The sequence below is a fragment of the Nicotiana tabacum genome, chromosome 21 (assembly GCF_000715075.1).
Source record: "Nicotiana tabacum cultivar K326 chromosome 21, ASM71507v2, whole genome shotgun sequence".
In the NCBI taxonomy this organism is placed as follows: domain Eukaryota; kingdom Viridiplantae; phylum Streptophyta; class Magnoliopsida; order Solanales; family Solanaceae; genus Nicotiana; species Nicotiana tabacum.
The window spans coordinates 53,528,628-53,600,716 of NC_134100.1; the positions used below are offsets into that span (position 1 = coordinate 53,528,628).

At 38.6% G+C, this 72,089-nt stretch overlaps 2 protein-coding genes across 2 annotated transcripts; both read right to left on the reverse strand.

Annotated features, from left to right (window-relative positions):
- Positions 1-14,013: 14,013 nt before the first annotated feature.
- On the reverse strand, positions 14,014-19,423 carry LOC142175238 (uncharacterized). Its single transcript, XM_075241816.1, has 7 exons — positions 19,353-19,423; positions 19,202-19,265; positions 18,767-18,858; positions 15,667-16,684; positions 15,319-15,496; positions 14,676-14,840; positions 14,014-14,261 (listed from the first exon to the last, which is right to left on the reverse strand). The coding sequence occupies exons 1-7, from the start codon at positions 19,421-19,423 to the stop codon at positions 14,014-14,016; spliced, it is 1,836 nt and encodes a 611-aa protein (XP_075097917.1).
- Positions 19,424-33,087: 13,664 nt separating this feature from the next.
- LOC107815802 (uncharacterized) lies at positions 33,088-52,543 on the reverse strand. The gene is made up of 12 exons (XM_016641435.2): positions 52,295-52,543; positions 51,020-51,127; positions 48,482-48,568; positions 47,657-47,710; positions 47,416-47,561; positions 47,037-47,187; positions 46,817-46,954; positions 35,195-35,266; positions 35,032-35,105; positions 34,658-34,799; positions 33,882-33,960; positions 33,088-33,376 (listed from the first exon to the last, which is right to left on the reverse strand). Exons 1-12 carry the CDS (start codon positions 52,442-52,444, stop codon positions 33,279-33,281), a joined length of 1,299 nt encoding a protein of 432 aa, XP_016496921.1. The 5' UTR covers positions 52,445-52,543; the 3' UTR covers positions 33,088-33,278.
- Between the last annotated feature and the right edge of the window lie 19,546 nt (positions 52,544-72,089).

Sequence of the window (72,089 nt, forward strand, 5' to 3'; positions counted from 1 at the left end):
TCATATGTTTCATCTCTATATTCTCATTATCTAGGTGTCTCTCGTGAGTCCATGGGTGCTCTTGTATATGTGTCCACGGTAGTGGGCGATTCTGTGGTTATGGATCGGATTTACCAGTCCTGTATTGTGACTTTCTATGGTTATGAGACCAGAGCGGATCTTCTATTGCTCGACATTACCAACTGTGAGGTCATCCTGGGCATGGACTGGTTTTCTTCGTACCATGCCATTATTGATTACCATTCCAAGACTGTTACCTTGGAGATGCCAGAGTTGCCTAGACTGGAGTGGAGGGGTTCATCTATCAGCACACCTACCCGGGTTATCTCTTTCTTGAAGGCTCGACATATGGTCGAGAAGGGTTGCTTGGCCTATCTGGCTTATGTTCGGGATACTGCTGCAGAGACTCCCACGATTGATTTAGTGCCAATGGTGCGGGAGTTCTCCGATGTGTTTCCTTCTGATCTGCCAGGCATGCCACTAGATCGTGGTATCTAGTTCAATATTGATTTGGCGCTAGGTACCTAGCCTATCTCTATTCCGCCGTACCTCATGGCTCCAAAAGAGATGAAGGAGTTGAAGGAACAACTTGAGGAGTTGCTAGCGAAGGGGTTCGTCAGGACGAGTGTGTGACATTGGGTGCACCGGTGTTCTTTGTGAAAAAGAAGGATAGGAGTATGCGGATGTGCATTGGTTACAATTAATAACAAGTACCTATTACCGCGTATTGATGATTTGTTTGACCAGTTGCAGGGTGCCAGGGTGTTCTCTAAGATCGACTTGAGATATGGTTATCATTAACTGAAGATTCGTGCTTCAGATGTTCTGAAGGCGACTTTCCGGACTCGATATGGGCACTATGACTTTCTAGTGATGTCCTTCGGCCTGACCAACGCCCCGACAGCGATTATGGATATGCTGAATCGGGTGTTAAGGCCATATCTTGATTCATTTTTTTATTGTCTTTGTTGATGACATATTGATCTACTCGCTTAGTAGGGAGGAACACGGGCAGCATTTGAGAGTTGTGATTTAGACCTTGCGGGAATAACTATATGCTAAGTTCTCCAAGTGTGAGTTCTGGTTGGATTTTGTGGCATTCTTGGGGCATGTTGTATCAGGTGAAGGTATTAAGGTAGATCCTAAGAAGATGGAGGTAGTCCAGAGTTGGCCTTGTTCTACCACAGTGACCGAGATCAGGAGCTTCTTGGGGTTAGCAGGTTATTATCGTCAGTTTGTGGAAGGATTTTTGTCTACTGTGGAACCTTTGACTAGATTGACCCAGAAGGGCGCTCCGTTCAAATGGTCCGATGATTATGAGGAGGGATTTTAGAAGCTCAAGACTGCATTAACTACAACACCGATTTTAGTGTTGCCCTCCGATTTAGGGATGTATACTATGTATTGTGACATTTCACGCATTGGTTTGGGTTATGTATTGATGCAGGAGGGGCGAGTTATTGCATATTCTTCACGTCAACTGAAGGCCCACGAGAAGAATTAGCCCGTACATGATTTGGAGTTGGCCGTGATATTTCATGCTCTCAAGATCTGGAGGCATTATCTTTATAGAGTGTCATGTGAGGTTTACACCGATCATCGCAGCTTACGACATTTGTTTAAGCAGAGGGATCTTAATTGGAGGAAGCGCAGGTGGCTTGAGTTACTGAAGGACTATGATATTACCATCATTTATCATCCAGGTAAGGCGAATATGGTTGCATATTCCTTGAGCAGAAAGGCCGAGAGTATGGATAGTTTGGCATTCATTTCAGGAGAGGAAAGGCCATTGGCTTTGGACATTCAGTCCTTGGCTAACAGACTTGTGAGGTTGGATATTTCAGAGCCCATTCGAGTTCTTGCATGTGTTGTGGCTCAATCTTTATTATTTGAGCGGATCAAGGCTTGTTAGTACGATGATACGCACTTGCTGGTTCTTAGAGAGACGGTGCTACATGATGGTGCCAAGGAGGTTACTATCGGTGAGGATGGTGTTCTATGACTCCATGGTCACCTATGTGTTCCTAATATTGACGACTTGAGGGAGATGATTCTAGAGGAAGCACACAGTTATCGGTATTCTATTCATCCAGGTGCTACGAAGATGTATCACGACATAAGGCAACATTATTGGTGGCGGCGGATAAAGAAGGACATAGTTGAGTATGTAGCGAAATGCCTAAATTGCCAGCAGGTTAAGTATGAGCACCAGAGGCCATGTGGATTACTTCAGCAGATAGTTATAACAGAGTGAAAATGGGAATGCATCACTATGGACTTCGTAGTTGGGTTGCCACGGATGTTGAGGAAGTTTGATGCCGTTTGGGTCATTGTCGACAGGCTGACCAAGTCGGCACACTTTATTCTAGTGATGACTACGTACTCTTCAGAGAGATTGACCCAGATTTACATTCAAGAGATTGTACGGTTGCATAGTGTGCATGTTTTCATCATTTCAGATAGAGGCCCTCAGTTCACTTCGCATTTCTGGATAGTAGTACAGAGCGAGTTGGGTACCCGGGTAGAGCTCTGCACAGTATTTTATCCGTAGACCAACGGGCAGTTGGAGCAGACAACTTAGATCCTAGAGGATATGCTCAGAGTGTGTGTGATTGACTTCGGAGGGCAGTGAGATTGATTCTTGCCTCTAACCGAGTTTGCTTATAACAATAGTTATTAGTCCAACATCGAGATGGCTCCATTTGAGGCTTTATATGATTGGAGATGTCGTTCGCCCATCGGATGGTTTGAGCCCGGCGAGGCTAGGTTATATGACACTAATTTAGTGAAGGGTGCCTTGGAGAAGGTAAAGTTAATTCAGGAGCGACTTCGTACAACACAGTACAGACAGAAGAGTTACGCGGATCAGAAGGCGCGTGATTTATCATTTATGGTGGGCGAGAAGGTTCTCTTGAAAATCTCGCCGATGAAGGGTATCATGAGGTTCAAGAAGAAGGGCAAGCTGAGCCCAAGGTTTATTGCCCATTCGAGGTGTTGAGGCTAGTTGGGGAGGTTGCTTATGAGCTTTATTTTCCTCCCAATCTATTGGGAGTTCATCCGACTTTCCATGTGTCTATGATCTGGAAGTACCATGCCGACATGTCGCATGTGTTAGATTACAACACGGTTCAGCTAGATGAGAGCTTGGGTTATGAGGAGGAGCCAATTGCCAGTGTTGACAGGTAGGTTCACTAATTGAGGTCTAAGAAGATTTTTGCAGTAAAGGTTCAGTGGAGGGGGTCAACCAGTCGAGGAAGCGACTTGAGAGACCGAGAAGGACATGCGGAGAAGATATCCACACTTATTCAACACTCCAAGTATGATTCTAGACCCGTTCGAGGACGAACGTTTGTTTAAGAGGTGGAGAATGTAACACCCCGACTGGTCATTTTGCATTCTAGATCCTTGTTCCTGTAATTAAGACTCCCCATATATGCTTTTACTATTTTATGACTTGCGGGGATGGTTGGTTTGGGTTTCAAAGGGTTCGGGTAGAAATTGGGGCACTTGGTTCCTTGATAGTGGCCTATGATGGCCTGACTTGAGTCAACATTTTCAGTAAATGACCTCGAAATCGGGACATGATGGTTTCAATAGGTTTGTATGATGATTTTGGACTTGGGCGTGCGTTTGTATTGAGTTTCGGGTAATCCGGGAATGTTTCAGCGCTTAAAGTTGAAAGTTTGCTCATTGAAGGTTTTCAAGTTCTTTGAATTTGGTTTGAAGTAGACTTTTGTGTCATCGAGGTCTGTTTGGGATTCTGAGCCTGGGAATAGGTCCGTATGGTGATTTATGACTTGTATGCAAAATTTGGCATCAGTCCGAGTTGTCTAAGATTCGACCCGTTCGGAGCTAGTTAAAAATTTTGAAGTTCATAAGTTGATTTAGTTTGATTTTGGGGGGAGATTCTTAGTTTCGATGTTGTTTTACGTGTTCTGAGGGTTCGATCAGGTCCGTATTATATTTATGGACTTGTTCGTGTAGTTGGACGGGATCTCGGGTGGATTTCGGACCACTCGGAGCTAAGTTTGAAATTCTGTTGTTGCTGGTTCTGGTTTCCTTCTTCGAGAATGTGGACGCGGAGTCGCATTCGCGGAGAAGGAATTTGGGGAACTATGCATTTACTCATCGCGTTCGCGAGCCCCAAGCCGCATTCGCGAAGGTATGGGACCTGTGACCTTCACGTTCGTGAGAGTGGGCCCGTGTTCGCGTAGAGGAAAAGGGGCCTGGGAGGGGTTAGCACCATTACCCTTCGCGTTTGCGAAGGTACCATCGCTTTCACGATGCTCAGGCAGGGCAAGCCTTCGTGATCGCGAGACTGCCCTCGTGTTTGTGATGAATATTTTCAAAGCCTGGGCAAGCTTTGCCTTCGCGATCGCGAGGCGCTTTTCGCTTTTCGCGATCGTGAAGAAGGGTCAACTGGGAAAAATCTTGTTTTAAATGGGGATTTAGGCTCATTTTCTCTCATTTCACTTTGGGTTAGCCGATATTGGAGCTCTTGGAGAGGGATTTTTCACCTGCTATTATAAGGTAAGTAATTACTACTTAATGTGAGTTTAACACACGAATTATGGGTAGATGTTAACATTTAAATTATGGAAATTATAGGGTTTTGTTGAAAAACCTAGGTTTTCATAAAAATGGAATTAGACCAGGAAAATGATTATGGAATTGAGTTGAAATTATATATTTGTATTCGTGAGGTTATGGGTAACATTTATTTACGAAAATTTCTGGAATCCGGGTACATGGGCCCGGGGATGAATTTTAGGAATCTTTCAATTTGGGTTGGGTAATTACTCTAATAGTTAAATTATAAAATTTTGAGCATATATTGATTAGTTTTTACAACCTTTAGCTAGATTCAGATTATTCAGCACCAATTTGAGGTTTTTAGTATGAATTGTGGACCGGAAAAAGAACTTGAAAACGAGGTAAGTCTCTTACCTAATCTTGTAAGAGGAAATTTTTCTTGTAGGTGCTATAAATGATTGTTTGCTAATAATTATGGGTGCTACGTGCGCACGATGTGACGAGAGTCCGTCCGTAGCTAAAATCATGCTTATGCCGGGTAGTTTTAGGATTCTACCATGTATTACTTGTATTAATTGCACCTAACTTGTTTATTTAATTATCTAAATTTGTAATTGAAATTGGATAAAGGAATTTTAAAGACCGATCTTCATTACTTTGAGTTTTGGCGGAATACTTGATTGTTAGCGGAACTTATGCCTTCTTTGAGTATTATTCTTATGTAGTATTAATTAATCGGAGTTTGTAGAGTATTCTCTATTCCCGGGGATCGGGCTGAATGCCTCGGCAGTATAGTAGATACATCTATGGTTCATGCCGGTCGACCCTCGACAGTGTACAGACTATTCTGGATCGGGCCGTATAACCTCGGCATAAATTGTGCATGATATTACTCGGAGTCCGATTATACTTGATATTTCTTCTTGATCTGAGACTAGAAAATTACTTGGTGGTTCTTATGTGTTAAATACTTGTCCTGTGATAGTTGGAAACTTTAAATTGATATTACATTTAAGAATTATAAATTATTGTTTCTTATCTCACTATTATTGCTGTGTTTCATGCCTACTTATTATTTCTATATTTTATGTATTGACCCTTAGTAAGTGTCGATGTCGATCCCTCGCCACTACTTCTTCAAGGTTAGATTAGATATTTACTGGGTACATGTTGTTTATATACTCACGCTACACTTCTGCACTAATCGTGCAGGATCCGAGGCAGGTGCATCTCGTAGCCAGTCAGGCGCGTACCCCGCTACCCGGAGACTTAGTGGTTAGCTGCTCCCTATGTTCCGTTCTGCAGCACCCGAAGTCTCTTCCTTGTTGTATTTATTTTTCTATCTATCTTACTCCAGATAGTAGTATAGGAGGTTTTATATATTCTACTAGTTTGCTCGTGCACTTGTGACACCGAAATTTTGGAAATTCTAGTAGATATTCATGGTTTTTGATTTTAAATTCACTACTTCACTTTTATGTTTAGTTTATACTTTATATTACTACGATCACCTACTAATTGTTTCTTTATTAAATAAAAATCAATGACTTTAAAAATATTAAATGAACAATTACATGGATAGTCACTGCTGGCTTGCCTAACGGTGACGTTGGGCGCCATCACGACCTATAGTGGGAATTGGGCAGTGACAGATACAACTTTGATTTGAAGAAAGATACATCATCTGTTTTAAATTTACATAAGCAAAAATATAAGTCCTAAACTACCATGAACAAGTGGTAGCTTGAATATGGAACTCTGGTATGTCTTCAATATTAGGCTTCGTCTTCCATAACAACTCAACTCTAGAATATACACGCAAGGTGCAGAAGTGTAGTATGAGTATAACCAACACCATGTATCAGTAAGTATCTTGACTAAACTAGGTAAAGTAATAACGAGGCATTTAAGTAAAAAATATACCCACTTTGTATGACCTGTGCAGTTCAATACATGTATAATACAAATATGTATCCAAAGAGACAGTCACATAAGAATAGATATCAATAATAAAGGTGCGCAACTGGGGTAAAGGTAATAAACAAGATTTGCCAATTAAATAGATCAAGAAAATACAACTCGCACTAACTCCGCACAAAAGAGACATGCACCAATTTATGCGTGCTCAAAAACTCATATATGACCGTAGAGTATCTGTATAACAATGATACAATTATGTATCAATTTCTAAATACCATATTTCTGAAACCTTTACATAAGTCCAACATTTTAGTGTATAACGATAACTATCTTTTTATATCAATTCGACACTCTTCAAGTGTCCAACAATTCACTAACAGATCTTATACATATGTAAAATGCACCAACTAGCATATGTAGATGATTTGCGTGGATAAAACATGTAAAAATACATGAATATGCACAAATGATCACTTGAATGGCCAAGCTTCCACCTTCATGCTCAATAGCTCATCACATAGGATCCCACATCACAATCAATCAGAAACCTGTCGGTTTCTCACAATGTCACGACCTAATTTCCACTATAGGCCGTGATGGCAACGTCAGTGCTAGGCAAGCCAACAGTGAACTATCCATGTAATTGGTCATTTTAATATTTTTAAAGTCATTGCTTTTATTTAATAAGGGAACGATTAATAGGTGATCGTAATAATGTAAAGCATAAAATAAATGAAAGAGTGAAGTAGTGAATTTAATAATCAAAAACCATGAAATATCTACTAGAATCTTCCAAAATCCGGTGCCACAAGTGCACGAGCAAACTAGTAAAATATACAAAATGTAACGAACCTGCCAATTGTTTCGAGTATTGTAGCCTCGTTACCCTATTTATTGCTTATTCTGTGTTCATTTGTTGTTATGTGACTTGCCAGAGTTGTTGGTTTGGTTCCGAAAATATTTCAGAATGTATTAGGACACTTAGTCCTAAGGTTGGATGCCTAAGTTGAAAGAGTTGACCAAATGTTGAATTATGTATAAATGATTCCGGAATAGAGTTTTGATGTTCCAAAAGCTCTGTATGCTAATTTTGGACTTAGGAGTATGTCTGGATATTAATTTGGAGGTCCGTAGATGATTTTGCCTTGAATTGGCGAAACTTCGAAAAGTTGAAGTTTGGAGAGTTGAGAAGTTTGACCGAGAGTGGACTTTGTGGGTACCGGGCTCGGATTTTGGTTTTGGAAATTGGAATAGGTTCGTTATGTCATTTATGACTTGTGTGCAAAATGTGAGGTCAATCGGAGTTGGTTTGATAGGTTTCGGCATCAATTGTAGAAGTTGGAAATCCATTAGTTTCATTAGGCTTGAATTGGGATGCGATTCATGTTTTTGATGTTGTTTGATCAGATTTGAGTCCTCGACTAAGTTCGTATCGTGTTTTAGGACTTGTTGGTATGTTTGGATGGGGTCTCAGGGGCCTCGGGTGTGATTCAGATCAAGTTCGACTTCATTTTGGACCTTGTTGTTCTGCTGATTTTTGTATCTGGTTTCCTCCTTCGCGATCGCGAAGCAAGGGACGCGATCGCGAAGAGTTGTTTGGCAGCTGGAAATTTGTCCTTCACGTTCGCGATAGTAAGCTTGCATTCACATAGCTTTGTGAGGCTCAGGTCATCGCGGACTCGAAGAGGTTCACGTGTCACGTAGAGGACTGATCAGCTGGAGTGTCAGGCTTTAAGCCTACGCAATCGCGGAGAGTCAGGTCTGGCGAGTATCACATTCGCGACTGGTTCTTCGCGTACACGTAGGCTATTTTTGGAGGGCAACGATTTTGTTCTTCGCGATCGTGAGGGGAATTCCCCGATCGCGAAGAGGAACCTCTGGGCAACAGTTGTTAAATTTCAAAATCGAGGGTTTGAAACCACTTTTCATATATTGAGCTAGAGACCTCAGTTTTGGGCGATTCTTGAAGGGATTTTCAAGGAGTTGATTGGGATAAGTAATTCTAACTCGGATTTGGTTAAATTACATGAATCTATCATTGTTTTACCATTCAATTAGTGTTTTGGGTTGGAAAATTTGGGGAAAATTTGTGAAACTTCATAGACTGAATTTTGGGCATTTGCAAAGCGATTTGTGGTCAGAATCAGATGATTTTGGTATGGTTGGACTCGTTGTTGAATGAGTGTTCGGATTTTGTTAAATTTTTCTTAGATTCCGAGGCGTGGGCTCGGGGTTTACTTTTTGGGTTGACTTTTTGACTTGGGTTAAAAATCTTAGCTTTATCATTTGGAATCAATTCCTATAGCTTATATTGATAGTATTACTTTATTTTTGGATAGATTCGAGCCTTCTAGAGATTGATATGCGTGGGAAGAGATTTCTAGCGGAGTGATTTGATTGGTTTGAGGTAAGTATCTTATCTAAACTCGGTTGAGGAACTAATTTCCCAAATTATTGTGATAGTTACGTGCTATTGGGTGTGCACATGCATGGGTTGAACCCATGTGCGGGCACCAGGGTTATTTATTCATGTTCGGGTTGTGCTTAGGCTCTTATAAATCTAGAATTTGACTGTTAAACCTTAAGCTATGATGCTTTGCACATTTGTGTCATTGTTGTGAACTATTTGAGCCATGTTTGAGGCTACATAGGGGTTTAATCCCTGAATGAACTGATAAATGTTATTCTTGATGAAATTGTCGGTTTGAGCTGTTATAGTACAGTTGCACATGCGTACACTTTAGCATGTCGTTTATACTAGTCCAGGAGCATGAGATTTATTATTCACATGTTTCATACAAGTATAATTATTTAATTGTCCGTGTATGATATGATTGGACTAGATGCCTCTGACCACGCCAGGCGGATTGTGTTGTTATGCCTATGACCACGCCGGACAGATTGTGTTGTTATGCCTGTGACCACGCCGGGCGGATTGTGTTGTTGTCCGTGTGACCACGCCATGCGAATTGTGATATTGGGCCTGTGACCATGCTGGGCTGGTAGCACGTTGAATTGGTCGTGCTTGCGTGTGGATATGGATCCATCCCCTAGGGTCACCCTCTCATGTTTATCTCTTGATGGTGTACACATGGTTATTGAGAATACTGATCAGTGGTTTGGAACGTATATGGAAAAGTTGAGGGAATTTGGCCAGTGTTTTGTGGGATTTTGCATTTCATCTTTACTCGCAATTTCCTTGATCATTTATCTGATTTAACCATATATCACCTCTTAATGCCAAGATATTGTCTGAGTAGAGTATTTGAGGAATTGTACACATACACACATAGATGTTTTCTTACTGAACTTTGTGATTTGATTCCCATATTGTTCTGTACCGATTTAAAGGATGAAACTACACAGGTGATAGCTAGTATCATTAATAATTTATTCTTCTCTTACCTTGCCATGTTTATTTACGATACTTATTGAGTACATTGGGTCGGTTGTACTCATACTACAATCTGTACTTAATTGTGCAGATCCAGGTGCGGGGACTAGTTACCGAGTGTAGGCTTTCTTGTTGGACTATCTGCTAGAGACGAGGTAGAGCTGCATCCTTGGTCGCAGTTTGACTTGTCGTTTCCTTTCATACTGTTGTTACAGTTCAGGCAGTGTATTTATGGTTCAGTTTCAGACTTTTATTCTATTGTAGAAGCTCATGACTCTGTACTTACCAGTTTTCTGGGGATCCAGTTCCTGGGAGATTTACTTTGTATTAGAAGTTTTATTGTATTGAGATCTCAGATTTATGCTATTTCTATGAATTTCGTTATTTTGTTGCCTCTGTTATCATGTTTCGGCTTGCCTAGCCGCTTTATTAGGTGCCATCACGACGGGTTGGGATTTTGGGTCGTGATAAGTTCGTATCAGAGCCTTAGGTTCATAGATATTATGAGTCATAAGCAGGTTTAGTAGAGTCTTACGGATCGGTACGGAGACGTCTATACTTAGCTTCGACAAGATACCAGACCGTTAGGAAACTTCACTTTCTTGTATTCTTATCGTGCGAATTTGTTGATTCCGGAAACTAAACTTCTATTATTCTATTCTCTCACAGATGGTGAGGAAAAGTGCTACCGTATCGGGCAGACGACCACCAATATCACCAGCTAGGGCCGCGAGAGGCTGAGGCTACGGTAGAGGTCGAGGTGCTGGTCGTACAGCAGCTGGAGCAGCACCTGTGGAACAACCAGTTGCTCCAGCTCAGGAGCAGATATCAAATATGGTTGAGCCGGTGGGACCAGCTCAGGCACCGGCTGTGCCCATTGTGATTCTAGGCATTCAGGAGGCTTTGGCCCAGATATTGACTGTATGCACTAGCCTTACTCAGGCGGTTTCAGTTCAGGATTTAAAATTTGACGAGCGCAAAACACACACTAAAATATGCTCGCTAGTCGAATATTGTAAATTATAATATTGTATCCACATGGATTGGAGTTAAATAGTATTATCATAGTTTGTATCTATGTTGCTATCGAGGATGATCAACAATGGAGATTTATGTGATTTAAACTAAAATTAACTAAGAGTCTAAACTATCGACTAATGACAATCAACGCAAGTATTGAGAAAAGGAAGTTATCAATTAGGAGAAGATAGGGTTGATAGGATAGGTGCAAGACAAATGTTTGGGATTTTACTCTAGATAATTCACTTCTAATGTTCAAGTGAGTCTCTCAAATTCACTTGGTTATTAGTTCAATTGATTAGTAGAAACTCCTCTCTCGATTAAGTCTCAACCTCACAAGATGAACCAACTTTAAGCATGTGAAGATATGCAAGAATTCATAGTGGATTGGTCTTTAGGAGACCTCTCTCGATTATCCTCCTAACTAAGTTTAATCAACAATTCAAATAGCCTCTTCCGATTACTAAGAAGAATTAATGACTTCAACAAACAAAATATAATGCAACAATATCACAAGTTATGCCTCTCTCGATTACATTAACAAATGAATATAGATGCAACCGTTAAAACATCCAAAATGATTCAATACATAAAACTAGAGTTAATTATCCACAAACAAGTATCAATACACCAAATCCATCAAACCCTAAAGAGAACTACTCCATGCATATGGAGTAATTCATCATAACAATGTTTAAGTTAAAGGAAAACATAAAACAACCCAAACCCTTGTCTCGAGTGAGGATTGAATGATGAAATCCTTGAGCTTTTGCTTCTCCACCTCCTCCTTGGATTACTTAGGTCTAAGATGTATCAAAAGTCCTTAAAATAACGTTTTTACATGTATTTATACTAAGTAGGGTCGGACCCAGACGAAAACACCTTCTCTCACGCGAAATAGGAAAATAACTCTATAAAAGTTGCACAGGCGCGCTGCATGGGACGACGCGCCATGCGGGGCATTAGTGGGGAAGTTCAAAGAGTTGATTTCTGACAGACTTCAGGGAAATGGCCTACCGTGGTGCCCCACGCACCGCGGTTGTATACTTTTCTCAGAGTTCGGCTTTTTGCTTCGATTTTGACATCCAGACGTGGTGTTCGACCCCCGAATGCGATCTCGGCTTAATCCCTTGGGCTTTTACTCAGACTTCAAATATCCAAATAGCTCAAATTCATTCCATAATATCTACATAGATCGAAATTCTTCTACAAGGCATAAAATACACAATTAGTGCAGAACACTAGAGATTAAAGCTCAAACTCAATTAAAGTGCAGTAAATTAGAGTGCAATAAGTGACTAAAATGCGAGATTATAGCCTACCATCAACACCCCACACTTAAACCATTTCTCGTCCTCGAGTAATCAAGCTACACTTTATATAGACATGACCTTTTTAAACAACTCTCATGACTCATCATACCAAGAATATTAAAAATAGATTAAGCATAATAACGTAACATCATAGCCTCAAAATTTGACTCAAAAGCACCACACATTATTTATAACCCGCTTACTTACTCTAACACAGAGGTCAACGACATTACCTTTTCTTCATGAATCAAGTGCCCTCACCACAATAGAGAGTAGTTCCACACACCATCAAATTTAAAAACAATCAGGAACTCAAAATAGAAAGAATTCACTCACTCTTAGAAATAACATTCATATGCCACAAAAGATGAACCATAGGCTTGCCCGTAGTGTACTACTCAACTAATCGAGCTCATTCTGTCAAGGATCAAATAGGACTTTTATCGGTTGTAATGTAGGCTGGGGGATGTGTAGGATACATTTAGATATAAGAGTGACTACACCTCCCTAAGCACTTTAATACATACAATTTAACATTCAAAACTCCACACTTATGTCAAACCATACTCCACCTTTACATCAGTATACATTAACTCCCAACTTCTTTAAGCATAATTACATCAAGATTTACCACTATCATGGAATATTTTACACAATCATACAATTAACTTTTTTTCTTTTTCTTTTTCAATTCAAGTGTCTCTTACTTTTTTCAACACAGTGCACATTTCTCATTATTTCATTAGTTCCACTCAAAAGCCAAACCAACCACCACACACTTCAACTTTTACAAAGTTCATAACAAAATTAAGTGTTCACGAGAGGTACATGGTTCAAATAGATGGTCAATTCAAACAAATGAGTAAGGCTTGTAATGTGGTTGCCAAAGAAACAGGATTACAGGCTCAAAGGGGTTAACTGCGATACATAACAATTAGGTTGGTAAAAGCATATAACTGGCTCAACAAAGAACTGCCTATATCACTTCCAAGACTGAATAAAACTACTATTTTGCTTTGCAAACACACGGGGTAAGTTCTAGACATCAAATGCAATGCACAGAATAATACAAACCTCACACACACATGGCACATAACTTACTCAGGATTGGATTCATCAAGACACTCTAGTCAAAGCAATTAAGCAAAGTTAAGTTCATACCATTTAAGGTACTTATACAAGAGTCAAAAACTGAGCCTAAGCGTCACAACTAAAGTACTCACTATTCTCAAGGTATAACAAAGTTAAAAGATATTGCTTCCAATTCAAAACATAACACACTGTTTCCTACACCTAACAAAAACCAAAACTAACTACACCCGGTTCAAATAAAACCCTTGGAAAAAACCACGACACAAAAAAAAAATCAAAGGGGATTTCTTACACTACCTACAAAAGAAAATCTTTTTGTCTTTTTTTTCTTTCGAAAATTTTAAATTTTTTATGTTTTTTTTTTCAATTTGTTATTAACTACTATACAACACTAAAAAGCAAAAACTAACACATATACATACAATATACAATTATCCCCCACCCCCACACTTTAAGTTGTGGCATGTCCCCATGACACATAATTAAAAAGCATAAGGTAGAGGAAACTTCTCTGAATATCTAGTCGGGGTCTGAATCAAAGTCGGGCTCCATTCCTCGTGCCCGAACGAGTGCACACATCCACACAGACAACTTCTTCTCAGCCTTCTTGGGGTACACCCCACACTTATCTTTCTTAATGAAGGCGGACTTCACATCTAACTGGAAGATACTCCATGCATTTTGAGCAGCCAAAGCAATTACCAATCTTATGGTGTCCAACCGTGCAACAGGAGCAAATGCCTATTCATAGTCAACACCATGCTCTTGCTTATATCCTTTTGCAACTAAGCGAGCTTTATACTTGTCGACCTCTCCATTATCCTTCAACTTTGTCTTGTAAACCCATTTGACACCAATGGTCTTCTGATTTTCTGGAAGATCTGTCAACTCCCAAGTGTTATTTCTTTCAATTGCTCTAATCTCCTCATCCATGGCTTGCTTCCACTTTGGATCTTTGACAACATCAATAAAGGCTATATGATCACAATCTGAAATTAAAGCAAAATGACTAGCTGAATTTCTAGATTTACTAATCCCATATACTTCATAGTCTTCCATCCATGCTGGTGCACTTTTGCTACGTTAAGGACGTTCATCGTTGGACTGAACATCATTTGATTCATGTTCAACAGCTCCATCATCTTGTATTATGGAACCGACTTGTGAACTAATCTACAAAGGTTTTTCTTCTTCTTCTTCTTCTTCTTCTTCTTCTCCTTCTTCTTCTTCTTCTTCTTCTTCTTCTCCTTCTCCTTCTTCTTCTCCTTCTTCTTCTCCTCCTTCTTATTCTTCGTCTTCTTCTTCTTCTTCTCCTCCTTCTTCTTCTTCTTATTCTTCGTCTTCTTCTTCTTCTTCTTCTTCTTCTTCTTCTTCTTTTCCAACTGAAATTTGTTGGGAAGAACCAACATTGTTCCAATTCCATGTTGCTTCTTCATAAAAAAGGACATCACGGCTAATAACAATTTTCTTGGTAATATGATTCAATAAACGATAAGCCTTTGAATTGTCACTAATACCAAGAAAAATGCATTTTTGGCCTTTATCATCCAACTTCTTTCTGGAAGCATCTAGAATATGGGCATATGCAATACATCAAAAAATGCAAAAACTTTGGTTTGCACCCGCTCCAAGCTTCATGAGGTGTCATATTTTGAACAGAACTAGTGGGGCTTCTATTCAATATATGAATTCTCCAGTGAACTGCTTCGGCCCAAAAATCTTTTGGTAAGTTGCTTCTCTTCAAAAGACTACGCACCATATCAAGAATTGTACAATTCTTCCTTTCACACACACCATTTTGTTGAGGTGTGTAGGATGTCGTAAGTTGCCTTCTAATTCCATGCTTCTCACAAAATTCTACAAATTCGTTTGAGTTGTATTCTCCACCCCGATCAGTCCGCAAGCTTTTAATTTGATAACCAGCTTCATTTTCAACAAGCACTTTAAACTTCTTAAAAGTTTCAAATGCTTCTGATTATTCCTTTAAGAAATAAACCCATGTGTTTCTGTTGTAATCATCAATGAAACTGATGAAATATCGTCTACCTCCCTTAGATCTAGGACTTATGCGTCCACAAATATCTGAGTGTACTAGCTCCAGCACCTTCTTTGCCCTCCAAGACTTGCTTATTGGAAATGATTCACGGTGTTGTTTGCTAACAACACACTCTTCACATACTCCATTAGGAGGTTCAAATTGCGGCAGATCCAACACCATCTCTTTCTAAGATAAGGATTTCAGGCTTCTAAAATTCAGATGCCCATAACGAAAGTGCCACTTCCATGCATCATCCTTCACTTTTGCAGAAAAATAAGATTTTGTGGTGTTGCAAAGATATAAAGGAAATAAACGATTGGTCGACACCCCAAATAATAATGTCGTATTTGACAAACTCCACCTTTGATATTAAGCTCATACCTCTTTTCTAAAAGTTGTCCAGCACTCAATAAATTTGTCTTTAAAACAGGAACATAAAAGACATTACTGATAGTAAGAATGGAGTTGTCTTTGGTTGTGACTTGTACCTTCCCTTTTCCCATAATAAAGACGGCGGAATTATCTCCAAACTTCACAGTATCTTGAAAGGTTTCATCCAATTCTGAGAACGCCACTTTGTGTCCACATATGTGATTGATGCAACCGGTATCAAGATACCATAAATTAGCAGAAACCTTTTCTCTAGAAGTATATGCCATCAAGAGAGAAACCTTTTCTTCCACCTTTGTCTCTGCATCTTCCTTTGTCTCTGCAAAGTTAGACCTTCCGCCATAATTTTTATTTAAATTGGTACGACATTCTGAGTGATAGTGTCCATACCGATGGCATTCCACTTGAGATTTGTCATGCCTTTTCTCTTTTCCTTGAGAATCACCAGATTTGATCTTCTCCATTTTGTGATACCAGTGTTTTTCCTTCCATTTGCCTTTCTCATAATCTGCTCCTTTTGAGAAAGTCGTCGTCTTCAATGCTAACTCCTCCTTGTCTTGTTGATTTATCTTCAGTTCATGAACCAACAAAGAACTTTGTAATTCATCAATAGAAAGAGTATCAATGTCCTTGGATTCTTCAATGGAGCAAACGATATAGTTGAACTTTGCTGTTATGCAAAGTATTTTCTCAATGATGGTAACGTCCTCCAGCTTTTCTCCATTAATTCGCATCTTATTTGAGATAGCCATCACCCTTGAGAAATACTCAATCACCGACTCACTGTTTTGCATACGTAGAGTTTCAAACTCAGCACGAAGCGCTTGGAGTTGCGCTCGCTTCGCCTTCGCCGTTCCTTGATACTTATTCTTCATGAAATCCCATATTTGTTTATAAGTATCCTTGCAAAGAATTGTTTCTAGTATTGAGCGATCAATAGCTTGGAAAAGGTAATTCTTTGCCTTGAGATCCTTCAACCTTAGACTGTCCAACTATGCTTTTTGTGCTTCCGACAAAGCAGTACCAACTGGTGGCTCTTGCACGCCAATACTAACAACTGGCCAAAATTCCTTGGACCTAAGGAAGTTCTCTATCAGCATGCTCTAATGATCGTAATGACCATCGAAGCGAGGAATGGCGGGCTGAACAAAAGTTTCAGAAGCCATCGTCTTGCAGTTGCAATAATACTGCAGAATAGAAACTCACAGTAAGCAGTACCCAATGCCTAGTCCCCCAAATTCCTTCTCCGCGAACGTGACTCAACCTCCGTGTTTGCGAAGAAGGAAACTCGAACCAGCAACAGCAGAATTTCAAATTTAGCTCTGAGTGGTCCGAAATCCACCCAAAACCCCGTACAACTGTACCAACAAGTCTATAAACATAATATGGACGTGCTCGAACACTCTGAACACATAAAACAACATTGGAACTAAGAATCGCACCCCAAAATCAAATTAAATTAACTTATGAACTTCAAACTTTTCAACTAGCTCCGAACGCGTCAAATCTTACTTAGACAACTCGGAATGACGCCAAATTTTGCGTATAAGTCATAAATCACCATACGGACCTATTTCCATGCTCGAAATTCCAAACGAACCTCGATTACGCTAAAGTCTACTTCAAACTAAATTCAAAGGACTTGAAAACCTTCAATGTGCCAACTTTCAACATTAAGCGCTGAAATGCTCTCGGATTACCCGAAACTCGATCCGAACACACGCCCAATTCCAAAATCATTATACGAATCTATTGGAATTATCAAATCCCGGTTCCAAGGTCGTTTACTGAAAATGTTGACTCAAGTCAAACTTGACCATCATAGGCCACTATTAAAGAACCAAGTGCCCCGATTTCAACCCGAACCCTTTCAAACCCAAACCAACCATCCCCGCATATCATAAAACAGTAAAAGCACATACGGGGAGTTTTAATTAGGGGAACAGGAATTTAGAAAGCAAAACGACCGGTCGGGTCGTTACAGTATTCTTAATCTTAGTCGCTCATGACTTGTACTACCAAATCTTGGGATAGTTGTATTGATTTTTGCAATCTTATTTATTATTATTGATGATTTCTCGTTAGTGTTGCATTATATGCTGGTTGGCTTACCTAGTGATTTGAATTAGATGTCACCACGGCTTGATGGAATTTTGGATCGTGACAATTAGTCTCCAAACATCTATAATGGTGTTTATATAGAATATACCTAGAGTTAGGGCTAGATTGTTTAATATGCTAGCTTATTAGCTAACACCACTTATGGGTGTAATAGCCTACTAGGCCCTAAAAGTTATTTTTCCCAACAAGATATTTGCCCTTACTTTTGATATACATTATGGATTAGTCCTTTGTCGTACAGAAAATGTACATATAAGACCCAGTCATCCAGCCGCTAATTGGAAATATTATGCATTTTGCATCAGCTACTAGTTAGAAATATTATATACATATGTATGTTTCTTTGTGATACTAACAGCTTGTTTGGATGGTTGTAGCATGTTTTATTGTATTATATTGTTATTTTAAATACAATATTTATTTTAATTGTTACTTAAATTTCTTGTATCGTATCGTTAAATTTGTAGTTACGTAACGACGAAAAGTACCACTTTATGGATTGACCAATTTGGTGTGGTCGCGCCGTTACCTTATTTTTTTCTCTCATCTTGCCCTTCCTTTTTATTAAATAATCATATTTTATCCTTTACTTTACCTTTTTATATAATAATTCTACCTCGTACCTTACTTTTTTCTTAAAATATTATAAGTTTATTCTTTAGATTGTTGGTGCATAATATCATAAAATGACAGTAAACAATACAATATATCCGAACATTGTATACATCAAAATGATACAGTACAATACAATACAATACAATATTATACGATATATTATGAAACGATACATAACAACCATCCAAATAAGTTGTAATTCACTTATTCTATGTGAAAAGAGACTTCTAGAAATAACAAAGTAGCATTATGAATATGTGATTAGCTTGCAAATCACTTTTCGTAGGTAGACCATGTTCAAAACTCGAACAAACAAATCAATCAAATTACCAGAAAGGTTTTGTCCCTACAACTACAAGTAGCACCTTGACACCATACAAGGAAGAATCTGAATATCTCTTTATCCTTTGCTGCATGTATTCCTATGAGGAATTAGTAAAGAAGCTTCTCATAAGAAAAGATAAAATTGAAGGATGGGTTAATTGAACTTACATTTCTTGTAAGAGATCTATGAATGAATTCAGGAAAAAAAAAAACTATCAATATGCTATCACTCAAATACTCGTGTAATTTGCATCAAAGTGGACCTCAACTTTTAGGACTACTATTATTGAAAGAATCAAAACTTAAAAAAGCAACAGACACGCGCGTCTTCTTCGTAGTTTCTTCGATGCTTAGATTACTTCTTTTTTCCTTGTTTACATAGACAAGAATAGAATAGATGCACAGACACGATTACAGAATATTGCTTCTTGTGGTGAGTACAAATCTGTATCCACATAACTTTTTTAAAGTCAGAGTTGCCACAGTTGAACTTCGAGCAATTTCCCTGAAATTCAAGCAATTTCCATTGAAATTCATGCAGTTTTTTCGAAGTTCTGTAGCCATTCAGACTTCTCAAAAAAAATTCTTAAACTTTTGACCTGCAAGAACAGTGCCCTGAAGTTTGAAAAAAGCGGGTATTTCCCGCATTTTGAAGTACTCCATTAACTATTTTCGGTTATTTTGCAAACATGGGCTATATTTTAACCAATAGCTCTAAAAGTGGATACCTAATATCATTTTTGTTTACTGGTAAAATAGTACAGTTGAATTTGTTACGTGGTTTATAAACAAGCGAACTGATTTGACCCAAAAATAATAAATACACAAAATTAAAAATAAGACTTAGCGGTTAAAATCGAAGGAAATGACAAGCTTGGCTCCGAGAGCAATGCCTCCGAAGACAGAAATGAGAACAATATAAAAGAGCAAACAAAGTTCTTTGATTAAGCTTGAGAATGGAATATAGCATAAGTTTTGCAAAGAATTTCATGTCTTACAATGGCTATTGAGCCTACAATTTATAGTTATACCTAGAAAAACAGTTAGGATCAAGCCCCTCTTAAATGATAATAAAGGGGTCATTGATAAATATGTAACGGTAGGCTATGAATGCAAATATTTTGTGCAACGGCTGCCCATTTAATGTTAGAGAATATTTCTCATTGAATGCTATCCGGGCAAACATTTTAATTGCTCCTGTTGGCCAGGCTCCTCTCGGGGTTTATCCGATACCAACTGCAGTTCTTGTTCCCGGTACTGGTTGTCACGTGATTTGCCTTTTACCCTTCTTCCCTTCCACGTGGCGTGCTATCATTTGATCATTTACTACAAACCAATTTTACCCTATACAGATAGTCCCCCTGCTTTTCGGTGGGATATCTTTGTGTCACCGGGAAGTTGGTAAAGGTCCCTTTCTTGGCGGAAAATCTTCTGAACAGTCTCTGACGCTTGAAAGGACGCACGTCTTCTCGCATTTAATACTCCGAACACGTGTTGCCCTACAATTCAGCAATATTTTCACCGGTTCTCGAGGTAATCATGACCACAATTTTTACCTTCTATAACTTTACTTATACTCATCATTCTACCTCTTTCACTTCCAAAGTTCTCATAAGTTTATCATCTTCTCTGCACTCAAGCTCCTCCTGCTTAGAAAAACTTTCATCTTTTATAACTTTCTCTAAAATTTTACTACTCTTCCACTACCATGGCTTCTTCTATTGAGTCTTTTAGAAACCCTGGTCTTTTCTTTGGTGGAGGCCCAGAGTGAAACAAAGACAAAGAAGTTGACGTTGACGTTGATCCTCACTGTTAGCACCATCATACCCAAACACCTGAGCATCGCCAATGACTTCCAAGAGAAGTTTCCATCCGCGTCCCCATGGACTTGGGTCATTAGCAAGTACCTTTCCTCTATTCACCCTTCCAGTATTCTTGCTATAAAGGAGGAATACAACTGTCCAAACCTCAACATCCTTGCTCCAGACATGATAGAGCGGATTACCTTCACCAAGTAAGTTTTTACATATGTCTATATGTATCCCTTCACCTTGGGTGTGTTTTCCTTAAGCAGAGGGCTCGACCCCGTGATCTTGGAGTTCTGCCACTGGTATCAGGTCTGCTTGGCATAAGTAAGCCCATCTATATGGCGAATGGTAGCTTGTCTACATCAGTTGTGCACGGAGACTGGGAAAATCCTAACCCTGGCACACATGATGAATCTCTACTCCCCCAAAATCTTTTGTGGGGGAGTAATAAATTTCAGCAAACGTGGCCACCACGCCCTTCTCACCAGTGTGGATGATGATAGTGATCGTGGATGGATGGAGCGGTTTCTCATTATTGCTACTAGGGATATCATCCCGGCCATGACACCATCATTTCCTAAATTATGGAATCATTCACGTAAGTTTGTAATTTATTCATCTATTTTCTTCGTAAAAAGATCATTTTCCGCCATTGTTGACATCTTTGTTTTTGTTATTTCATCTACCCGGTGGACACCACCAAGGGTTCAAGGCCTAGACTAGTGGGTTCAGAAGATTTTGGATATTACAACGCCAAAAATCCGTCGGTGGAAGGAGATGGCCCCCAAATATGGGTGGAAATCCAATAACCATAGTAAACTGAGTCCTTCTTCCTTTTGTCTCTGTATGAACATAAGTAAATTTGCTGACTACATTTTTTGTTTGATTCAGGACACCCGCAGGGTTCTGTCACATGCCCCCGAGATTGATGTTTTGGCTGACCCCACTGAGGCCATGAGAGTGCTACAAAGTGTTCTCGTTCAAAGCAGTGCCCTCGAATCTGCTTCCAGTGGAGGTGCTTCCTCTCGGAATCCCCAGCCAGAGAACAAGTAACCAAAAAGGTGACATTCTTCCTCGGTTGGCGCTCAAAATAAGAAAATAAAGAAGGCCACGACCGAGAAGGCCATGGTCACAGTGATCATTGAAGATGACAGGGAAGCCAGTGATGAAGAGGCTTCCCTTCAAAGAAGAAAATGATCTTCATCAGCTCAACCGGGTGCTCAACCGAGAGAGCTTCAAACCCCGACCGAAGGTGAGGTCCAAGCACTTTGGGGTGAAATAGAGATAGTAAAGGATGTCGACTCTCGCTTTCCGACCCCTGTTGCTATGTCTGTTCCCAGGAGCTCGGACCTCGGGCCTACTCAGCCTTCGGTCACTAAGCAACTAATAATCAGCGGTGCCCCTGTTGCAGCTGCTTCTCAACCTTCAATGCCAACAACTTCATGCCCCTCTATACCAGTTGCTCCTTCGCCACCATCAGCCACTGCATCTCCTCCACCGGCAACAGACGCTCGAGAGAGGAATGCTTCTCCTCCCCGATCTCTCGACCATGGGAATTTGGGGCATAATTACTCACCCCCTTCCCTAGATCCTTGAGGGAGGAGGAATGCTACTCTTTTGATTTCGAAGGAGTGCCATCTGCTGTCCAGGCCGGTGTAGCTTTCCAACTACCTGAAGCCGTTGGCTTCAGAGAAAGATAAGAAGAAGATATGTTACCTTTCGGGGGAGTGTTTGTTGAATAATGCAATGCATGATGCGGCAGCGGTACTGTACTTGCTTTCTTATCATTCATTTTCTATCTTTCTACTATAATCGAGATTTCTAACCTTGATATTCCTTTTACAGACCAACTTCCTTGCTTCCTAGGGCCTGCAGAAATTTATCCTTGATAAGCGAGGCCTCGCCTCCGAGCAGGATCAATTGTTGGCCGAAAGGGACCAACTTGTTGCACGCCTCCCACTGTTGGAGGCAAAGGTTGCTGAGACGGGCAAGTTTGAGGCCCGGTTGCAGCAAAGTGAGCAGGAAGTGATGGCCCACAGCCAAGAAGCCACTCAATTACATGCACAACTTCATGATGATAAGTCTAAGTGGGTTGAGCTTCAAGATATTGTGCTTGCTGCTGCTGAGCGTGAGTCTGCCTCCGAGGAATAAGTGAATAATTTGAAGGCAGCCTTGAGCTCCAAAATGGAGGAGGCTGAAGAGAAGAGGGACAGGATGGAGGAGAGATTTAAGAAGATCATGGAGCAAAACCGGATTCATCTATCTACAACTCATGATCTTGATACTAGCCTTAGTGCTATGAGATCCGAGAGGGACGGCCTTTAGGCCGAGGTTGACAGACTTAAGGCAAAGCTTCAGTACCGAGAGGATTCCCTCATATTTGAAAAGACATATGCTATGTACCATATGAGGAGAAAAACCTTGGAAGAGGCCAAAGCGGGCATCATCGATATTGATGATTTCATTGACAAGACCCGAGAGCTGGAGCTAACTGCCTAAGAATGTCTTCCTACCAAACTTGCTGCAACTGACTCTTCAAGCACTAGTTCCGAGTACTCGGGAACCGAGGATGAAATTGAAGAGGATGATGATGAAGGTCCAAGCTTCGAACCGGTAGTTGATCCACCCTCTTCCACCAGGGGGAACGCATGTCCTTCTCTCGGTGGAGATAATGTTTAGATTCTTTCTTCTTTTCTTTTCCTCCTTTCTTTTTGTATTTTTGTAATTATGTCATTTCGCATTTTGATAAATGAAGAAGATTTCTGCTTAAGTGTTGCGCAAAATATATATTTTTTGCGTCGAATTAGATAAGGCTTCGGGTGTATTTCCGTCTGATAGCTTCTTGTTCCAGGCATAAACTCTTCCGGAACCAACCCTTACTATGAGGGTTTCATAAGAGAAGGCCCTCTTATATTTACGGTGTTCTTAAAGAGAACATCTCTTGTTCATTCCGGCACAAATATTCGAAGTTTTTTGTTAACTTTCAAATGATAAAATTAACTCATCGTTTGGACAAGAAACAAGATAAATAAAAGGACTTTATTTAATTCCTTCTATCTTTAAAAGTACATAAGAATTTGTTTTCTAAAAAAAAAATGCTAATACATGTGGCTAGCTTGTACAACTTATTTTTTTGGGGCTAGCCATGCAGTCCCCTGTCCCGATGAGACATTATTGTTTCTTATTCTCGTAGTCCCCGATTTTTTTGGCAATCTTGTTGTCGAATCCCATACTAACCCTCCCCCCCCCCCCTTCAAATGCAAAACATGCTAATTGGAACAATGGAAGTTTTGCTTTGTTGGGTGAAAACTTGTGAATGGTTGAATAGTCTTTGGTTCGATGCCAGGCTTTGCTTAATGTTAGGAACTTGCCATCAAGGCAAAGATTATTTAACCATCCCGTAGTGCTTTATCATTTCAATGCCTTGTCATTTAAAGGTATTAACCTTGCCGATGACGCTCCTCTCGTAGTATATTTTCCGTTCCTACCTCGTTAAAAACTTTGCCAGAAAAATTTGATTGGGGCAAAAACTGGTTGAAGGAAAAAAGTGTGCAGCACATACTTTCAGTATTGGTAGGATCCATCAGCAGTAATACCTTTTGAGGTGAGTCACATTCCAATTGCTGGGCAATTTGACTCCATCTTGATTTTTCACCTCATATGATCCTTTACCGATGACAACTAAAATCTGGTAGGGGCCTTCCCATGTCGGACCCAGCTTCCCAGCATTGATTTCTCGAGTGCTCTGAGTCACCTTCCTCAAAACCAAGTCTCCTACTTTGAAGTAACGGAGATTGTCTCTCTAATTATAGTATCTCTCCATCCTTGGCTTTTGAGCCAACATCCTCACATATGCCAAGTCCCTGCGTTCATCAAGCATATCCAGCTTCACCAGCAAAGCTTCATTATTTTCCTCTTCGCTTACTCGGGAAAATTGTAAGGTTGGTTCCCATACTTCTATCGGGATTAGAGCTTCCACGCCATACACGAGAGAAAAAGGTGTCTCTCATGTACTCGATTTTGTCGTCGTTCGATATGCCCATAGCACACCCGGTAACTCTTCGGGCCATTTTCCTTTAGCAGCTTCTAACCTTTTTTTTGATTCTGGATAATCACCTTATTGGTTGACTCTGTATGTTCATTAGCGCTCGAATGATACAGTGAGGATGTAATCCTCTTGATTTTCAAATCTTCGAGAAATTTTATGACTTTGGAGCCTGTGAACTGTGGTCCGTTATCGCAGGCAATCCCCTTCGATTTTCTGAATCGGCAGATTATGTGTTCCCATAGGAAGTCGATCACTTCGTGCTCACCGATCTTTTTGCAAGGACCTACTTCAACCCATTTAGTGAAGTAATCGGTGGAAATTAAAAGGATTCTTACCTTTCTGGGACCTGGCGGGACGGACCAACTATACCCATCCCCCATTTCATGAATGGCCATGGGGACAGTACCGAATACAAGAGTTCCACTGGTTGGTATACCAACTACGCATAGTGCTGGCATTTGTCGCATTTATGAATGAACGTCTTTGCATCTTGTTCCATCCGAGGCCAGTAGTATCCTGCCCTAACAAACTTTAGTACCAATGAATTTGCACCGAAATGGTTCCCACATATTCCTTCATAGACCTCTCTCATCACGTAGTCCACCTTCGAGGCTCTTAAATATTGGGCCAACGGGCCTTGGTACGATCTCCTATATAATTTCCCATCCACAAGGCAGTAATGAGCCACTTTGGTGCGTAATGCCTGGGATGCCTTCGGGTCTTCGAGCAATTTTTCATGCCAAAGATATTCGATGAACTCATTCCTTCAATCCCAGACTAGGTTGGTTGTGTTCACTTCAAAATAGCCATCCACATCCAATACCGAAAGTAGAAGTTGAACCATAGTACCGGATTCAGATCCTTTCATCTCCGTAGATGACCCAAAATTAGCCAATGCATCTGCTTCCACGTTCTCTTCTCTTTGAATGTGTGTGATCGACCACTCCCTGAATCGTGCAAGCAATGCATGAACTATTCACATACTGTTGCATGTGTTCCTCCTTTGTGTCGAAATCCCATACACTTGGTTTAATACTAGCTGGGAATCACATTTGATCTCTATGACCTCGGAGACAAGTCCCCGGGCTAGTTCGAGCCCTGCTACCAAAGCCTCATACTCAGCTTCATTGTTAGTTAATGGAACAGTCTTAATGGTATGCCTCAGGGTTTTTCCCAAGGGCGTGATTAGAACCACCCCAAGCCCGGAACCTTTTACATTGGAAGCTCCATTCATAAACAAGGTCCAAACTCTTGATGTCGTTTCTGACACCAGCATCGCTTCTTTAGCAGCTACGGGCATTAACCCGAGGCTGAAATTGGCCAAAAAGTCGGCAAAAACCTATGACTTGATTGCAGTCCTGGGTTTGTACTCAAAGTTAAGTTCACTAATCTTGACTTCCCATTTAGTCAACCGGCCTAACAACTCAGGCTTGTGAAGAACATTCCGCAAGGGGAAGGTTGTCACAACGGCTATCGGGTGGCACTGAAAATAATGCCTAAGCTTTCGAGAGGTGACTATGAGAGATAAGGCCAACTTTTCGAGGTGCGGAAAGTGAGTCTCCGCTCCTGACAAGATTTTACTAACATAATAGATAGGGAATTTTGTACTTTCGTTCTCACGGACTAAAATGGCAGTTATCGCTACTTTCGAGACCGCTAGATATATCAGCAATTGTTTGCCTTCCCCCAGTTTTGATAGTAGCAGAGGGCTTAATAGGTAGCATTTCAGGTCTTTCAAGGCCTGCTGACATTCCGGAGTCCATTTGAAATTGTTCTTATTCTTCAGAAGTAAGAAGAAGTGATGACATTTGTTTGAGGATCGGGAGATGAACCTACTTAAATTAGCCAATCTTCCGGTTAGTTTCTGTACTTCTTTTACGCTCGTTAGTTGGTCCGGAATGTCTTTGATGGCTTTGATTTTTTTGGGATTTACATCGATCCCTCTCTGTAAGAGCAAGAATCCCAAAAACTTACTGGAGCCAACCCCGAAAGGCATATTTTTTGGGTTAAGCTTCATGTTATGCTTTCTCAAGATGTTGAAGGTTTCTTGGGGGTGTTTCAAATGATCACTTGCATTCAAAGACTTGGCTAACATCTCATCGATATATACTTCCATTGTTTTTACTATTTGCTTCTCGAACATCTTGTTCACGAGCCTCTGATAGGTGGCTCCGGCATTTTTAAGCCCAAATGGCATCACATTATAACAATATATGCCGAAGTTCGTTATGAATGAGGTTTTTTCCTGATCCTTCGGTTTCATCTTGATTTGATTGTACCCGGGGTAGGCATCAAGAAAACTCATTAACTCGTGCTCGGTCATAGCATCAATCATTTGATCAATGTTTGGCAATGGGAACGAGTATTTAGGGGCATACCTTATTTAAGTCCTTGTAATCTACGCACATTCTAAACTTGTTATTCTTCTTTGGAACTATAACTACATTAGCTAACCATTCAGGATACTTAACCTCCTGGATTGAACCGATGACGAGTAGCCGAGTTACCTCTTCTTTAATAAATCTATTTCTGATCTTGACTATTGGGTGTTTTTTTTGCCTCTCCGGTGGAAAGTTTGGGTCCAAGCTTAGCTTGTGCATGGCAACATCTGATGGGATACCTGTCATATCCGAGTGTGACCATGCAAAATAATCAATGTTAGCTTTAAGGAAATTAATAAATCCTGACCTGAGTACGGGATTGAGTCTTGTTCTCTTGTGAAACTTCCTTTCCAAGAATTCCTATAACAAAGCCACTTGCTTGAGTTCCTCTGCATTGGACTTGGTTGCATCTGTCTCCTCTAGTACCTGAAAGTATCTCGGCACGTGGTGGAATTCCGACGACTCCTCGCCTTTGTATTCATTGGTCAGGGGAGAAGGCGTCGGTTCTGGTAATTGCTATTTGCTGGGCTCCTTCCCTTTGCTACTGGAAATTGACATTTCGTCATTTCTCTTGATGCTAGTTGATCACCTTTTATCTGCTTGATTCATTCTAGGGTCGGAAATTTCAACAATTGATGATATGTTGAGGGAATGGCCTTCATGTCATGTAACCATGGCCTTCCGAGGATTATGTTGTAGCCTATGTCGCCATCTACCACTTCAAATAAGGTGCTTTTAGTTACCCCTTTAGCATTCGTGGGCAGCAGGATCTCTCCTCGGGTTGTCACACTTGCCAAGTTGAACCCGGTGAGGAGCTTTGTTGCCAGAATGATGCTTCCGGTTAACTTTGCTTGTTCCAGTACTCTCCATTGAATAATGTTGGTTGAGCTTCCTGGGTCAACCAAAATACCCTTATTTTTTAAATCTAAGACATTGAGAGAGATTACATGAGCATCGTTATGCGGAAGAAGAAGTCTGTCAGCGTCTTCCTCCGTGAAGGTGATATCATCTTCGGCGAATTCTCGGAGTCTCTTGCTGTGAGTCACTGAAACCTTTGTCTTCTTGGATGCTGAGAAGGTTACACCGTTGATTTCATTCCCTCTAAAAATCATGTTGATAGTCAACCGAGGAGGATCTTCTGCTATCTTCGAGGGCTCCGTATTATCTCAGCTACAGCCATAATTATTCTTGGTCCGGTCGCTCAATAACTCCCTGAGATGGCCGTTCTTCAACAACGTCGCTACCTCTTCGCGCAGATGCCGGCAGTCCCTAGTTTCGTGGTCGTGAGTCCCATAATATTCGCACCATAAGTTAGGATCCCTCTGGCTAGGATCGGATCTGATTGGCTTCAGGAACTGTGCTTCTTTGATATTCTTCATCGCCGATACCAACTCCACTACGCTGATGGTGAAATTGTAATCTGACAACCTAGGATATGCGAAATCCTGGGTCCCCGGTACCTCTTTTTCTTGCAAAGATCTGTTGTTTCGGTCACTATCAGTTCTTCTGTCGGGAGCGAACCTATCCGAGGACTGGAACCCTTTGTTGCCGCATCCTTCGGTTCTCTCGTATGGCAAGAAGCGGCCTTTAGAAGATTGTCGGTCCGCATCAAAATCACCTTTGAACTTATCATGGTTCTTGTCTCAGTCCCGTCCCTTGGTTGATGTCGGAAACCCGAGCCGATCGTCTTCTATCCTTATTTTCGACTCATAGCGGTTATGTACATCCGCCCATGTAGTGGCTTGGAATTCGAGCAGGCTTTCCTTCAGCTTTCGGAAGGCATCGGAGCTCCTCGAATTTGTATATGTATTTTTTAAACAAAGATCAACCCTAGTCAAAATTTACTTTTTCTCTTTCTCAGTCGGCTCTCTTCTCTCACCCACGCTCACCTCTTTCTTCTTTTTTATCTCCCTCTATTTTCTTTCTCTTTTATTTTCTCTTTACCAAATCTCCTTCAAAGGTGTTAAGATTTCAACCATAAGATCCAAACAACATTAGGATCAAACCGCAAATATTAATTTGTGCTAATATCAACAAAATCAAAGAGACCAATTTCGAATTTATTCAAGTTTTTTAAGGTCTCCAATGGTGTTTTCTACCTCCTTCAACAAGATAAATTTCAGACTACAATATCATATTTGATTCGAAACACATCTCTCATTACCTAATTTCGTCTTTTTCCTAACCCTACTCTTTTTAAGGTGATAATATTTTCTGGAACTTTTATATATCTATGCTGCCATTATAATTTTTTCTTACTCATATTAGAGAGGTTACCGCTTAATTATATTTCATATACATATTTTTTATTTGTATATAAATAAATATATAAGACTCCAATCTTCACTATTTTCTCTCCATCTTCTTCTTCCCCCAAATCCAAACATGGACGCTTCAAACCCAATCTATTTATTCTTATTTCTCAATTGCTTATGCGTCGCTAATAAGAAATCACAATTCTACTCTTTTAATATCGAACTTTTGGTAATCAGACTTCAAAACTTCAAACAAATCATTCAAACTTAATCGATGGGCCTTTAACTAGAAAAAATCTTAGCCTCTGGCAGTTGAGATTTTCAAATACCAAAAGGAATCTGCCAACAAAATCTATTCGTCTAATGGAAACCTTCTTTCTCATGATTAAAGATGGTTGTAATTAACTATTACAAAGCTGTAGACTCCATTAAAAACTCAATTGACAGTCGTTAAAAAGCTTGGTAGCTTTGAATTCAAAAATCGGATTTTACGAAATTGTTTGGATTTGGTGTTATTGCAAATGATTGGGAATATCCTTTGGAGTTTATATGTCAATTCGAGAAAATTTGGTGAAGATTCGTGTTGGTTTTTGGTTGGAATTTCATATTGAAAATCGAATTAGGAGACATAAATAAATTGTATGCAAAATGTATGTCGTGTGTACAAAGACATATAAAATATATACAACTAATATAAATTGTATACAAGTTATATGCAAGTTGTATGTATTTGTCCGGATTCTGTATAATAAAAAATTATTTGCAAGTTGTACATAAGTTGTATGTAAATTATAGCTTTTGACCGAATTTTGTATAGTAAAAAGTTATTTACAAGTTGTATATAAATTATGAGCCCGTTTGGATTAGCTGATTCGAAGTAGCTGATAAGCATTAGGTGCTGAAAAGCACTTTTAAATGCTGAAACTGATTTAATAAATAAGCAGTTACGTGTTTGGATACAAGTGCTGAAATTGATAATAAGCTGCTGCAGTATTAGATAAAAAATTGCTGCTAAACTCTTTTTCTGTTAAGATGATTTAAATAACCTTAGAACTGTTTACATTGGGCGGAGTCTTTTTAAAATTTTAGATTCCAAATCGATTCAAATACAAAATATTCTATTTGTCATTTTATTTTAAATACAATTGCGATTTGATAAGATGATTTTTATGATAAATATAAGTTATTTTATAATAAGCATATAATCATAAGTTATAATAATTAATAAATTGATAAAAGTTTCTCAGTAAAAAAATAAACCTAAATAAGACAAAATATTTGAAGAGAAACAAACATTATCTTCATCATCACAACGCTTAAAATGCAATACACCAAAAATTTGATATGTCCTCATTTATTACATACAGTTCAAAGATTAATACACAATCACATAGATAAAAATATGCAAAGGAATAGAGAATTTGCTTACCTTAAATAGTCAATGAGAATTGCAGACTTGAAGAGGCGAGGGGTTTAGGTTAAAAAAATATAGGAGGCAGTGAATATCGATGTAGGAGTTTTGTTCTAAAAAGGAATATTTTAGAGATAAAATAATAAAAAATTTGGTCAAACTTAAAGTGTTTATAAGCTAAAAGTTCATAAGCTGGAGGTGACCAGCTTATGACTTTTGACTTATTTTAGACTTATAAGCACTTGGCTTATAAGCGCTTTTAACTTAACCAAACGCGTAGATAATCCGAAAAATGCTTATAAGCTGGTTTAACCAGCTTATAAGCTTAGCCAAACACCCTCTATATAGGTGGACCGATTTTGTATATATTTTGTCAAAAAATCTAGTTACTTTTTGTAAATAGAAAAACTTAGCTACACTGGAAAAGCATTATCCTAATTTTATCTATAGGAGAAAATTCCTTATTTTCTTGAAAGCAAATCAGTAGATGTTGTATTGGCCCAAGTGACCCACATTTCATGTGATAATGCATATTCTAAATTATAGATTCTAAAGAGAACTTGAACATAGAATTACTATTTGGTTTTGATTTTTTTATTGAATTTTTTTTTTTTTTACCATTCCAACTGGAAAAAGGTATCTAAAATAACAAACTAATAAAAACAGAAAAACTCTAATAAAACCTTCAGAATGTTGCCCATTACTCTATGTTTCTAATTTTTTTCTTTTCTCTCATTTCTTGTCGATACAGTCGAACTTTTAGATGTAATGGTGGATGAATGACGGTTATGTAGTAGATTTATATAACAAGTGTATCCATTCTGTATAATAGTATATAACGACATGTTATACACTGTTATATAACATAGATACGTTATTTATATATGGTTATACAAAACATATAGTATATTAATTATAGCATGTATATATAATGTATATGTAATGTATAAGGATGTATATGTAATATATAATAGTATATAAAAATGTACATACATTGTTATACATCATGTTATATAGATTTGAAAGATGGAAAATGAAAAATGAAGAAGAATTTGCGGTAGCTCGGTGAAGAAGGTAAAAAAAAATAACATAGAAAGATGTTTGGCTTGTTAAAATTTAATATAAGCATATGTTGGTTAGTTCAAACGTAAATATTTATAGTGCTATGCAGTTATAAATCAAAAAATTGCACTAGTTATCCCAAAGAGACTGGTCTTTAAATATTGTCCTTGGTTTTAACTTTGTTACAAAAATAGGCTTCTTCTTCGCCAAGAACATCATAGTTCTTTAATATTGGAAGCTTTAGATTCTTGTTTGGGGTAGAAACTGAAAGTTACTCATCGATTATTGTTAAAATTATTTGAATGTTGATAATTTGTGAGTAAATTTTTAGTTTAAACGTGGGTCAATTGTAGTGTTTGAACAATTTAGCATATAGGTCAATTGTAGATAACACAAAGTCATTCCAATCTGGTAGAATTTGGTGAAATTGATCAAGCACAAAATCATGCCAACTAGGCCGAGTTTGTGAACAATCTAACAAATAGGTCGAATGCAGTTAACACAAAGCAATGCCAATATGATAGAGTTTGGTGAATAATTGAACAATCATAAAGTCATGCCAACCAAGTAAACCTTGTGAACAATGAATAATATAGGTAGAGTAAATATAGCACAAAATCTATTAATCCGGTAAAAAAATCTCTGACAAGCAATAAGTGTGTGTGGGACATCATTTTCTAAATACTTTAAAAAACGGAGGCAATATTTAAACACCAACCCTTTTGTAATCATTCCGGTCAATATCCTTTTAAATTGTTTGATCCCCAAATAACAATTTCAGGTTCAAGCTCTAGAATGGAGAACTTTTTGATATATTACTCCTTAATGGGTTCACTCAGCCGGAATTCAAAATAGTCAGACCAACGAGTTCCGAATACGCGATGGTTAAACAAAAAAAAAACATTAGGTGAAATCTTGAATGATGGGAAAACGTGAATTATAAGGAGTTGCGAACTTACCAACTTTCCAAGTCCCAACTTGAAGTATAAGGAGTTGCCAACTTTACAATTTTACTTTTAGTTTGACTTCCAATTGATTCCCATAAGTGATGCTAGTCACTACATAAAACATTGGGCAATCTATACCAGTCTTCAGCATAACGCTCTTTCTTTTCATGCTTTCACCAAATTATCATGTTTTCCATTATTTTTTTACAACACGTTTTACCAATTATGGTATCCATTTTTTCCACTGGGCAATTTGTAGGCAACTCTAATATTACTTTGTGGTTTGTACTATCGGAATAGCCATCAAAGAACGGTCCATAGTAGTGACTAGCCAGCAATCAAAACGTTTCTCTCCAGGAACCACAATGAAAACAAGGGATTACTCTTTTTCATTTTTAAATTTTGGAAAAATGAATGTGCTAACTGCGAAATAAACTTTATAATGATAACTTTTCTGATCCAAGGATACAATGACCCACATTTGGGTGCTAACTACTCAGGAAGAACGGAATAGAAACAAGAGAAGAAAAAAAAAATCAAAACACATGTACACATGCTACATCAAATAAAACTTTATCTAAGGAATTGCATGAATGAGGCAAGCGTCTACTCCAAAGTCTTCAGAAGCCTAAACAGCCCCGCGGCCTCTCTAATCCTTGAGAACTCAATACAAAATGCTTGTACTTCAATGAAGAGATCATGGACTGCAGAGAACAAGAGAAGCACTAAGTATTCAGTCAACAAGTATATCTTTTAGCATCCTGGTGGTTTTCTCACTAATCGAACAAAGAAAAACCAGTAACTACTCCCCAAATAAAATGCAGACGTACATTTTTAATTAAGAAATACAGACGTACATCAATGCATGGTACTAAAAAAGAAAACTTAAAAGCAAGGCTAGACCATATAGTCCACAATTATGCACTTAACAGCATTTGCCAAGACTAGGCTCAGAAAGTTACTGCAAGCTGAATACCAAATTTCAGTGACAGATAAGCAAACATCTTGGTTTAATGCATCTAGTCTCGTTATTATTCTCCCTTCTTCATCTGTCCCAACCCCACAGATAAATTGGCACTTGCGCTCCATCTAGCTGCTTGTTTCTTGTTGAATTCTCAAAATACTCATCATAAGATGTATGCAATATATGTGGTATTGCATGCTATTTAATTAACGGAATACACTAAAACGATGATAAAAGACACTTACCATTTATGATCTTATTCCGGATCAAGCTCTGTAGGAAAACACAGACAAGTCTTACAAGTCGGTTTTGCATATATCTATCCTGAAATTTTGGAAAATAAGTATGTTAACCACGCAACCAATGAGAATAACATTGTAGATTCTAGAAATGTCAGCAAATGGAAATCAATGAGCGTCTTATGACACGCAATTCATATGTCACAGACCCTTTCCTTCCTACATTAGAAGAACTATTTTGTATGTCTCCTGAAATCTGCACAGAGGCAATGAGATTTGGAGCCCACTTCCAAGTGAAACAGATTCACACCCTTTCCGTTATTATACTAAGTATCAGTTCACTGATTCACTTACTTGTGACATCTACTCTTTACCAGCTGTAACAAAAAATGCAACCGAAAAGAACTACATGATCGAAATAGAATGAGATGCAAAGGTCTTATAATCTCCAGAAGCAGGATAGTTGCAGGCAAGTAACACTGTATTCCCAAATTAATAGTATTTCACCCCACATGCTTTATGATAAGGAACATCATCAAAGAACCTACAGAAATACCAAGTTTCCTCCATCACAACACCAATCTGAAATTGGGATGATAAATGGGTGAGAAACCAATTCAAGAATAGCATGGTAACCCAAGTAACTCCTGCCTCCTGGTCAGTTAAGAGTTTGAATAAGTCACACTCCGAATAACCTAATAATTGCCTGGTTCAATAAATTGAGCCGCTTCAAGTCAATGGAAAGTTCAACTAATAGGAAAGAAGTTATGCAGATAGAGGACCTTGATGTTCTCGCAGGAAGATATACAATTGGTGATGTACATATGTATGAATTCGGTTGGCAATTCAACTGCTTGAGTGAGCCTGTTAACAACTTCCATTGAATGAAGACTCATCTCCATATTAACAAGAACGGTAAAATATCTGCAACAAGATATAAACTGCAGAATCTCAGAATGTGTGATGAAATTCAGTGCAACGTCCATACAAAATACGGAATGGTAGTTCTACAACCTTCAATAAAGAAAGACAGTTCAACTAAACCCCCCAACTGACACTTGCAATCTAGGAATTAGCATATAAGGCTTTAAATCATGAACACAAGGGCATCACGAATGCTAATCAATAAACAAGGGATCAAGGAACAAGGACATACTCTGCAATCTCTGGTGAATTGACCAGCTTAACCAGAACTTCAACTGCAATAATAGGATTGTTCTCCACAAGTTCCTGAAAAAGAGAACATACTATCTTCAGAATCAGGCAAGCCGCCAGTTAGTAGGAACTCATAATACACTTGAGGGTTGCAGAACTCATACTGGCAGCTTCCTTGGTGTCAACCCACAATGGTAGACAAGCTTTGGATCATTTGCCAACTCCAATAGTACTTGCTGGTCAAGAGTAAGAGAAACACTTTCAAGAAGTTGCTAATGAATACACTAAAAGTCTCAAGATGAAAAGAATAAGTGAATGAGCTTTCTCGATCATTACTCTCTCGGTAGTCATAAGAAATAATGAATTTGCTATGCTAAACTAAAGCTTCCCATTAAAGAATTATTTTGAAGAAGCAGGCATGAACAACTTGTAATGAAGATCTGAAGGAATACTATCCAGCCAATGATGAGCCTAGGGTGCAGAGCTTCTCCATTCTCTCTCGAAAATTAATTCAAACAGCGAGCAACTATCAAGCAACAACTACAACAAAACCATCCATTTTTGAACCAAACATGGTAACTTAAGGCTAGAATAAGGTGACGTGAAATGTGATAAGTTGATTTATATTTCAGTCGGAGAATGGAAAGGAAAACCTACCATTTCTGGTAAAAATCATACAATATCACTACGAAAACATCACAGGCTATAATTGTCCCACCTGGTTAAATGAGAACTTCCAAGATCTTAGCTACTCTACCATTTACGTTAAGATTTTTGTTGGATGCTCAAATTCTTCCCCATGGTATCAAAGCAGACATTTTTAAGCTCATTCTCACTAGTAAGATCATCATCACAAGTACAGCAACTATGCCTCAATCCCAAACAAGTTAGAAGTTGGCTATATGAATTCACATAGGCAATGTCGTTCTATTTAAGCTCATCTCATGACAATATTACACAAAATAAAAATAAATGACGATGTCACTCCATTCGTAATCAGATGTGAATCCCAAAAACCAGGATGTTGAGCTATATGGTTGTCCAACATGGAATATATAAGATTTTACAAGAGATCAGGGTTTTGGGTTATTCAATCCATTGTCTGGGGTTTTGAGTTGCAAGTTTAATTCTTTCAAAAGTACTAATAGGTGGCAAGGAGCAGAAACTTCATTAGCCGCAACACAATTGGTAGCAGATTGATCTTATTGTAACATACTTCACCTTGAGAATCAGAAGGAACTGAAAACTTGTCCAGAAAAAAGACTGAGGTGGGAATACTATGTCTTGCAAAACTTCGACATCTATGGGAGGTATGTAGGCATAGTTGCAACTGAGGGCTATAAACGATGTTATTATTAAGCCAGAAATTACGGACAACACCTCAGGAAAGACAGCTACAAAAATCCAAAAAAAATGTAGAAAAAGCCAACGCATAAGAAAAACTTTTCTGAGATTCTCAGTAACATATAGTTACTGAGATGGTAAAACAGAGAAGATGGCTAGAGTCGGCATAAAAAATGAGTAATGGATCAGGGGATGGATTAATAGGCAAAGAATGATCGAGAAAAGGCTTCCGACAGCAGACGACTAGGCTAGTCAGAAGAATTGAAGCTAGATCCATTAAGCTCTAATATTCAAAGGTGGATGACTGAGCAAATAGATGGTGGCAGCAAGGGCCAAGTTTATGAAATGAATGGACTACAAATCAGGGGATGGTCCGGAAAAATCAAATTAAAAATCAGGGAATTGAGAAAAGAGACAAAAAATTAAATTAGGGAACGGTCCCGAAAGAATATGATATTGAAATGGTGGACAGTGGTAGCTGGCTGTTTCCCAACATATCTATAGACTAAAACGAGTATGGATAAAACTGTTTGGGTTGCGCTATATTTGCGGCTGGAGACAAATCTATGGGCGACAGTCAGTGAGAGCAGTGGCTGGTTGGAGATAAACAAAGCAACTAGTTTGAAAACCAGCTCCGATGGACTCGTCCGAGTGATCAAGACACTCTTTAGAGAATTCACAAGACGTCTTAGACGAGCTGGATTAAAGTTTCTATTTAGGCAGAGACCAACACAAGAATCAAAATAGAAACATAGACTAGACAAAAGACTGCTAATCCTCACCAGGACAATGTATATATCTTTGGATTGGTCAAAAAGGGGTCGTTGGGGATGAATTACAGGTTGATGTAATTAGTTGCGGCAACAAGGAGATAGCACACCCGTTCTGGAAAGTTTTATAATTCAGATTTGGTCATTCAAATGAGAGGTACTTACATGGAAAAGGAGAAAATGGTCAAGGACTCGGCAAATGTAAGGTGGACATGAAGACATGATCTACAAGAATAATAGGCCTACGGCAAGCACACAAGGAGGACGGTCTAAGAAGGTGCAAAACGCAAAGTGAAGCCAGAATATTTCATTTATAGGTCCTCATAGGTGGGCCTCAAAACCGCCAATAGAAACATTGATGTTCAATTTAGTAATAATTCAAGTTTTGGTCATATCTTACAAAAACCGACTAAAATTTCGAAATATTTTGACCTAATAAAAGGAGAGGAGGAAAGCCAAATGGCAAAACCGACAAGGTACCATGGGCAGCATGAAACAGAGGAATCAAACTCAGGGGATCAATGGTCATTAAAGGGATAAAGAAGCCTTTAGAATGGAGAAATTGCTCCCAGAGGAAGTCTTCCACAATTGAGACATGTGACAAAGTCCCATTACTAGCATTATCAAGGGACAAAGGTCAACCACGTTTTCTAGAAACACCCAATGGAGATGGAAACATCATCATGGATCCAGTGTTATCAAAGGCGAAAAGCGCAAAAAAGCTCTAAGGTCCGTTGGGGCTTTAAGTGCAAAACGCAAATAAAGCGTGAGCTTTAATGAAAAAAAGCGCAACTGGAGAAAAAGTAAAAATATGTATATGTAGTACAAGACTAATAATTATAAGCATGAATAACAAATATATGGACAAAGAAATTGGAAAAAGATTACGATAAAGTGAAATATCAATTGTTTAATGTTGCCTTTTCATGATTACACTCATTGGCAAGGAATAATATGCCTTAGAGCCTTGATGTGATACTAAAGCGCCCACAAAGCGAGGCGAAGCGCTCAACATGTTTTGAGCCTTGCTTCAGGGCTTAAGCGCGCTTTAAGCGCGCCTTTGACAACACTGCTTGGATTTGAGAATACCATAGACTACGCAAGCAGCTAGGTGCTAACTTTGAAGGCTTTGAGGATGTTAAACTTCCCATATTGGTCGAGGGAATGTGGTGTTGTTTTCCTTAGGTGGTCTTGCGAACCCTCACCTCGCGAGCTAAATTTTGGAGTTGTGATAGGCCCAAAGTCCATTTTCAACTCATTCCAATTCTTTGTTTACTGATATTGGGCCCTTATACTGTCCCTGCATTAAATGTTCAGCCAGCATGCAGTGTGTGTTTAAGTGTTTCACACTGGTTAAGGGAATGAGATATTACCTCCTTGTATGCTCTTGGACAATCCTCATCTCGAGTTAGCTTTCGGGGTTAAATTAGACCCAAGATCTATTTTCTAAACCGAGGACAGAGCACTGAACTTTTTTCTAGTTATTGATATATACCACCCAGAAAAGGGTATTGTCACCACAAGCAATTCAAGCAACTCTAAGGTAAAAAGGATAAAGATAGCTCAAAAACCAAGAATTCCATGTCAACCAGGAGACTGGGAGCAGGCCAAAACTGTCGCTGGATGGACGAAAATGAAGTTGAGGATCATAACTTGGAATATAAGGGGCTTGAACAGTAAGGGAAAACATAGACAGAGAAAAGCGTTTGGCCATAAGTGGAGAGCAAGACATATGCTGCTTGTGAAAAAGGAAACTTGAAGATCTACTGAGATAGCAGCTAGACAAATTCACAAGCAAATGGGTGGGGCATGTAATCTTGGTGCATTAAGTAGGCCAAGATGTTAAAAAAATTTATGGCATAAAATAGCATAGGCAGGTGAAATTATGGCGAGCGGCCACTATAGCATTAGTGTTATGTTGTCAAGCTTGTTCCAGAATGTTTACTAGCACCTACTAGAGTATATAGTTCTAACTTCTAGCATTATTAGAAAAAAGAGGGTGGATTTTTTATTTGAGATGTCAAATGCCAGGGGTTGTGTTGGACCTCAGTAATAATACCACCAAGTAGGCAACGGAAAGAAACAACAACAATAGGACATACAGCACAATGGCTGAATTCTCTAAATGGTAGAAGAATGGAATTGATTGACCCTTCTTTATCTGGTAGAAAATTTACCTAACAACAAGGAGACAATGCAAGAGTAGTGTCGAGGATTGACAGATTTCTTTTTCCACTAAGTGGGATGATGAATTTAAATTAAAAAATCAACTCCATTGGACTATCATCAGATCACACTGCCCTTATGCTCACTGTTATCACCAGGAAAACATTAGCTCCTAATTCAAGTTGGTAAACCTGTGAATGAAGGTTTAGAGTTTCATACACATGGTCCAAAGTTGGCAGAGCTTTTTTGAGGTAGAAGGGAACCAAGGATACCAGATTATGTTCAGGCGAAAAAAAAAACTGAAAATGCTTCTCAAGCTGAAGGAATGGAGCACACGTCCCTTTGCAACTGAGAAAAGAGAAAATCAGACCTAATACGACAAATCCTAAATCTAGATAAAGCAAAGAAGAAAAGGGAACTTGTTGACAAATAACTCCTGCAAAGCCAAAACCAAATCTGCTGATAGAATTGAAGGAGATTGCCAAGTGCGAGAAAGCCAATTCGCAGAGACAAACTTCTACATATCTTTCGTTAAAAAGGAAAAAAACTAAATTATATCAGAAGATGACTAATAAACATGGAAGCTACAACCCTATTGAAAAGTTACAAGTGAATCAAGTAATTACGGAGGATCAAGATGACATTAAGACGGACGATAGTAGAATTCTACAGAACTATATACAAACAGAATCAGAGTGGAGACTGTATATTTATATAGAAGACACTCCAAAGATAACTGAAGAAGAAAGCGAACAACTTCAATAAACCTTCGAGGCAAAATTTGTTGATTGTAGGAGGATTTTTAGGAATATTGTTTCCTGAATAAGTCATAGATTAACAGAGTCCTATAGTGCTTCCTTGTTGCCTGTTATTTGTAACAGCTTCGACTTATTCATTTGAATAAGTATTAGATTAGATTTTTACTTGATTTGAATAGGTCAGTCATTGGAACCTTGTTTAAGTAGCATGTTCTTGAGATGTAAATAAACACCAGAAATACAAGAAGTTCTTTTTCTTTTCTTAAAATCTTCATGGTATCAGAGCCATTGCTGCCTTTTGAGGTGAGTTTTTCACCCTTGCAGCACTAGGGTTTAATTTTTTTGAAAAAAGAGGTCGAGTTTCTCTCCATAGCCTACTGTCACAATAATTTTCGAGCTTTCTGTTGTGCTGTGGCCTGTGGGGAAACTAATACCACCACAGGCTCCCCCTCTCTCTACGGCCACAAAACCCCAACAAGCAGCTTCGGCAAAGACTGCCCCATGCGCCTTCAGAAGTCCAACTCCGGCAACCGTCAGCCTCACGTGCCGGCGAGTAGACCACATTTCGGCATTTTTTTCTGGGAGATTTTTCTTCCTGGGGTACGCTGTGGATAAGCCTGATTTGAAAACTTAATCACAGAGAAATAGAAAGAAACCATCATGCGATCTACTGAAGCTGAACCTGAGTTATTTACATTTCTTAATGAGTCAGATTTGCCCATTGCTAACAGAAAAGGAGTCATATCTTGCACCACTAAACACCCTTTATCTAATTTAGTCTCCTATAATTCCGTCTTCCTCCTATAGGGCCTTTACATTGTCTATTTCTACTGTCTCTCTTCCCTAGAATTGGTGGGAAGCTTTTGCAGATTCTAAATGAAAGGAAGCTATGATTCAAGAAATGAAAGTCTTGTCAAAAAATACAATTTGGGAACTTATCACTTCACCACCAGACAAAAGTCAGTTGGCTGCAAATGGATCTTCAATGTGAAACACAAGGATGATGGCTCAATCGAAAGATTCAAAGCAAGATTGCTTGTGGAGTGGATTATCAAAAGACATTTGCCCCTGTTGCTAAAATGAACGCTATCAAAAAAAAATTCTCTTGTGCAGCTAATCTTGATGGGGACCGACTTACAACAGTTTGATGTAAAGAATGCATTTCTTCATGGAGACTTAGAAGAAGAGGTGTATATGGAGATTTCTCTTGGATTTGATATTGAACAAAGTCAAGGAAAGGTGTGCAAACTGAAGAAAGCCTTGTATGAACTGAAGCAATCCCCTAGAGCTTGGTTTGACAGATTCTACAAAGCAATGATCTCCTTCGGCAACAAACAAAGCAATGTTGATCACAACCTCTTCATAAGACATCAAAAGGGTAAACTCACTCTTCTCATAGTTTATGTTGATGACAAAGTAATGACTAGAGATGACAAAGACGAGATGACCCAATTAAAGAAGTCGTTGGCAGAAGAATTTAAAATAAGTATCTAGTATTATTGCAGTACTTCTTAGGAATTGAGGTTGCTAGATAAAAAAGAGGAACCTTTATTTCTCAAAGGAAATATATTTTGGATCTCTTGAAAGAAGCTGATACGACATGTTGCAAACTGGCAGAACCGCCCATTGGAAGCAATCAGAAGTTACAAAGCAGAACTGGAGAGTCAGTTAATAAAGAGAGATATCAGAGATTGGTTGGAAGACTCATTATCTCTCCCACACTAGACCAGATATAGCTTATTCAGTCAGCTTGGTGAATCAGTTAATGCATGATCTCGGGATTCTCATATGCAAGCTGTTTTCACATTTTGCGGTTTCTGAAGTCTGCTCTAGGCAAAGGTCTCTTTTTCTCCAAACATGGCCACCTCCAAGTAGAAACCTATACAGATGCGGACTAGGATGGATCTCTAACAATTTACATCTGGTTACTATACACTCGCAGAAGAAAACTTAGTTACTTGGAGAAGCAAGAAGCAAAGTGTAGTTGCTAGATTAAGTGTAGAGGCAGATTATAGAGCTTTGGCCCAGGGTGTTTATGAACTTCTGTGGCTACAAAATCTACTAGAGGAATTGAGATTGTCTAAAAAAGGTAAACTTTGCTTCGTATTGTGATAACAAGGCTGCAATCAGTATAGCTCATAATACTGTTCAACATAGACCGAATGAGACATGTTGAAATTGATAGATACTTCATCAAAACAAAAGATCAGAAGCGGTGTCTTGACTTGCTTTATGTGTCATCAGAGAAACAAATAGTTGATGTGTTTAAAAAAGGGTCAACAAAAAATCCTTTTCACTAGTTTGCAAGTTAGGCATGTGTGACATCTTCGCACCAACTTGAGGGGGAATGGTGATTGTAGGAGAATTTAGGAATAATGTTTCCTGAATAAGTCATATATTAACAGTTTTGAATAAGTTATATATTGTTTCCTCGTTTCCTGTTATCTGTTACAACTTTGACTTATTCATTTGAATAAGCCATAGATTAGATCTTTACTTGATTTGAATAGGTCATAGGAACCTTGTAGAAGTAGCTTGTTCTTGAGATATAAATAGACACATAGAAATACAAGAAGTTCTTCTTTTCTTAAAATCTTCAACATTACGCAGATGGGTAAAGGATCAAATTGCCATTCTTCCTTTCGGAGGAGTTGAAAAATACTATTGACGGTTTCATTGCGTTATATGTTTATTTTTTCTTTCTTTTTTTTCACCGTGATTCAACAATCCCAGAGTTACTTTTTAATCCGATCATATAAGAAAAAAATCTTCTTTTTTTTCGTACCGTTTCATAATATAAATATTGCTAAGAAACTGATGAAGGAACTCCTAGTCCAGATGGGTACTAAATGAGTTTCGTTTAGAGTTGCTAGAAAGTGTTGAAGGATGACATAACGAGGGCCATAAATGATTTCCATCTTCATGAGGTTTTCGAGAAAAGCTTAAATGCATCTCATATTTCCATGGAGTTAAAAAAAATTCAGATCAAAAAGCCAGGTTGAGAGCTTTACAATATCAACGCAAAGCAACTCACACAGAGGTTAAAAAGGGTTGTCAATAAATTAGAAACTAAAACAGAAATTGCATACATCAGGGAGAGAAATCATGAATGCAATTTTAGTAGCAAATGAATGTCTTGGCAGAAGGAGAAAAACTTGGCCTATTTCCTAGCTACACATACAAAAAGCATATGGTCATGTAAATTTGGAGTTTTTTATGAATATGCCAAGAGATACGGGAATTGGCGAAACGCGGATTAATTGGATAAGTTTCTATATCATCACAATGACATTCTCTTTCTTTACTAATGAGTGACCTAAAGTGTTTTTTTTTCTTTCTTCATAAAGGGACAGAGACAGGGGAAACTTGTATTCCCTTTCTTGTTCATATTTGTTATGCAAGGTTTTAGAAGAATGATCAAACTGGTACTGCATGAAGATAAGATTTTTAAAACTACTTGTGATGGGCAGGACACCTTAGCCATTTCAACACACTGATTCTATGTGTTATAGTAGAGCAGCTGAGATATCTAAGGCTGATATTAGTTGTTTTTAGGTATGATGTATACTAAAAACAGCTGGAATAATCAGCTAATGATACTCCCAAACATTAGGGACCTGGCTAAAGTACTTGGTTGTAACTTGTAAGGTAGGAAGCTCACCTGCAACATCTTTAGGCCTCCCTTCGGGATAAAAGCACAAATCTGGAGGCATTTGGCAAGAGATGGGGCAGAAATGTGAAAGGAAGCTGGCATGTTGGAAGAAGCAATACTTTTCTTTGGTGGGTCGACTAATCTAGCCCGTTTTTATTTGCCTTGACGATGGACGTGCTGACGCGGCATATACATGGGGAAGTGCCATTGTGCATGCTATTTGCCGATGATATAGTGTTGATCGACGAGACGCGAAGCGGGGTCAACGCAAGATTGGAGGTTTGGAGGCAGACCTTGAAGTTTAAAGGTTTTAAGTTGAACAGGACTAAGACAGAATACTTAGAGTGCAAGTTCAGTGATGGGACTCATGAGTCACACGTGGATGTGAAGCTTGATACTCAAGTTATCCCCAAGAAAGGTAGTTTCAAGTATCTCGGATCTATTATCCAGGGTAACGGGGAGATTGACGAGGATGTCGCACATCGTATTGGAGCGGGATGGATGAAATGGAGGCTTGCGTCCGGCTCTTATGTGATAGGAATCTGCCGCCAAGACTTAAAAGGTAAATTTTACAAAGTGGTGGTCCGACCAACTATGCTATATGGGGCGGAGTGTTGGCCAATTAAGAACTCACATGTGCAGAAGATGAAAGTAGCAGAAATGAGATGTTGAGATGGATGAATGTGTATACCAAGAGAGATAAGATTAAGAATGAAGCTATTCAGGACAAAGTGGGAGTGGCCTCCGTGGAGGACAAGATGCGGGAGTCGAGGCTGAGATGGTTCGGGCACGTGAAGAGGAGAAGCATTGATGCTCCTGTCAGGAGATGTGAGAGGATGACCATAGCGGGTTTGAGAAGAGGTCGAGGTAGGCCAAGGAAGTATTGGGGAGAGGTGATTAGACATGATATGGCGCGACTTCAGCTTACTAAGGACATGACCCTTGATAGGAAGGTATGGAGATCGAGGATTAAGGTAGAAGGGTAGTAGGTAATTGTAAGTTTCTCCTTTTTTACCCGTTACTTTAGTAGCACTCAAGTTCCTGCATATGCTTACGTAGATCGTTACTTCGTCATGTGATTTAGTTCGCTTCTGTTATCGTATTTCCTGTTGTTAGTGTTTAGTACTACTAATTCCCCTCCCCCCCCCTCTTTTTTTCCCTTTTCTCTTTCTTCCTCTTCTTCTTCCCCCCTCATCTTCTTCCTCTTCTTCGCCTTCTTCTTCTCACTCTTTCTAAGCCGAGGGTCTATTGGAAACAGCCTCTCTACCTTCACTAGGTAGGGCTAAAGTAAGCGTACGCACTACCCTCCGCAGACCCCACTTTTGGGAATATACTGGGTTTGTTGGTGGTGGTGGTGGTGGTGGGTCGACTGATCCTTATCAATAGTGTACTAGACTCTTGCCAACATATGTCATGTTCTTGTTCCTTATGCCAGCAAAGAATAGAGGAGACTGGATAACCTTAGGAGATATCTGGTTCTAGTAAGGAACAAGAGGACATATCAGCTGGTGAGGTGGAGCTCTGTCACAGCCAATGAGAAGGAATAGCCCAAGGCTCCCAGAAAGTGGTTGTCGGGAGATAGTCTTTAAATAGGCCCTATTGAAGAAAGTAATGAAAGAAAAGTATGGGATGCAGAATGCTTGGAGTGACAACTCCTCGTCAGTTAGAATCTGCTTGGAAACATCTCAAGGAAATTGGAATTAGTTGACAGAATCTGCTGCAAGGCAGGTGATGCTGCAGGATACCTTCTGGCATGATAACTGGAGCTCAAACAACGATTCAGTGATCCTTTGACCATTTTCCAGAATACAGAAATAGAGTTGGCTATTGCAGAAGTAAAAATGGCAGGAACATTGTCTTCAGGAGTGATTGAGAATTGGAAAGGATAGTATAGTTTCTCAATTTACTGGCTTTCACGGTCTCACAAGCAGACAGGCTAAATTGGACAGCCCATAGCAATAGGGTCTTCACTGTGAATCTTGCTACAACTCTCTGCTTGCTTGCAGGATATGGTCAGAAATCTCTCATCCTAGCGCTGAAAACGAATCTCTAAAAAAGCATCATATAAGATGGTTTAACTCTTCGTAGTGGCTTATGAAACCTGTTTGACAAGACAATCTTCTGAACAAGGATTGCAAATCTGCAGCAGAAGCTACCCACATAGAGAAGAGGCTGAAGGGAACAGCCCTATTCTTATTTTGTGTTGGCCCAGCATCCCAGTTATGGCGTATTGTCTAAACCTTTTGGGTCTCAAATTGGTCATGCTAAGAAGAGGAGCTAGAACAGGAAAGGTCTGGGTGGAACCAAAGAAGAATATGGAATACTATCCCAGCATCATCTGGTGGACATTGTAGAAGAAAAGAATCACATACGTTTTTGAACATAAAGCTGACTCAATTTGAAGATCAAATGCACTAGTATACTTTTGCTTACTTTCTGGTGTAGGATGAGCATGTAGATTAGGCTGAACATCTATGAGACTTCATCAGTTCCTTAGAGAATTATATACTGCAGCTCCAACTTAGTACCGGTCTTTATAACTAAAATTTACATTTATTGACAAAAAAGAAAATATTATCTATCCTACTTAGGATCTACTAGAGCAGCTATTTGTCCAGCGTTGCCAACATTCAAAGTCGGCATGGTCAATTGCAAAACTAACAAAGTCTAGACAACATTCCACCAGGTATGTAGTTGAACCACCAAATCTTTTTTTCTTTGTTTGGTTTTTTTGGGGTTGCGTGGAGAAGCAGAACCAGAAAACCGAGGTTCAATAAATACGAATAAGCAAAATTGACCTTCTTTGGATATGTTCCACCTTGTCACTTTTCTCATTGGTATGCAACCCTACATTTTTCTCATAAAGGTCAATCATGAAATTATATCCACAAGGAATGGCCATAGAAATCCAAGAAAAAAGGCCAAGATTGCCCTACTTATCAGGAAAAAAAGCCTTTATTTTGTGAATCAGTCATTTAGATAATAATAATAATAATAATAATAATAATAATAATAATAATAATAATAATAATAATAATAATAATAATAGAACTTGACCAAGTATGTAGTGGAATATCCAACAGGAAGCATATGCACCTCTTGTTGAGCAGGTGCAAGTGGACCTTTTAGGGCTTTTGCAATCAAATCCCTGACTGCAGCTCCTCTGCTAGTATCGGCACACATCCCATGATCCCATAGAAGCTCATAATTGTAATCAGGGTTTAGCCACACTAGCTGCAGCAGATATGAGGGTTATCTAACATACTCCAGAAATTGATCAATTTATTCCCGTGACATAACAGCATGTAGTTCTTACCTCTCCATCCAATACAGGAAGCCTGGGAGGATGAGGCCTTATCCATTGAGGTCCTAATCCTTCCAATGACAAATTTGATAACAATCCAGTTATCGTCTCATCAACATCCCCAGATCCAATCTTAGGTTTAGATCCAGGGAGAAGATCAAACCTGAAATTTCCCAATGCTAAATATTAAATAATGTCCAAGAATAAGAAATCATTGACCGACTTGAGTTATCAATGCAAGACTAAGATACCAGGATGGAAAATTCACAGGAAAAAAAACTTCTCCAATTGTGGGTCTGTGAAGGGGAAACAAAGAGGGGGGAACTGGGCTCTTTGGTGATAAAGTAGTAACCTAAACAGAATACCAAGAAATAAAAGCATGGAGTCATACTCTGATGAATTGCTATCACAGCCACGAGGTACATCAGGGTCAGGAATGCTATTTTTCACGTAACTGTTCCTGAACAAGCAATGAAGCTGTTCTGGTAGAGCTTTGCTACCATATTGCTGTTGCAACTGCTCTCGTTGGGGGAAAGACTAGTGAAGTTCAAAATTGAGATGAAAGAGGATAAGTTACCGTACATGTAACCACCAGTAATGAAAAAGATGATATGAGAATATTGGTCACTTACATGTTGTGAAGGATCAAACATTTTCATGTAATCTGTTGCTGATTGCTTAAGAACCTGCAATGAGGCATTACTTCTGAAACAGTTCTAATATGGTATAACGGATAAAGGAAACCAAATAATTTTGACTAGAGTTACAAACTAAGATGCTTTAAAACATACTGAGCAGAATTATAAACCAAATAACACTGACCAGACTTAATATACTTTTTTCCCTTTCCTGGTCTGGGGGTTGAGCGGGACAGGGCATAAAATGCATTCCTGACTTCAGCTTAAAATTGGAAAGGTGCAAAGACAGAAAAATTATGTTGATATAGCATATTCAAAGTGTCTTTTGCATCTTAGAACGGAATTGCACTTTAATACTGCAGGTATAGTAAGGTTTGGCTATTCTGTCTTTCCCCTATCTCAATGATGAAACATTTCCATCAGAGCAGTGCAGCTGTTGTACTACTCACAGGACCATGACAAAAAGCTCTATTTCGCCTACACAATAAACTCTATTTAGCAATCTATCATACAGGTGACCACAATACCCAGTAAGCCATCTGGGTGGATGATTATTCTGCAGCAATGGACCTATTCTCTTTTTAAAAAAAGTAAATGACCAATTTTATCATCATAACAAGTTGAAATAGTTAGTATTATATTCTCTTGTGATTGAGGAAATCCATCACAGACAACTATAGCCCTTAATTTACAACTGATCTTACACAAAATACCGTTTGCTTTGAGCTTTAAACATCAGAAGCAAGAGCACAAAACCAGGGCCCTTTTTAACCTCTAAACATGACCATTATACACACAACAGGAAACCAATAGTTAAACCTCTCTGCTACTGGTTGAGCTGGCTGAGCCCAACAACTGAAGAATAAAAGCTCTTTCACATCGTTCAGCTTCTTCGTCACAGGCTGCCTGCAAATAAGCAAAACAAAAAATCATAGTTAAGACATAAAGGTCATCTGATCACAACTATCAAGGAATTTAAGCAAGAATGTGTCATATAAATCACTTTTAAGAGCTTATCACTTACAGGTAAAGAAGGTGATATACTAAATTCATGGTGAATGAAAGCTCATTGAACATTAAGTGTGTGGTTTGAGGTGCATGTGAAGGGAGAGAGTAATATGAGATAGATAGTTCGTGAATACTACAAAAGATCAGCTACCAAAGCAGTATAAGTCTCTGTATTCGTGCACAGCTCACAGGAAGTCATGTTATTTTTGCTTTTTTCATGTCAGGAGAGTTACAATTTCCAGTCGTACAATTAAAATTTACCCCCACGTATAACTATTTATACTACCCCTTCCCTTGAACACTGTTAACAAGTTGCATGCACCTAAATATCCAAATCATAATAAAAACTTTAGCGAGTCCAAAGGCTGGTTAGAATGAAAATCCTGAATCTGCTCAGCTTCCAAGCATATACCTCCCTTTGTACTATCTCATCAGCGACTAAGCTTGATTAACCAGTTTCTTCTTCCAACAATCTAAGGTACTGATCCCGCTAATTTTCTCGAAATTCATTAACTGATCCTGCTTTTACCATAAAGTCTCCATAACTGTCTCAATCTGCCTCAGAGTTTTTACGTCTGCTTTTATGTGTTCGAAGAACATTGAAAACTTCCCAATTGTGTACCGCATATAGTCTACAAATGGATACCAGTGTTTTAAAAGGCGTGGGCGTAAGGCGAGGCGTTTTACATATGCCTCAGCGGGGCGTAAGCCCCGAGGCGTGGGGCGTAAGCATCATAGGTATTTAGTTTTTAATATTTTATAAAATAATATAATGACAGCAAATATTTATAAACAGGTAAAATTGCATAAATATTGAAGAAAACTATATATATGTGTGCTCCATCCCCACAAAAAACTAATCAAAACAATCTATTATACGTTACTTACAAGCACAAGTAATTTGAGTCAAAGAATAAAATTTTCTATATGGAGGAACAAAAAGGATGATTAACCTGCAATTTGAACTTTGAATTTGCTGCTATGAAGAAGAATGTAGTTCTCTTTGTATTTGTAAAAAAAAAAAAATATTCGTTGTTTTTGGGAGATATTAGCAGACTAGCGGACAAGATAAAAAATTGGGAAAACCATGAATTAGGGCTTAAATCAATAAAAAAAGTCTTTACTTTTAAATTTAATACTTTTGAGTTCCTTTTTAAACCTTTTGAGTAATTGCCAAACTGACTTTTGAGAATTTGGGTATTATTTGAAGGACTAATTCAACAAATTTTGTTTTAATTTGAAAAAGTCTCTGGGGCTTACTCTTTGCTAAAAAATCGCGCCCCGAACGCTCGGGCGTACGCCCCAAATGGCGGGACGTACGCCTCTTGAGACTTTCGCCCCACACCATCGCCCCGGGGCGTTTTTGGTACGCCTCACCCCGGGGCTCGCCCCAGAAACGCCTTTTAAAACAGAGATGGATACACACATAAAAAGGTTTTCTTTACACTCAGCTAAGCATTAATGATGCACTCTACCTGTATGCATGATAGATCTTATATGTTTTACAGCGCTGCAATAATTCTTGGGTTTTCTTCCATCACTTTCTTGCACTAAAGGTTGAAAGCATCAGCTTAGTATATATTGCAGATTTTCTTCTTTTGCTGGAAAGCATCATGCTAGAGTTGGTTTTCTCGGATTTAGACAGTTATAGAAGCTACAAGAAACAAGAGGCAAAAGGAGTATTATTCTATTTAAATCCAGATCAGAAAAGCTAGAGTCAGAAGTTACAACAGCTTTCCCTTGCACTTGCACTCTCTTTGCCATCCTCACCATTTCTACTTGCTGCACTTCACTTTTCAACTTATTTCACATTCACTACACTTCCCTTTAGTTCCTTTTCTTCATGAATGCCTTACTGCCATCTCTTAGTAATGTCTATAAATAACTTTGTAGCCCCATCCTGCAAGTCCCTCAAGATATACCTAAAAGTAAGGGAACCTCTAAATTTCTTCCGACCTGCAACTACCCATTTTTTCAACTCGATACCTTCCATCACCGTGATGTACAAACCTTAGTTTGTGGAAACTAGAAAGCAGTTTCTACTATAGTTCTGCTTAATTAAGAAAAAGAACCACGAGCAGCAATCAAAAGTGCTGAAGAAGTAAATGCATGAGACACTATACACTGTTGGACATCCTAACATTACAAAGTCGAGCATGAGTACAGTTCTATAATTTATTAAATTCCACAAGAAAAAAAGAGAAATCTGAGCACAAATCTTTCAGAGAATATATTTTAATATTGCATTGAATACATTTTGCATGTTACAGGGCTTCACAGCCATTCAATTTGCAGGACACAAAATAATAGCAAATTGAACCATGATGAACATTAATAACCTGCACTTACATTTACTAGCAACGAAATGAACGGGTTTGAAGAAGGCTCTTGCGAGGAATAAACCTGCTGAAGGATTGCATAAGCAACTAATCTCTGTGCTGGTTTAAGAAGTTTTCCCTGCAGAGAAGATGGTATACCGGGCTGTTAATAGCAGCAAGTTGCGAAACTTTTCTTGTCTACGAGATATAGATGTCCAATATAAGAAAACTTCTAGGTGTGATGAGAAAGACTAAGGTACAAAGGAATTACATGGATTTTTTTTTTTGATAAGTTACAAAGGAAATACAAAGATTCTCAAGCAACTTTTGATTATCACTTCAAGAACCCAAAAAAAAAAGTATGAAGTAACTTTTTCTGAATGTGGAAAACAAGGACCATAGGAAATCCTATATCCGAATCAAACCCCTTGCTTTTTCCAAGTTCCAAAGAATGGAAGACAATTCCCTCCAACAAGAAAAACCTTGATTGCAATGTCTTTTCGGAAATCCTGTATCCGAGTCAAACCCCTTGCCTTGCACACCAGTGTACGAGGCAGTTTGTGGGCATCTCGACTAATCCACTAGTTACCTACTACTTTTCGCTAGCACAGATACAAGAAAACTCTCTCCACCAGCGCTTAGGTATATGGGATGGATTCATGCACTTTAGCTTCTGCTAGGATTCAAAGGTTGTTATTTTAACTCTCGACCACTAGGTCACCCATCGGGGGATCCTGATGGCAATTTCTTCAAATAGTTGAATACTTAAATTCCTCACACAAATCTAAGAAAAATTAATTATTTTTGCTTTTAAAACCTTGCAAATCAAAACTTTGTGCTTGGACTACAATCAGAACTCAATTTTCTATCAGAATAGCAGCCCTTTTTTTTGATAAACCACAAATCTAATAGTAATATTATTTTTGCTCTTTTTCCTTTCTGTTTCAAGAAAAGAGCAGCTAGATTCAAGCAAATTCAAAACTTGTAATTGGTAATTGAAAAACTGAATTGCTCTGAAGGTCAAAAATGTATTGCTTCCTCTTCTCCAAATCGAAAACCCATTCTTAGCTCGAAATGCATGAATTGTTATATTCAACTTTACAGAAATGGGGATGTCAAAATATACTCACCACATACACCAACTATGAAAACCCTAAAATGGGCAGCAAAAATCCTTGTCTAGCATCATATACCTATTCAAAACCCTAATTTTTTCAATTAACTGCTCTTCTAGTCATTTAGAAAGATATATAGATAGAGAAACACACACACACACACACACACACACACACAGAGGGAGATTTACGTCAAGGATTAAGGCGAGACAGATGCAAGCAGAAAATTGGCGAGGGGGAGGGAAACTGGAGGCGAAGTCGGCGACGATCTGATCGAACGGCCGATGATCTCCGGCTTTGAGCAACGTCAACACCGTGTTCGATTCTTCTTTTCCTAACATCCTCTTGTTTCTCTCTCACTCGGAGTTGCACACACTGAAGTCTCTACTCGGCGTTCTCTTCTTTATTAATCTTTGCAAGTACTCTTTTTCCGCCTTTTAGTCACAAACAAAGCAGGTAAAAATAAAACTGATAATCAAGATAAGTTTTCGAAAAAAATAAAATAAATCACTTGCCTAGATATTTAACTTTTTTAAACTAGGGTGTGTTTGTTACTTCATAAAATATTTTTCGAAAAAAGTTTTTTAATTTTTTCATGTTTGATTGAATTAAATGTTTTAAAAAATATTTTTCTTATCAACTCATTTTACTCTAGTTATAGAAAAATGTTTCCTAATCAAGAGGGAAAAATATTTTACAAAATTCCTTTTCAACCTACCCACCCTCACCCACGTACCCTATACCCTCATACCACCCACCTAACCCCACCCCTCTCTCCAAAAAGGCTTTTTTTTTCAAATTTTAGTTTTTTTTTGTCACCACCCAGCTTACACCCAGCAAAAAAAAAGATTTTTTTTGTAATTTCAAATTTCTATTTTTTTATTTTTCTGCACCACCCCATCACCCACCCCACTGCCCTCCCCCACCGCACAAAAAAAGTTTTTTTTTTACTTTTTTTTGTAATTTTCAAATTTCTGTTTTTTTTTTTCTGCACCCCTCAACCCGCACAAAAAAAAAATTACTTTTTTTTGTAATTTAAAATTTTTGTTTTTTCGTTTTTCTGCACCCCCGCCGCCCCTGCCCCCTCCCCGGGAAAAAATATTTTTTTTATATATTTTCAGTTTTAGTTTTTTTATCTTTCGGTTTACAGGTTCGAAATTTTACAAGTTCCAAAGTTATGAGTTCGGAGGTTTATGTGTTTGGAAGTTTACGAGTTTAGAAATTATAAAGTTACGGGTTCGAAATTTTGCGGTTTCGAAAGTTTAGCGGTTCGGAAGTTTATGAAATTTGTGGGTTCGAAAGGTTGTTGGTTCGAAAGTTTATGACTTCATGTTTATTGTATCTAAATTATTTATAAATACTCTTGAGAAGTTATTTTCCTTAATTTGCATACCAAACACCGGAAAATGAATAAGATTACTACTTGTTTTCCAAGAAAACATTTTCTTGGAAAATATTTTTCACGAAAAACATTTTCTGTTATACCAAACACACCCTAAATGTTTTCTTTTTGATTGCGTCATTTGGTTTTTTTCATTTTGTCTTTTTTTCTGAACTAGTAGTTGTTATTCAATATTACAATCAGTGTGGCTTTGACTTGCCAATTGAAGAGTCTAGGGAGGGATAAAAATTTACTACCTTGATTTTCAAAATCAAAGGAATAAATACAAGATATAATGATGGACCTAAATCACGGGTGATTAACTACTTTTATTGTTAAGTTATTACCAAGATTGCTTGCTCAATTAACATATTTGCACGAGTTACTATTTTTTATTATAAATAATAATATTTGGCTCCCAAAATAATGGGTGCTTGAGCACTCGGAACCTATAATATAGGTTTGCCATTGGCAATACATGTATACTGAATACTTAAGCATAGAAGTGATGTATATTCTCACTCTAATTATTCATTGTTAAAGTTAAATTACTTGATTTGGTATTTTGCATCCTTAACTTGTCCAAATCAAGGAGCATGCTGCCTATAGTTTCTTTTGGACGATGCACTTAACTTGGTCGCTTCAATTGTAGTCCTAATGAGCTTTGTCACGATCTATATCACATAAGACCGCGATGGCACCCAACTACCTATTAAGCAAACCAACTATAATCCGCCAATCCTCAAAAGCCAAAAAGATATCAAGTTGAGTAAGGTAATATCGTAAACTGCAATAAAATATCGAACACATTATGAAAGTCTAAAGCCAACACTATCATATGAATTGGTGATACAAGTTATGAGTGAACTAAGAAAGAGTTAATACAATTTTCTCAAAATAATACATCATTATTTTGAACAAAATACAATAATAAAGGTTATAAGAGTCTTCAAGCTACTGTGAGCTATGCAAGCAGCTCACCAATAGAGTACTCGAATGATTCCCTAAACTCCTTTGTGAGGGACACCAGTATCCGGGTCTGAATCTGCACACAAAGTATAGAAATATAGCGTGAGTATGGGAAGTACCCAGTAAGTACCATTGATCGTTCTCTACAAAATAGTGGAGAATGTTGTATAGAAATAATAGACATGTGCAATATTTATATGATAATAACAGTAACAAAAGCATAGAAACAACATATTTAAATATGAATAAGTACATTATTTATATAAAATCTATCAACAACAATACATAAATCAAATGCATGATAATGATTCAAACTTTAACCATAAATCAGCAATCGCAATGCCATAAACCTACACGTACAATGGTTGTGATAATCGGGTAATAGTGAATGATGAGAGACGTATTCAATCCACACACCATATCGAGCCTTAAGCTCAATCATCAAAACTTGGACAAATCAACACGTATATGTGAATTCGTACGGACAACTCACATGCCAAATGACACATATCAATATGAATTATATTTGTAGAAGAGTATACATATGAACAGTGCATGACTAATCCATAAAATCATATGATCTAACATATATATGTAATCCATACTATTGTAACTCTTGTACAAATATCCAAATGATGAACGATTTAAACCGATGAAAATTCGACTCAAAGGCTACAACTTTCATCCTAATATCACCTCCAAATTCCTTATAGGTTGGGAGCAATACTCTTGTAAAATCGGGTCTTGTTTTATTTGAACATTCCTTTCCTCTAACTCTTTCCAAACGACTCCAAGCTATTCCTCCGCAAACTTTAGTATCCTTATGACCTTAACCATGTTATAACCATATTCCTTTATTCAAATGATATCATTCTCATTCATAGTCATTGTTTTTATACAAATAATGTATCCAAAACCTGTTAGCACACTTAGCGACTTAAAAGTTTGTGAAATTCCTTTGGATCATCATATTCTCCCCCACTTAGGAATATTTGGTCCTCAAATGTCTTGTAAGTCACTTTTGGACATAGAGTAATCATATTCTTACCCCAAATTATTATGCATAGGCACTTATATCTTCACATGGGTATATACGTACAAGAAAGGGAAAAATTCACATTGAAACAGGCAGGTGCACTGCGGCAGATACATCACATAGGCCAGGCGCGACCCGAGGTGCGCCGCACCTCCAAACACACCTGGTCTAGTGTCTTCCTAACCGAGATGCGCTCAGGTTCTATCTGGTGCATCTTTTCCCAAAATCAACCCTGAAAAACCTAAAACTCACTCGAGGCCTCAAGACTCCTCCAAGCTATCTCGACTAGTCCAAATATCCCCTATGAACTTATCCAAATGCTCAAAATACAAAGAAAACTACCACAACTAAAAATCAAGCCTCAAACCAAACTTTTGAATCTTTAAGATTCCAACTTCCATGTTGTTGACGGTTAATTTTAGTCCTTCCTTTACTCAATTAATTTATTTTGATAATAATTTAATAAGTTATATGTAATCTATTTTTAATAAATATGTAAAAGAAAATCATTGTATTTTTCTCAAAAAGTATAGATATTAATATTAAAAATTTATTCATTATCATAGATAACATTTGGTGAGTATGGTTATATCACCATTATTTTTTAAATAATTAATCATTTGGCTATTTACACAATTTTAGTACATTTATATCATTAATTCTATTAAGATTATAAAGTTCGTCCATAAATAATTGCATAAGTAGTAAATTGTTAATTTTATGTTTACAAAATAATAGTATAATTTATTTCAAATTATTAAGATTGAGAAAGTTAATTAAATTAATTATGTTAGAAGGGGATAATAACGAAATGGGCTATCCTAGCAAATGCTTTAATTGTTCAACTAAAGGGACAAATCTTAAATTCAAATTTCAGTCAAAAAAGGCCTAAAGAAAATCAGTCCAAAACCCCTGACCCGGTCTGAAACCTGATCCCCAATCCCACTCAGCAATCATAGTTCATTAGGGCCGTTGATTAACTCCATCGGACGGTCCGGATCGATCCTCTTATCCCCTTTCCTTCAGACTTAATCCCAATTGTTGGATCAAAATGATCCAACGTCCCTCAATTAATCTCACATATCAAAATCTATATATAATTTTTTTTCTAGAAAACCTCAATCTCAATCGTTGATAAAAAATGATCAACGGTTCTCCGGTCATTAGACCCTTCTTATCTAAGACCCAAACCCTAATACCTTATTTACCCACCGAACCGCTGCCTCTCGTTCCCCTCTCTCTCTCCACATCTCTCTCACCAACAAACCATCATAGTGACATGTTACACCCAATGTTTTCGTGCGTAAAAATACATTGTAAGTCAACTGATATAAGCTCGAAAATGAGATCATCTTTGAAAATATATAAAGTAAGTTAATCATGTTACCTTGGAGGTAAAAAATATTTAAGATCATGAACACAAGTACCAAGAGGGTTGGAAGGTTTAAAGACTAAGCGAATTGAAAAAAAACAAGTTTAGTCAAAAGTCGACAAGTAGGGAATGTTATAATCCTTACTTTTAGGGTAAGACAAGAGTGATTAACATAATAAGAAGGTTATATTATGAGTTATTTTAGTCATATAATATCCGTACGTTATGTTTATAAGTCAAACAAGTTGTAAAACAAAAGTCGGCAAAAGTTGTCGCAAGTTACGTTCATAATTCTACTGATATTTGGTCTAATGTCACTAAGCTTCTCTCCCAATGTACTTGGATTTAAGGGGTGATCCACCTACTAAATTGAAGATCTACGAGTCTAGTTTTTGACACATTGAATCATTTGTAGATACGATATCAGAGTAGAGAGATATTCACATTTTTGCGAGACTGCGTAGGCAGCCCCTATGGGGGCTCACTTGGTCGGTGGCCGACCTTCACCTATTTCTATCTCGTTTTTGGGATGAGCTTTGCTCCTTTTTCCTCCTCCTTCCATCCTCACACTCTCCAAGCTCTCCCAAACAGTTCCCCCAAGGCTCCAAACATGTCACGACCTAAAATTCAACTAGTCGTGATGGCACCTAACCCAATCCGCTAGGTAAGCCAATCAATAACTATCCAATTCCAATGATATTTAATAAGACAGTTAAGTAGAGAAATTATCTGAATCTTATACATTTCCCAAGGACTGGTAGTACAAATCATGAGCTTCTAAGAATAGAGTTTACAAACCTGAAATGAAATAAATATATCGTCTATTTGAAAAGTACATAAATAGAGTTTTATAGATCTAAGGCTACCACGAACAAGAGGCAGCTACAACCGGGACGCAGGTACATCTTCAATCCTGCTCCCATCGATCACAGCAACATCATCAGCCAACATTTGCACGCAAGGTGTAGAAGTGTAGTATGAGTACAACAGACCCCATATACTCAGTAAGTAACAAACCTAATCTTAGGTTGAAAGTAGTAACGAGCTAACACAAAGGTCGGGTCCAACACCAATATTCCACAACAGTTCATAACAACATAGTACAAGTAATAAAAGAGGTATCTCAAAAATAAAATGCTCAGTTCGGTCACAATTCCAGAAAAATAGGCATTTCTTTTCAAGTATCTTATTGAAAACCCAAATCTTTTACCAAAAATGCTAAAATACGAGTAAGTTTGAGAACTGTGATTTTCCCCAAAACTCCTTTCAATGATAAGTAAGATATTTCATTTCCAGATAGCATGAGAAAAGTACGTCTCTATACCTACATGTCACGATACAAGAAAAATCATAAATGTCACCAAAAACGGGTAGCAGAAGGAAATGCATCTCTATGCATGTATCTCAAGTTTGCATGTCAAATGTAATGCATCTCAATGATGAGCTCATGTACTCACACTCTCAGAGTACTCAATCTCACTGTCTCGCATTCTCTCTCACTATGCTCAATGCTCAGCACACTCAATCACTCAGCGTTGTACAATACATGCTGCGGCGTGCAACCCGATCCACACATATATATAGTCGAATGCGCTCACTGGGTGTGTGCAGACTACAGAGGGGCTCCTACAGCCCAAGCGTTATAATTCACACGGACAACTCACGTGCCATAATATCAATATCTGGATCCGCACGGACAACTCACATGATGCACGGACAACTCACGTGCTATAGTATCAATATCCTCACAAACAGGCCCCTGGCCTCACTCAGTCATCAATCTCTCCAGTCTCACTCACGGGCTCACAATGTCATGAAACTAGCCCGATAACAATAATAGGATGTATCATTAAATAACAACTAAGAATGAGATATGATATGAATGCATGAATATGACTGAGTACGAAATATTAATGAAATCAGTGAAATGACAGCAAGAAACGACCACTATGGGTCCCAACAGTATCGGCATAAAGCCTAAACATGATATCTAGCATGATTGACAGCTCAATTACTTTATCACATGGTGAAAACATGGACATCAACAAAGTAGGACCACTATACAGTGCCATGGAAACAACAGAGTCCCAATTCAAATAGTGCATGCCCACACGCCTGTCATCTAGCATGTGCGTCACCTCAATACCGATCACATAACACGTATTACAGGGTTTCATACCCTCAGCACTAAGTTTAGAAGAGTTACTTACCTCGAACGAGCCAATACCAATGCCGAGCAAGCCAAATGATGCTCCAAAGATGCCATCACGTGCGTTCCGACCTCCGAACGGCTCGAAACTAACCAAAAATGACTCAAGTACATCAAACAATGCTAAAGGAACCAATCCCAGTCGAAAAAGATCAAATCTTGAATCAAAAGCCAAAAATCGGCCAAAAGCCCAACCCGGGCCCGCACCTCGAAACCCGACAAAATTTACAATATCCAACAACCCATTCAATTACGAGTCCAACCATACTAGTTTCACTCAAATCCGACTCCAATTCGATGTTCAAAACTCAAAAATTCACATTATGAAACTTTAGGCCAAAACCCCCACAATCCAATTGCCAAAAACGAAGATAGAGTAATGAAATATAACCAAAACTGAGTAGAGAACACTTACCTCAATTCATATGGTGAAAATTGCTTCAAGAATCGCCTCAATCCGAGCTACATAGCTCCCAAAATGAAGAAAGAACCAAAACCCTCGATAATATAGCTTCTGCCCAGCAATTCCGCATTTGCGGACAATTCGTCGCATCTGCGACCACCGCTTTTGTGGAAAAACGCACGCATTTGTGAGCCAGGCTGCTTCTACGATGGCCATGGTCGCATCTGCGATTGCGCAGGTACGTCCGAGCACACTTCTGCGATGACACTGCCATTTTTACGGCTCCGCACTTGCGCCCAACACTCCGCAGGTGCGGTCACACCAGAACTAGAAAAATTCCAGCCTTAGCCAAAACTTCCAAAATGCTCCGAACCTCATCCGAAACTCACCCGAGCCCTTTGGGACCCCGTCCGAACATACCAACAAGTCCCATAACATGATACGGACCTACTCGAGGCCTCAAAACACACATAACAACATCAAAACGACGAATTACACCTCAAATCGAAATCTATGAACTTTGATCTTTCAAATTCAATAACTCGTGTCGAAACATAGCAAATCAACCCGTAATGAACCCAATTTTTTGCACACAAGTCCCAAATGACAAAATGAAGCTATTCCAATTCTCGGAATCACAATCTGAATCTGATATCAAAAAGTCCACTCCCTGTCAAACTTTTCAAAAATCCAACTTCCGCCATTTCAAGCCAAATTCCACTACAGACCTCCAATTCACAATCCGGACGTGCTCCTAAGTCCAAAATTACCCAACGGACCTACCGGAACCATCAAAACTCCGTTCCGAGTTCAAATTCACAAAAGGTCAAACTTGGTCAACTCTCCAAATTTTAAGCTTCAATAATGAAATCCCTTCTTCCAATTCGATTCTGAATAACCTGAAAACTAAAACCGACGATTCACATAAGTCATAATACATCATATGGAGCTACTCATGCCCGTAAACTACCGAGCAAAGTACAAATGCTCAAAACAACCGGTTGGGTCATTACATTCTCCCCCACTTAACCATACGTTCGTCCTCGAACGTGTCCAGAGTTGTTCTCAAAGCCATCAAACCGCCGTATAACCTTACCATGCACATACCCGGGGGTGATCCCACGTCACCCTATCCCATACAGGTCCGATAACACAACATAATTGAAGTTTTCTCAATTCAACCTAGCCACAAGCCTTAGAATCCAATTTCCAACATCCGTAATTTCTTATAAGATCTGAATCTCGCAACCTACACCCTATATAAGTGTGAACAAGATGTACCAAGCCGCAACCATAACCCAATATACAATCGCATGATATATCGCATAACATAGATACTCGTAGCAATGATTTCTAATCACAGTAGCAGCTCAAAATAACCCAATGCCGGTAATAAACCTCATATCAAACAAGACTCCATTCTAAAACCTTCGTACACTGCCGATGATGAAAGAAACACACAGAACTCATAACCATTCATCAGATCAACCAGTCATGGAACTCCATCTCATTCGACAAGAACTATAGCCAATTCTAAGCTGACTTTCGATATTATCCTTCCAAACATACTATAATCAAATCCGATAATATCCATCCTAGGTCCAATGATCTCATCTCAATGAACACGACCCCTCTAGTGACATGCCACATCAATACAATCGAAAGCCATAACTCGTGCAATCCGTGCACCAATAAGCAACATTCCAAATATACTTAAATCATGGGAAAATGACTCAAACGAGAGAACCATCCCGCAAGTTCAACAAGTACCACTACAACGCAATGCTAAGAACCTATCACACACCGTAGAACCAAAACTCACGAATCTAACACAAGGGATCATATCTCAACATAACTCCGCTGCAATGCGTGACCCCATCCAAACACTGATCCATATGAAATACCTCAGCCACCATGCTCAAAATTAATAACCACGTGCAATCCGACATCAAGTACTCAAAGTGCATTACCATAACCATGGAGAAGCAGATGACACAATGCCACACAAAAACTGAAAGAACATAACCTATACGCCATCAACCATGCAATACCCAATCACTCATCTCGCTCAAATTCTGCTATAAAGCCCAAATAGAACCGTACCATGTGTGCTTATAACCAACGGATCACAACTCCTCGTAGCATAGAAGAGTAACTCACAGATCATTTCAGGACACGAATAAGCTCAACAACAACTGAATGACACATCCCTCAATAATAGCAATATGGAGCCAACCAATCCGGCTCGGTGTAGAATACACATCCTAATTGGGCCTACCAATGGACCCCCAAATCGACTCCGGGCACCCACAAATAGATAAATAACCCTCCGAAAGCCCACAATGACTAAATCATAATGCATACTATCATCTGGATAGCTCGATCATGACTTCACAGTCCATACCCATGAAACAATCTGCTCTCAAGAACTCCCAGTCTCCAAATCCATAGAACACACGAATCACCACATCTGATCCCAACTCCACCGCCAAAATGTCTAACACATCTCTGATGAGGGGTGATTTTACCACTCATTCTAGTCTCTTTTCTTTAGATTTTGCGCCCTTTAATTATAATGTGAGGTTGTTTATGGTGTGTATTGCTAGATTTTCAGGTAAATGATGCCAAAAAGAGACTTGAATTCAAATGAAGCGGAATTGAGCAAAAAAGAGTACAAAAGTGCAAAATCCTTCAGTGATTCCGCATCTGCGAAACACTGTCCGCATATGCGACCTCGCATCTACGAGCTGGAAGGCCGCATCTACGGAGTTAAGCTTCACTGAGACCGCATCTGCGGAGTCGCTGGTGCAACTATTTTGTCCGCATCTGCGGAGAAAGGGAATTCTTCATGGGCTCGCACCTACGATGATTTATCCGCATCTGCGGAGTCGCACTTGCGCCACAATGTCCGCATCTGCAGAGTTGGCAAAATCCCCTAAGTTCACGCATCTGCGATTGAAGGCCCAAATTTGCGGAGCCGCACCTGCGAGGATCTTTCCGCAGGTGCGATCAATGGGTTTCTGACCTGGGCAGTATTGACATTTCACATTTTCTCAACTCCAAACCCACAAATACACGTAGAATCATATCATATCTTGGAACATTGTTTTGGCTTATTTTCAGTCCATATACTAGAGAGAACAAGTTTTGGGAGCTAGGGTTCTTGCACACACACCTAGGTCTTGAAGATTTGAAGCTTTTGGTTGAGAATTTCTTACTCCTTTATGCTCATTTCTTTATTTCATTGCTTTGTATTGTATATCTAAGTGTGTAGTATTTATTTCCAACACTTGAATCTTATTTATGTAAATACTCATATTTAAAGTGTGGATTAAATACCTTGTTGTGCTTATGTATTGAACGATTTTTATTTATTATGAAGTGAGTTGTTGTTTCTTTAATTATTCTTGTTCTTGAATATTTCCAAAGGGATTAGCTAACCCTAGGACTCGCCTATTTACTTCGGATTAATTTTGGAAAAAATAGTTCGGGGTTGGGAAAGATTAATTAATAAGAATTTGAGGCGTTAACCCTCACTTTATAGATTCTACCTAGGGATAGGAATGAACTACTTGTAGCTGTATTCGGGTGTGCTTAATCTCTTAATTGTTTTAGGGATAATTCAATTAGGAAGTCTTGTTAGTCTTTGAGAGAAGCTAATATAGAATTATTATCCGAGGCTAATAAATAATAAACTCGTTCATATTTATAAAATTGTGAAATATATTGGATCGTTACTTGAGTGTAAATCCCGATGCACCCATGCTTGTAGCCATTGATTATTTTACTTGCTTTCTAGGTTAGTTTATATTTTTGTATTTAGCTATAATATTTTCTCAACAACCATTCTAAGTGTTTGGCATTGCATAATAAGTGATAATTCTCTTACATTCCTAATCGCCTACATATTGTTCTCTGTAGGATTCGACCCCGACTCATAGTTGGGTAAATTATATTGCATGCGACCGTATCCATTTACTTTTTAGTAGTGGATTTGGACGTCATCAAAATTGGCGCCGTTGCCGGGGAACAATCTGGCATAATTTAGGTTGTTTGAGAAATAAGCGTAAGTGCTTTGGTCCAAACTTGTGAATATTTGTGTAATTATCTTTCTTACCTTGGTCTATTTTTCTTGTTTGTTTCTTGTTTATTTTCTTAGTTTTGAAAAATAAATAAATGGCATCATATAATGAAAATTGGTCGGATGGTAGTTGTTCATACTTTGATGACCCTTGTCCTTATTGTGGAGGACCACACTCATGGTAAAATTGTTTAAATTCTCCCGGGGGTGGATTGTGCGCACAATCTCAAACCCACAAGTGGAGTATTTGTGATAAGTGTGGTCATCAAAATGATCATTAGGGTGATTGTGCTTATTTGTCCTTCTCTTCCCCAAGCCCCCGCTATGATGATTCTAATTTTTATGATGAAAATTATAGGGATATGGAAGTGGAAGAAATTGAGCATGGTCAAAATGGAGAGTTTAAGCTCATGTTAGAATGCCTATTTGAAGGAGGAAACAAAGAGCAGAATACCTTGGAGGAGCTTTTGGAAAATAGTTTCCAAAATGATTTGGTGCTTGAAAGGGTAAACTTACAAATGGGAGAAATGCTTGAAGCTTTAGAGGTCCAAAAAGCTTAGGAAGTGGATGATAGCCAAGAACCTTCCTTAGATGTGGAAGCCGAAAATCCTTCCTTGGCACTTGATCAAAACCAAGAAGAACTCTCAAATGCTCAAAATGAAATGATGATGCTCATGTTGGAGGCCATTCTTGAAAATGAGGAGAAGCAAAGCTTGGCACTCGAGGATTTAAAACAAGCACTAACCCAAAATGATGATAATATCCGCACCTTGGAAAATCAAATAAAAATATTGGTTGAGGCTCACTATGCTCACCAACTTGAGAGTGTGGAAAGAGCTCAAGAAGAGTCCGACATCGAGGAAGAAAATGAGCTTTATTTTGAGGAATCAAATCTTGAACTTCCGCCAACTGACTCCATGAGTGTTAATGATGCTAAGAAAAATATGGAATCAGAGTCAACCGGTGTAATTGAAAATATGATTGAGATTGACTCTAGTCCGGAGAAAAAAGAGCATGTCAAAATCCGGGAAGAATTGCAATTTGGAGGTTTGATGTCACATTCCAAGCACTTTTCAATATTGGACTTGTGCGGTGATATGGGAATTGAACTACACGAGTCAATAAGGGATTGCGAGGAGGAAAGGCAAAGACCATACATCTTACAATTTGAGGGAACAAGAAGGCAAAATGACATTCCTCACATGAAAGCCAAGAAGTGTAAAATGATGAAATTAATGTTGGGCTTGATCATCTATTTACCACCCCCCATCGCTCGTGGTCACAAGCTTGATTCCAAGTTAGGTGACCAATTCATATCGTCCAAGTGGTGAGAAAAGTGGTAAAGTTGATCCGCGTCGTGCCACGACATTAAATGCGGCGCTTGGTGGGAGGCAACCCATCGTTTTCAAAATTTTCGGTCATTTTTGAATTTTTTTTTTAGGATAGATTAGTATATTATTTTTGACTAATCTGTCAAGTTTCAGATTTTTTGGAGTTGAATTAAGAAGTTTGGGGTGTTGGAACAAACCAAAGCAGTAGCTGCCCAGAATTGGCCTGCCAAATCCTGGCATAACCGCACCTGCGGACATAAGCACACAGGTGCGCTCATGCAGAAGGGGAAACTATGGCGCAGATGCGCAACATTCGTAGGTGCGACGTAAAACTCGCAGAAGCGCTTCTGGAGTCGCAGGTGCTGAAATCGAACTAGTTTAATGAAATAACCCCTCATTTCATCAGGTAAACTCTAAAAAAAAAAATTCCCCAAACTCAAACTCCTCTCATCTCTCACGCTACTGCTCTTCATCACTGCTCACTTTTGAGTTCTTAAGCACAAGACTACACAGGTACCAAGTCTCTCATCTACTCCTCTCTTGTACTTCTCTTTTCTTTTTCTTCTTCTTCATCTCCACTGTTCTAGCCCGTTTTTCCCCACATTTTTTTTTTATCAATTTTAGTTTTGAAAGTGAGGGATATTGGTTGAGAGTATGTATTGTGTGCTATTGTGTTGAACATTACTGTTGGGGGAAATCTGAATATCCAAATTTTTTATGTAGAAGCATAAATTCTCACTGCTTGCAATGTGTTCGACAAATTGTCCAAAAGAAAATCGTTTGCTAAGTACCATAAAATCAAGTTTAATAGAGTCGTAGGTTTATGTAATGCACTAATTTAGAAGTCTTGAGTATAAATTATTTGCTAAAATGCTTGTTTGAAGAGTCGAAAATTCTGGGCATTTGAAGTTTTGAACCCACTGACGAACTTCGCAGAAGCGAATGAAATGCCGCAGATGCGGCCTCGCACCTGCGTAGACGGAATGGGCAAAACCGCAGAAGCACGACCGCACCTGCAATGGCTTTTTCGCAGGTGCGAAAACTGGGCAGATTTTCAAAAATCCAGTAGCTTTGCATCTGGAGCTTCCCGGGCCCATTCGACTCGATTATTTGGCCTAATTTCTTTATTTTAAATTGCCTAATATGATTCTACTGCCCGACTAACATTGTTTAAATTTTTTTTAAGGTACTTTGAGCTAAAATGGACCCGAACATGAACGAAAATGCCCCGCTTGCTCACGAAATTGAAGAAGTGGCTGAGGATTCGAATTATGATGATACCAGATTCATGTCTTCCTAGTGCCAAGCCCGGTATTATGATGATCTCCTCACGAAGAAGTTCAAATTTGAGAAGGGAAATACCGATGACAAAGTGTCCGAACGTCTTCCGGATTTCCATAGCCGGCTAGTTTCAAGCGGCTGGACATGTTTCATCCCCACTCCATGCGATGCCAATGAGGAATGGGTCTAAAGCTACCATGAACAAGAGGCAGCTACAAACAGATCGCAGGTTCATCTTCAAAGCCAGCTCCCCCATACATAACAATATCAGCTCCAAAATCTACACTCAAGATGAAGAAGTGTAGTATGAGTACAACCGACCACATGTACTCAATAAGTAACAAACCTAAACTTAGGTTGAAAGCAGTGATGAGCTTGGACAACGATCAGAGTCCAACACCAATAGCCGAGAACAATTCGTAACGATATAATAAAAGCAGCACAAGTAATAACTCAAAGATATAATGCTCAGCTCGTTCACAGTTACAGAAAAATAGGCATGCTTTCAGGTATAACAGTAAAACCCAAAATCTTTCACCGAAATCGCCAAAGTATGAGTATATCAGAAAACTGTGATTTTTTCCAAATAAATTCAACAACAGATAAGATATTTCATTCTCAGATAGCAAGAGGAAAGTACATCTCTATGCCTACATGTTAATGTGCATGTGAAGTCATGAATGTCACAATACTGTATAGCATGAGAAAATGCATCTCTCTACCTACATGCCAAGTATGCATGTCAATGTAATGTATCACAATGATGAACTCATGTACTCACACTCTCAGAGTACTCAATATCATTGTCTCACACTCAATTACTCGGCACTCGGCACTCAATCACTCGATAATTGATACCTGCGCTCACTAATGGTATGTCAGACTCCGGAGGGGTGGATCCTGCCCAAGCGCTAATATAAAGCCAATCTAGCCTGCTGCGGCGTGCAGCCCGATCCCATAATAATAAAGCCTATAAGGCCTGCTGCGGCGTGCAGCCCGATCCCATAATCATTACTCACAATCAGGCCCTAGGCCTCACTCGGTCATCAATCTCTCCAGTCTCTCGGGCTCACAAATCTCATGCCACTCACCCCAAACAATGATAACATGATGTGACAATATTTGATAACAGAGACTGAGATATGATATACAAATAAATAAATGTGACTGAGTGTGTAATTGTAATGTAAGAAAATAACTCAATAGTAGATATGACCTCGGTGGATCTCAACAGAGTAAGCATATAGCCTAAACATGATTTTTAACATGATTCACAACTCATATAATCAAACAAGTAGGGAGAACATGGAGGTAACCGGATATAACAACAAAACAAGTCCGATCATAGTCTAATAGTCGACTAAAATCATGATTTCCTCGGTGCACGCCCACACGCTCGTCACCTAGCATGTGCGTCACCTTAATACACTTCAAAACCCCACAAAACTCACAAAATCCGGCAACCCATTCAATTACAAGTCCAACCATACTAGTTTCACTCGAATCCGACTCCGAATCGATGCTCAAAACTCAAAAATCCACTTTATAAAATTTTAGACAAAACCCCCCAATTTCTCTTTTTAAATCATCAACCAAATGGCAAAAATGAGGATAGATTCATGAAATATAATCAAAACCTAGTAGAAAACACTTACCCCAATTCATGTGATGAAAATTGCCTCCAACATAGTCCAAATCTGAGTTCCCTATCTCAAAATATATTAAAATGGCCGAAACCTCCGAAAATAGGGTACATATAATCACTGGACGAATCAATGAATTGCTATCGCGAAGAAAAAAAATACACAGCCCCTAAAATACTCTACGCGATCGCGGCACAAGCCTTGCGAACGCGATACACAAAGCTAACAGAACTACGCGAATGTGGGATTATCGTTGTGAACGCGAAGAGGGGACCATCGACTGCCCAAATCAGCCAAAACACTACGCGAACGCGATGAAGACCAGCCTTAACTCTATGCGAACGCGTTCATCCTCACGCGAACGCGAAGTATAAATTCACAGCAGACCAAAAACACCCTTCGCGATCGCTGCTGGAACTTCGCGATCGTGCAGAACACCAAAAGCAACAGGTAACAACAGAAAACTAGCAATACAAAAACCACCCGAAATGATCCGAACCATGTCCGAAACTCACCCGGGCCCCTCGGGACCACGTCCAAACATGCCAACAAGTTCCAAAACATAACACGGATCTACTCGAGGCCTAAAATCATACATAACAACATCGAAACGATGAATCGCACCTCAAATTAAGCTTATTGAACTTTTGAACTTTCAACTTCCAAAACGAGCTCCGAACCATATCAAATCAATCCGGAATGACCTCAAATTCTGCACACAAGTACCAAATGACATAACGAAGCTATTCCAATCCCCGGAACTACAATTCAAACCCGATATGATCAAAGTCAACTCCCGATCAAACTTAAGAATATTCCAAACCTTCAAATTTCCAACTTTCGCCAAATATTGCCGAAACCTTCTAGAAATATCCAAATACAAATCTGGGCGTTTCCCCAAGTCCAAAATCAGCATGTGGACCTAACGGGACCATCAAAACTCTAATACGGGGTCAAATACACAAAAGTCAAACTTGGTCAACTCTTCCAACTTAAAGCTTCCTAGTTGAGAATCATTCTTCTAAAATAATTCCGAATCACTTGAAAACCAAAACCGACGGTTCACTCAAGTCATAATACATCACACGAAGCTACTCAAGAATTTAAATAGCTGAACAAAATGCAAATAAATGACCGGTTGGGTCATTATACTTAAATTCAAATTTCAGCCAAAAAAGGCCCAATGAAAATCGGTCCAAAACCCCTGACCCGGTCCAAAACCCGATCCCCAATTCCACTCAAAAATCCTAGTCACTCCCTATCCACCAATAAATGCCTGCCATATCATCAATCTATGTCAAAGAAATAATACACAAGGCTTTCACAAAGAAAATATACTTTATTGGGGCCGTTGATTAACTCCATCAGACGGTTCGGATCGATCCTCTTATCCCCTTTCCTTCAGACTTAATCCCAATTGTTGGGTCAAAATGATCTATCATCCCTCAATTAATCTCACATATCAAAATCTATATATTATTCTTTTTTAGAAAACCTCAATCGTTGATAAAAAATGATCAACAGTTCTCCTTCACCCGGTCATTAGACCCTTTTTATCTAAGATCCAAACCCTAATCCCTTATTTACCCATCGAACCTCTGCCTCTCGTTCCTGTCTCTCTCCACCTCTTTCTAACCAACAAACTCTAATAGCGACTTGTTACATCCCATGTTTTCGTGCGTAAAAGTACGTCGTAAGTCAACTGATGTAAGCTCATAAATGAGATCATCTTTAAAAGTATATAAAGTAAGTTAATCATGTTATCTTGTAGGTAAAAAATATTTAAGATCATGAAAACAAGTACCAAGAGGGTTGGAAGGTTTAGAAGCTAAACGTATTGAATAAAATAAGTTTCGTTAAAAGTCGACAAGTTGGGAATGTTATAACCCGTATTTTTAGAGTGAGACTAGGATTATTAACATGATAAGAAGGTTATTTTATGAGTTAATTTAGTCATATAATATTGGTATGTTAAGTTTTGAAGTCAAACAAGTTGTAAAACAAAAGTCGGCAAAAGTTGTCGCAAGTTACGTTCATAATTATATTAAAATTTGGGTCTAATATCACTGAGCTTTTCTCCCAATGTACTTAGATTTAAGGGTTTATCCACCCACTGAATTGAAAATCTACGAGTCTAGTTTCTGACGCATTAAATCGCTCGTCGTTACGACATTAGAGTAGAGAGATATTCGCGAGGCTGTACATGTAGCCCATATGGGACCCACTTGGTCAGTGGCCGACCTTCACCTATTTTTATCTCATTTTTGGGATGCGATTTGCTCATTTTTGGACCTCTTTCCATCCTCACACTCTCAAAAATCTCCTAAAAACTTCCCTCAAGGCTCCAAAAAAATACACCATAATCCAACATCAAAATTAGCCAAAGGTGAAGAATAATCTATCTATGGTATTGTGATGTGAATAAGGATGATGGTGAGCTAAGTTAAGCTTAGGTTTCGAATTGTATCTACTTCCTAAGGTATGTTTAACATCATTTTGGTTGTCTTTAAGGTTAATTACATGTTGGTTGTGGTGTTGGAGTGAAGGTTTACAAGATAGCACCAGAAATGGGAGATGTGTTGTTATCTTTTGTTGGATTGTTTTAAGGCTACATATATATGTTTGTTATGGCTTGAAATTGGGGAAAATAACTTGATTATTATATGGTTTCCTTTGTTATATATTTCTATTTGTTTATCAAGTGAATTGATAAAAGAAACATATAAAACTTGAGATTGGAAGTGAAGATTAGCTTAAGTAAAAATTAGCACTTCTATGGTGTTGTATAAACATTGAGGGATGTTGTAAGATATGTATAGCTTGGATTTATACATGAAGCTACTGTAGGGGGTAAGTATATCGTGTTCTTGCATGTGCTTAAGGTTATCCTGATGTTGATTAAGTTAAATGGATGGGTTAGACCTGAACTAATAAATAAAGTTGCTAATTGAGAATAGTTGGAGTTGTGGACTATTGTTTTTGTTATAAATATGCGGTATAAGGCTAGAATAATTGATTAATAACTTCATTATCATGTTAAGGATATTGTTAAGTTAAACTAAGAAGTCTATAAGGGGAGATATGGGGTATACGGGTTCCAATCTGACCTTGCCGCTCGTCGTGAAGTAGTTGTGACATGTTATTTTTATATAGTGTCTTGTTATTGATATTTATATATTGTTGGATTGCTCTGGTTGTTGTTTTTGGTATATGTTATTGGAAGATGCCCTTGTTACAGGGGAGATGCAACCTGAATTTACGTAAACGAGCTACTAGCATAAGTTACGGACGTAGCCTTTACTTAGCACTTATTTTGAATCTCCTTATGCTATGGTAGATTGAGTTGAGTTGTTTGAAGAGTTTCTTGGAAGGTATTAAGGACTCAACAGGGTTAATGTATGTTAAGGCATTTTCTTCTTTCTTTTGGCATGATTTAAAGTGAAATGAACGTAAATGATATGTTATCTCATAACAGATCTACTCCTAGCAACTAGGATTATCCATGTTGTTCTTTCCTTATAATGTTATTCTAAGAATGTATATATGATCCTTGAATTCTATTGTGGTTCATATCGATGGTATGGATGTCCATAATGTTAATCGAAGGTGCAACGACCTTAGGTCACTCTGAAAGGTTGAGAATGTGATTCAATGAGTTCAGCATGCATTATATATATGTACCTATTTTACTCTACCGAGCCGCGCTGTAGTCGGCCGGGTATGGCACCAATTGTGCGACCACTGATCTGTTGGGATTTACCGAGCTCCACGTGGCCATGTACGATTTTACCGAGCCTTATGATGGCCGAGTATGTTTTTATCAAGCCTATTATGGCTGGGTACAATATGATGATGATTATACCCACAGAGGCATATGTTTTTAAAAGTATCACACACACACATATATATATATATATATATATAGGCACTACATGTTACATGTTGTATCTTTTCTATCTCTCTTTACACTACTGTTATTATTTATGCTTTCCTGCCTTACATACTTTGTTACTTTATTCGTATTGACGTTCCTTTTGTCTGGGGACGATGCGTTTCATGCCCGCAAGTTTCGATAGACAGGTTGATGATCCTCATAGTAGGATATTAGCTCAGCAGAAGGTATTAGTGCACCCCACTTGCTCCGGAGTTGCCCTTTTAGTCAGTATGCTTTGGTACATGTATTGATTGGTATGGCGGGGTTCTGTCCTGACCTTTATGACGTTTATGTACTCTTAGAGGATTGTAGATAGATGCCATGTATGTGTATGTTGTATGGTCTT

Excerpts from the sequence above, each read along its gene's own strand:
- LOC142175238 (XM_075241816.1), bottom strand. The coding sequence starts at position 19,423 with ATGGAGTACTTCAAAATGCGGGAAATACCCGCTTTTTTCAAACTTCAG. Across the intron at positions 19,266-19,352 it reads ACTGTTCTTGCAGGTCAAAA|GGAAATTGCTCGAAGTTCAA; the intron begins GTTTAAGAATTT and ends CTTGAATTTCAG. Across the intron at positions 15,497-15,666 it reads AGCTTAATATCAAAGGTGGA|AAAGAGATGGTGTTGGATCT; the intron begins GTTTGTCAAATA and ends TCCTTATCTTAG.
- LOC107815802 (XM_016641435.2), bottom strand. The coding sequence starts at position 52,444 with ATGTTAGGAAAAGAAGAATCGAACACGGTGTTGACGTTGCTCAAAGCC. Across the intron at positions 47,711-48,481 it reads GCTCAACCAGTAGCAGAGAG|GTTCTTAAGCAATCAGCAAC; the intron begins GTTTAACTATTG and ends GCCTCATTGCAG. Across the intron at positions 33,377-33,881 it reads CCGGAATAAGATCATAAATG|TCCATGATCTCTTCATTGAA; the intron begins GTAAGTGTCTTT and ends TGTTCTCTGCAG.